Raw genomic sequence first — 59,099 nt, 5'->3', positions numbered from 1 at the left:
CTTAAACTCTTGTAAGGTATAGAATGACTAACTTATAGCCTATTGCTGGTAATTTCTTGCACTAAAGCATTAACTAACATACCTGGGAGTTTAGTATGAGGAAAAAAGTACACGTAGCCTATTACTGTTGACTGATTTAAGCTCCATATACCAGCACAACAGAAGCAAGCCTAGTTGTGCTACCTCAGTCTCCAGGTCCCCAGCTGCACTATGATAAGGTCCCCAGCTGCACTATGATAAGGTCCCCAGCTGCACTATGATAAGGTCCCCAGCTGCACTATGATAAGGTCCCCAGCTGCACTATGATAACTGTTTCCCAGTTGACATCTTCAATAATCTTTCTGTTTAGTCCATACTTTTTTGAAAGTTAATGCTTGTAGGTAGTTTTTCTAATAACCAAAACATGGTTCTATAAGCTTTAAATAGTCATACCTTCCTTTATTATAACTGAGCCCCCCGCATTGGTACTGAGCTAGCTATACACTGACTGGTGGGTTGGTAACACCCATGCAAACACTGTACTTATTGTCAATTGTACCTTTTGTCAATTGGCACTTGAACTCTCCAGCACTGTAGGTTAAACTTCAGCACTCCAAGTGCACATCAATTGCTAACAGGCCAGATCGTCCAGGTGGGGGTTTCCAAAAGCTGGTCAAGTGTATATATATTCAAATACTCTAATAGAGCAGTCAACTACATTTTTTTTAGTTTGTTTGTGCCAACATTGTATAAAATATTTCCTGGTGGCATGCATGCCATCTATGTCTGTCGTATGCTTCAAACTTCACTTAGCTCCACATTTCACCGGCAGAAGCAACTTGAACTATATATATATATATATATATATATATCAATCATATGTTTAAAATGTCAGCTTTATGGATGAAAATTGTTACCAGATTTAATTTCAGAACATGCCCCCAGACTCCTAAGTGTGCATGCATGCAGGAAACTTGTCACCATGCAAATTTCCTGGGCTAACCTGGCAACATTCAGTTGCTGACGATCAACTTCCCTCATGATCACTGAGCTAGTTTACTGAGAATGGAAATACATAGAGGGCACATTAGTTTTATTACCAAAAATGCATCAAATAGATATATACACATACGTACACGTAAGACTGATGCTCTGCATGACTATGTACTACACCATGCAGGTAAGCCATGGGAAATTTCAGGACAATTAGGTTCAAATAATCAGATTTCATCCTGAAAGGAATTCAGAAAATATTGTAGCGGTGAAATGTGTACAATGCATATTCTTATATTACCTATTGGGAAATGTATCCATTACAGCTCTTAGTGCTGTTTTACTGAGCAGTATAGCTAATCGATAGAAGTGTATATGCATATGTATATTGAGTTTGATTATATATCACTGAATAATTTTCGCATGCGAAAATTTTTATACAAGATCGAACTACTCTAATAGAGCAGTCATTTACGTAAATATTTACACGAAAATTTTTATCACGAATTATGGTAGTATAATAGAGGATCTATTAGCTACATAATTACAGAAACTAAGGTGGGATGAACCTAGTTCTGTTTTTCTCCACACTCGCAGCAACTGCACACATTAAGGGGATTAAGTTTCAGTTTGGAAAATTAGAACTGTCAGTTCTGATTTGGTGTCTATAGTTGAAGTAGCCTTTTACCAAGAATTCAACGATTAGTTAGAGATACTGACCAGATTATTAGTGATCTTGTAACTGTTCCTCCTGGTAGGTAAAATTATAAACTTTCACTCAACCTCTCAAAAGTTTATTGACCACATCCCACACCATCCAAATGTTCAACTAGAAACTCATGATTACTATTTAGAACCTATTGGCTCTTCTGTCACCTCCCAGGTACAGATTTGTGCAAGTCACATGACCAACAAAACATTCTAGTCCATAAACCACACCATAACAATATTAAAGGTGCAACTGCGTGCGTGTGCATGCATGTGTCTTTGTGCTTTTTGTGACAACCAAATGTTTACTTCCAAGATGTATACTACATCTTGTAAAGTGTTACAGTTGTGCTGAAAATGTACAAAAATTTCAAATAATAATATAGTGTCTAACAATATAATATACTATTGGACAACAGTTTAAAAATAGAGGCTCCTATGGAGAATCATCTCCAACACTATCATCTGTCGTGGTCGGTCTGCTGTGTCTTCTGCTACTGCTACCTGAAATACTGCCACCATAACGTGATGATCTCCTGAGAAACACAAAATACAAACATGCTTAAGCAGATGTTGACAAGATTTTAAATCAATTTAAAAACTACTTACAAGATATAATTATGGGAAGAGACAAATGGATTTATAATGGAATTACAAAAGGAAGTTTTTCTACTACCAGGAGCCCATAAGCGCACATCATGCAACATGAAGGGATTACCAATACAAAAAAGCATTAGAAAACATACCAAAAAAATGTACCTCAGATAGCATATAAAACTTGTCCCGTAAGGTAATGTTATACACCTGAGTTCCTGATTTTTTGTTAGCAAGGAAGTGTTTTAGCTCATTAACTGTGCTTGGCATTGTACAGTTCTAATGTAGCGCAATTTGTGTTGGTCTCAAGTGTTCACACTACACAGGCTTCACATTGTACATAGTTACCCTGTGTTTCGACTCTTTAGTGTTGCTACTTCACGATTAAGAGTATCAATTTGTTCTACTAGTTCTTCATTGTCTCGTTGAAGACGACGCCTGGTAGAGGTTATCCGTGAATTCTCCTCATCCTAATAAGCATGCTTGTAGATCAACAGTCCAACATAATCCCATTTAGAACTCACCATCTCTTCAACCTGTCTTTTAAGACTTCTTAGTTTACTGTTTGCCTTGTCAGACTAAGTGTTCCATATAATGCACAGCAATCAAAGCAGCAGTCATGCTTACCTGTTCCTTGTATTGCTCTGCAGTTCTCCTCTCATCCTCAATAGTGGTTAGGTATTCTTTGATCTTCTTGTCTTGCCGGCGTAATGTTCGTTGTGTTTGTTGCTTATCCCTGTATAATTATGATGAGCAAACACTAGCATGCAATGCATAAGAGATTGTGATACACAGGAAGAGCCATCCACACTACCAACGTATACATGTACACAAGCACACAAATTACCTGCTGATAGTTTCCAGCTGATCCTCTAGACTAGAGATCTTTGCCTCCAGATTGCTCACTTGAGCTTTAAGCCTTCTTCCTCCACTAGCTTCCAACTCTTCTACCTTACTACGAAGGTCCTTCACCTAGAACACCACACAAAACATTAAGCATAGTGTCTACAGCTTGAAGTAGTCAGTTTGCATGATGTTACTTTGAAAAAGTTGCTTAACTTACAAAGTGCTCTGCTGTAACAGTGATTATACTACAAACACATGTACAATTCAAATGGGTAGTTATAGTTACCTGTCTCTCCAATGTGCTGCAAGTGTTTGTGGCCTTTTGCTCTCTAGACTGGGCAGCTTGTAACTCGAGATTCATTGAGTCCACCTACAGAGAAAGAAACAATCGTACACTAATAGCTCATTTGTCACAAGTAGGTCCCAACATACTGCATAGTCAGGTTATTAAGTGCATATTCCTAATTAATAATTATGGTGCGTCAATACGGAATCACTATGTTGTAATAGAGTAGTTCATGGTCACCATGCCAGTGTATAAGGATATTTGACCCCATATCTAGGTGAAATCCTTCCTGATGAACAAGAATATCACAATCCAGAAGGCTGATTTGTTGTAAAGGGAGACCTCAAGGGAGATGTAAGCACTTGAGAAGAGATTTATTTTCCAGTACTTCCAGCTTTTCTTCCCGTGTTGCATTGGGCCATGTGCGCATATTAACCATGGTTAATCACAAGAAATATGTATGTGCTTAACAAATAATATGCGTTTAATAGACATATGTGCTTAACAATCCGACTCTACGGTAGCCAACCTCATTAGTAGGACCACCAATATTAATGACATTACACAATTTTACTGCTATTGAAAACATCACCTGTTGGAGAGCTTTGCGGTACTTGTCTGCACTGGTCTCGGCATTGTTTTGCTCTTCATCAAGATCTTCTTCAAGTTGAACAATTCTGTTCTCTAACCGTCGCTTCTCCTCAGTCAGTTGGGTACTGTGACAATAACAATAAAAATTAACAAGTATGGAAAATGATTGTTTAATGCTGTAAAAATGGTTGCATAAAATTGAATGGCTTCCTTTCTACATCTTATGTCCTGAGTTCACACAGGCACAGAGTAGTCATCAAGAACATAAAGATGGTTGATAACTCTGTGTCTGAGGAACTAATAACTCAAGATTGCATTACAAGAAAGTCACCATAACAAATAGAATCTAACCCATGAAGGAGTAATGTTCATTATACTGTACATTCTCAATTGATATGCAATGAAAGGATTTGAACGATCTTGGACATTAGTCACCATTTAGTTTAGTAAATTGTTGCAAAAAACAAAATACGAAAACAGGAGCTGTATAATTTTTATCATTTTTACAACTAGATGCTCTCCTCTCCCACATTAACCTCTTGCTCAAAGAATAACTTAATATCACACATCACATGCACACCAAATACCTACTCGCACATACTACACTACATATACATACACACACACCCACTACTCACACTTTAGGTCCAGAGGAAGATGCTTCATCTTGTAAATCATCTCTCTCTTGTTCTGCAGTACGTCGAGCTCGTTCAGCAGATGCCAAAGCCTTGGGAAACATGACACATTAACATAAATATTATCATAGAGAAAGTGCAACTTCAGTATTACCTCTTGTGCTTGCTGGAGCTCCACATCAAGATTTCGCCATTTCTTTTCTGCTTCTTTCAGTCTGGAGCTGAGCTCATCCTGACTGGCTCTCGTATCATTGGCCTCTTGTTGAGCATCCTTGAGTTGCGTCTGTGGTGTTGTGTACATACGTGCATAAACAATATACAAGACACAGCAGTGACAGAACAACGTCGTCATTACCTGTGCACCACTCAAGCATAAGAAGGCAAATTCTCCTAGAGGCAGGACTATGAACCCACAAGATGTTGCATGGATAAAAGACTAGACCATACCACTATGTGAGGCAAGGTACAGGTGTAAAATTGTGCAATCACTTCCCTAATTAATGCCAGGCTCCATAAATAGTTGGGAGAAACTAAAACAATTTGAGTAATGTACAACAGCAAACAGGCACAACCAGGTAATGCGCACACACACACACACACACACACACACTCACGCACGCATGCACACACACACGCACGCACGCACGCACGCACGCACACCCACACACACACACACACAAACACATGCTACATTACAAGCACAGTAGTGGCAGTACCTGCAATTTTTTGTATTGTTTGTATGCATCATCACGTCCTCTAGCATCAAGGTCTCTCTGGGACTCCAACTCAGCCAGGTCAGCCTCAAGCTTCTTCATGGCACTAGTTGCTGACGATCGCTGCTTTCGTTCATCCTCCGCCTGTGTCTCCAAATCCCTCACCTACAGTAATACACTTGCTAACATGCTATGGAGCTAAAACAGTGCTAGAAGAACAGCTGCCATCTCCCACTCTCTGAATAAACTGAATTTATTTTACTGTATATTAATCCAGATATGTTCACATGAGCATCACTGAGCAACCTCTCACAAATCATACGTTTAGAAACATTTCACAGCACAAGTTACAGTACCATGAATTTTTTTATCTACATGTGATCTATACACCACTTTCAATGAGAATATCACAAACGAAACCTTCATGATTTTGGTTAAATTACTGCATTGCTACATAAGAAAAGCCATTAACCTGCTATTTCTAAAAACAAACCATCCATTTTCTGATTCTCATTCCTAGTACTGAATATCCTTAGCAGCTGAAAGAGGGTGTGGATAAGCAAACATGCCCCACCCACCCACCTGCTTTGTTAGGGATCGTTTCACTTCCTCCACTTGCTCGTCTTTGCTCTGCAAATCTCTCTCGTAGTTCGACTTTGCAGCTTGAATATTTACCTACACAAAATGTATCCCACATAATCAATGAGGGGATGCTTTGGGAGCATCTACCTCCAGACGTAGCTTTGCATCTGATACAATCTGCAGTTCATCTTCCAATTCTTCCATTGCTTGTTTCTGTTCTTCAAGTTCTGCCTCCAACATCCGTTTAGCTTTCTCCAGATCAGCAACCTTCACGAGTTAAACAAGATCCAGTAAAACAAAGAAAAATACAACTATAATTGCTAACTAAATTCTCTAAGCATTAAACTTTGGAACCTCGTGTTAGGGTTCTACATGTATGCATATAGTTAGTACTATGACAGCAACTTACACTCTTTCCAACGTCATCTTTTGATTCCATTAGATTGTCTAACTCGGACTGCAACTGTTTGCGGCTTCTCTCACTCTCTGCCAGTTTGTCCAAGACCTCTTCAAGCTCACGAGTGACAGACAGTGACTTGGTCTCTGCTTGCCTGGCCCGACTTTCTGCGGCATCTCGCTCCTGTGCATTATGCTCTGAGATGGCCTTCTCTTCAGCAAGCGCCTAACAAAAAATGTAATGATAGTGTAGGAGTTGATAAATCATCGTATCATAAATATACTATAGGCTACTCAAAGCCTGTGAATACATAGGGAGCTAAATCAAAACTCTACTAAATGCAGAAAAATTCCACACCCAACAGTGATTATGTAGATAAACACTTACATTATCAAATTTCTTCTGCTTCTTCTCAAGGCTGATCAAGCTGTTTCGTTGAGTGTCATAATTGATGTTAAGGTCATCAAGCTGTCAGGGAGGATGTGACAAGTGATAAAAAGTACACACGCACGCACGCACGCACGCACGCACGCACACACACACACACACAATATCACAATCTGAGGAGCCATGAGACAAAACTACATGATGACTTCAGTATTTTGTACTTCTAAATGTACAAAGATGCAAAATTACAGCAACAACACATCTCTGACTTTTAGCTCCCTTGGAGTTTCCTAATAACCAGAACTCTAAAAACTTTTCCTGGGTAAGCTCAAAACTCTTTGAGAAAACTATCCCTACATAGCATATTTCCTTGGTAAATGCTGCACACCTTCAATAGTAGCCATACTTGAATGGTGCCACAATCGATTTTGAAAATAAGGGCTTAAACATTGTTTTCGTGGTAGTTGAGTTTGAGTAGTTGCCAAATCAATCGCTGCAGTGTTTAACCAAGTAGATACAGTATTGCTATCTACACATCTACACACAGCACAGATAAATGTACCTCTTCCTGAAGTTTCTTCTTGCCCTTACTCAGTTTATTGTTCTCAGACTGAAGTTCATCAATTCTCTCTTGTAAGGCCTCCAACTCTTTGTCTTGCTTCTTCTTTGTTGCCATGGCTTCCTCCAACTGCGCCTGGTCGTCATCTGCTATTTTCTTAGCATCTGAAACCTAATTAAATACCAGACAATTACATCAAATACAGCAATAAAGACTAGCTATACTGCCGGTGCTTATAAAGTAGAATGTAGTTAGATAGTAATTTAAACAACGTAGTTAGAGTGTGTAAGATGGTAGTTACCTGTTGAGTCAATTGGATTAGACGGTTTTGTAGTTGTTGTTTACTGTCTTCTTCTTCCTCTAGCTGGAACTTGAGGTGCTCCACCTCATCTGCTAGCTGTTTCTGTTTGTTAGTGACAGCCATTTTAAGCCTCGTCTCCTCTGCTAACATTTCCTGTTAATAGATGCACACCACAACAAGTAAGGCCAATACCATTTAAGTTAAGTAACTAAGCCAAAAAACCACTTAATTAAACCCTTCTGTTAGCTTTTGTATCAAAGTTAATCAATGGATTAATCTAGCTAACACATTTCTTTCAAAATCATATTTCATTGTGCACTATTTAGAACACCCTCCTCAACAAAACAACCTCTTGTACACACACTAATCCCTCACCTGTGTTTCAGTCAGTTGCTGCTGGAGACCCTTGCGTTGTTTTTCAGTAGTAGAGTACTTGGACTCAATATCTTCAAACTGGTTATTGGCTGTAGCAAGGTCAGTCTATAGAGACAAATTTAGCACCTTATACTATAAGATCACATGAGCCTTATTAACAGGTATAGTTGTTAATGCTTAGCAACATGCAGTGGAACTGAGTATTGAATAGTGGCAACAGGCAGTGGAAATGAGTGTTGAATAGCGTTAAAAACACTACAAATATTAGCACTGCATTACCGAACTAATTAAAGCCATGTAGCAGTGGGCTTTGAAGTTCAAAGTAGCCATGAATACTTACATCATAGTACAAATAAAATTTATATAAACCACAGGAAATTTCAGAGATAACAAAAGACATTTGTCTCAGTAAGGGAAGCAACAAGCACTTCTTGTCACAATTACATGTAAATTATGTGTACCTCACACAGTGCTCATTGGTAATAAAAGTAATACTAGGAGACATTTTCAACAAACATGTTAAAGCAAGATGCAGATTTAAGAAAGACCCGAAATTTATCAATCACTACACACACATGCGCGCACACACAAAGCAAGTGGATAAAGACCTCTGATAGTACATAAACATCAGCAAGTAACAGTTATAAGATGAAACATCAAAAATGTAAAAGTCTTAGGAACACTTAAATTGTGTCTGCCTTCCTCGGATATTTGTCAAGCAGAAATACTTCCAATAAAATGTACACAAACACACTTAGTATTATAGCAACGTGGCACTGCTCATCAACCAGCATCACTCCACATATTACCTGTAGTTTAGTATTTACTGCTTGCAGTTCAGTGATACGATTGTTGTCTTCTGTCACTCGTGCCTGTAGCTCCATTACTTGACCTTCTAAGGCCTTCTTCTTCTTCTCAAGATCACCACGAGAAGTGGTCAATTCTTTTATTTCATCCTCCATTACAGATCGGTCCAGCTCCAATCCCTGTTTGGTCTTCTCAAGACTTGACTTTGTCTGTGTGAGTATCATAATGTAAGTCACTGCCTTGATAAAAGCCACACAAGAACAATACACACTCTGTTCTGAATACGTGAGTGCATGCCATAATATCATGATTAGATCATTTATATCAGCCTTCCAATTTTAAGCTAGTTATTATATTAGAGTATTTCATTTTCAATGTGCTAACTGCTTCATACAATATAGTAATACTGTTCTAGACTGCAATCACAAGTTTTATACAAAATGCTAGCATGATGCTTGATTCCCACAGATAAGTTGACATAACTATCACAAACACACACACACACACACACACACACACACACACGCACGCACACATTCTAATAGCAGCCCACCTTTCTGGAGCTCTCCAGCTGCTCATTAAGGTCTTCAATTTGATGGGAATATTTTTGTCTCATAGCAGATATGGCTGACTCATGACTGGCTGCGTCTTCTTCCAGTGTCCGCTTCATTGCCATCAGCTCTGTCTCTCTCTGGCCACGTATCTCTTGCTGAGCAGCCGCTGATCCTTCAGACTCCTCTAACATCACACGAAGACCCTCCAATTCCTACAATTAGTATCACACAGTTAAAACATGAGGGAAATCACACTGTCATTGCCATTTCAGAGCTTTCCCCAGCAAAATAAAGTCCATTCAACCCCGAACACTCGACTCCCAATTAACATACATAATTAATTGAAGACTTCATCACATGATCACAAGATCCCAATATGATACAGTAGCAACTATTTAGAGAACATGACCGAAAGTCTCCAGAAAGCCTTACAGTCGTACTACAACATGGATTTAGACATTGATTTTAGCGAAATTCTTAGTGTAGTATGCAAAATATGTAAATACTATAATAAATGTGCTTCCTTTTAATAGTATGTTCACGTTGAGCTGAATCCTCAAAAACATTTAATAACTCATGGATGCAATTACACACGATCTTGAAATTTGGCTCATTTGTAGTACTGCTTGCCCCGCTAAAATTATTTCAAAATCTTTTTGTTCAAATGTTTGACATAATATTCACGGCCAATCAAATTTTTTACCCAATACATTTTCTATGGGGAAGCCATATATGTACAGTATCCATTACAGCCCTTTCCCGGACTTGTAATGGAGCCAAACCGTACGTGTCTGTTGTTGACACCTTTGCTGTTACCAATAATCATCTGGTTGGCTGAAATGTTAACTCTGTTGAGAAAAAATCCACTTTTAATTTTTAGCCATTTTTCAGGATTCAGCTCAACGTGAACATACTATAGGCATTGATCAACAGTTGTAGGGATCAGTGACAGTCATAAGTAGTTCAATTATAAACCAATTGTCACATAGAATGGCTACAAATGACCAATCTGCAAAATTCCTAACTGGCGGCTAAATTTACCAATGAAAGTGCTGCAGATGCCAGTTTTCAGCAACTGTGGAGTGTTGCATGCGGTGACTGTTCTATTAAGGTGGCGGTTACCTGGAAGCACGTGGTTTTGAAACCATTGCAAATGAAGCCATACGTCCTGCCACAAAAATTCATTTATTGTGTCATGTGATTAGTGTTTACGTAATAATTAAAATGGTAGCTGCACGTACTAAGACCCATTGCCTTGTAACAAGAAGAAATTTGTTACTATTGTGCAAGTATTATTAAAGAAGACATTCACTAAAGTAAGTAGAGTAGTTTAGAAGCTTTGTTTATGGGTATTCGGGTAGTTCACGCGAAACTTAGGCAGCATACGTCATTTGTGGTTTTGTATGGTATGCTAAAGTGTTAGTACAACTTTCTGCGTCAGTTTTTTCTTGTATACTAGTGAGGGAGACCTCTGTATTAGCGTAAAATAAGCGATTGCTCATTGTAGCAGGGCCGCATGTCGAGAAAAAAAGATTTTTGTACTGTCTGTCGATGGTACAGCAGGTTTTAGGTCCCTTCACAATGGCCAAAAGGGTTTCAAAATCCCATAGCTGTGTTTCAACCTTGCATAGGCTGAAGTTGTGTTGATTGAACCTGCTTATGTTGCTAAAGAATAGATTACACGTTTTACTTCGCCATAATGTGCAACAAACTTTGCGTAAACTGACGCCGAAAATATTTTTGCATGCTCTTACAATTGGCTCTATAGCGTTATAGTTCAGCATCTAATGGCCGTACAAATCATCATGTAGGTAGACGAAGAGCTGGTCTACGATGTAATAGTGTTTGCTTTCGCGTAGCTCTACAAATGTGTTAACTCGATTTTACAAATATCCTTCAAACCGGAAATTGTGAGGTAACCACCACCTTAAAATATATGAGTCACTGCTATCTTTTTTGCTTGTACGGTACTTTTTTGGGAGGGGAGCACATGCCCCCTGTGCCCTTGGAACCGCCACTGCTAAGTATAGTCATAGAATTAAAGTTCAATTAAGGCAGAATCGTGATAGAATGTTGATTGCAGCAGGTATCGTATTTTATAATCCACAGTACTAGTGGTAGTCACAAATGTAAACTGTATCGAAAACAAATTTTATCCACTGAGCACACCCAGGGAGAAACGACTTGCAGGATTCTTGCAAGACTTGCAAAGAAAATGGACATTTTCTGTGCAAGAATCTTGCTTGGAAAACCATTTCTTCCTGGGTGCATACATATTCATCTACTTTTTAAATAAATATAAATATGTAAAATTAGGTACACATGCTTTTAGTTATGTGTTTGTTTACATTCCAGTAAAATGTAACCTTCTTGCAAGTTGCAACAGCCCATAAAGACTGGCATACATTGTAATTATAACTAGTGGATTGTCTCCAAATATGGAACAAAAATAATAATAGTATACTATTTTTATTTAGTCTCATCCCCATCCGCCCATGAGCTTGATCACGCGAAGGTTGTTTGGTGACATTAGCCCAACTTCTTGGCCCAGAAAGTGCGGAAAAACTAGCTTAGTAGTTGTCTAAAGGTCTTCTTCACTGTTGATTATTGGGTTTCATACATCAAGTTTTAATCATTTATTAGACACTCCAGCAATTAATTTTAATAAAGTAACACTCCTTTAAGCGGATGAAAAGTTTATTCATTTGAATGTAAGCATGAATGAGCACAAGAAACATGTTTATAGCAATATTCCACTAAGACCAAGAAAGTGGACCAAAGTCAACAGACGACCTTCGCGTGGTCGGCTGGGGACGAGACTAATTCTTATTATAGATGCAACTCCTAATTCAAACCCACAATCACAACTTACATCATTCAATTGTTTCCTCATCTTCTCTACTTTTGATTTAGCATCCTTCTCAGAGTCAAGGTCATCTTGTAGTTCGGACACCTGAGTAGAAAGATCTCTACACTGCTTCTCTGCCTTGGCCCTAGCTGCTGCTTCTTCTTCAGCTCTAGAGTTATCACACACCATATAAAGGCTTGAGAGCAAAAGTATTTAAAACATTCTTACAAAATATCAATGACAATTTATACACAAAAGCAAAATGCTGCTTGTGCTTCAATTGTTGGACCCTCATCAAAAGCCTTATTTGTCTCTATCATGACAGCACAGCTGTATATAGGTGTAAAGTTCTATTAAAGCAATTAAAGACTACTGGAGTATATCTCCTTGGCCAGTGAGTATTCACACCATGTACGCAATACAATACTAATAGCTAATTCGCCTTGTAAACAATTAATTACTTTGCTGTCATCTCTGTAAGTTCTTTCTGTGTTCTGTTAAGAGCTGAGGTCAAGTCATCAATCTGTTAGAGAAACAATACACAAGAGAGCAAGCTGTATACAAACTCTGCATTATGTATGTCTAGTAGTAGTTATATTGTGTGTACACAGGTGCAAGCAAAGCTCACCTTAGCCCTTGCTTGATGAAGCTGATCTTGTAATTCTGCAATTTCTGCCTGTAGTTTCCGTTTCTCTTTCTCAAGTTCCGCCCTCAGCTACACAGCAAAAATTAACCCACAATGAGATCACATCAAGGCCAAATAATAAAAGGAACTTGTATTAAACTGGAACCTGTATTTGTGGACATCTACGTACATAATCCTGACACTTATAATGCAGGTCCAAATGTTTCCCTCAGTACATAAATGAGTAGGACACTTGGATTAGTGACAAAGTGTCCAAATTAAACAGGTTTCACTGAAGAACATCACTATGCATTCTCATGTAGCCACACCCTCTTGCCCCACCCACCAGCTAACTCACATTCATTTCCCTCTCCAGTTTAGCCTCAAGGTCTGCCAGCGTCTGCTCCAGTTTCATTCTTTGTCGATGTTCCTGTTTGCTCTTGTTCTCTTCACTGGTCAGTGCATCTTGTAACTCTGCTAGTTTTCCTTCCATATTCTTCTTCTCGTGTGATAACTACAGCCAATCAAAACAGTATTAATACGGCCATTATTACTAACAAAACCGATGACATTACAACAGAGGACAGACAATATGAAGCTACAGTACTAATGTAGTGTACTACATACATAATATGGCGGATTTTATCCCTTTCACCCTATGATGCCAATACTTCATTAAATGAAAAATGTACTTAAACTATGACATAACCAGATTGAAATAAAAGCACAATGATTAAACTAGAACAGAAGTTTTCAGATAAAGCATTGGGTTTAAAAAATAGGACACTATTCTGTTCTGTACAAGCACATTCTCTCACCTTGATGATAGAGTCTTCACTAACTGTGAGTTGTTCCTCAAGTGTCTTGATTTTACCCTCTGCAGCGATCTTCTCATGCTGGAGCTTCTGGTTAGTAGTGCCCTCCTCAGCCAGCCTGTAGGACAATGAGTAACACACTGTAAATTAGCACATGTACAAATACACACAAATCAAAGCCAAAAGTAGTCATGATTACTCACAAAAAGTCGGGCCACCTGTACACACTACTCCAAGTGCTACGGCAAATCCTCAAGACACGGGAGGCTGTGACAGGTCTCACAACTGAAGGTATGGAGGGCACCCACCGGAATCTTATCCACTATGTGTGACATGGACAGTTGGCATTTACTTCCCCAGCTAACACCAGGTCCCCAGAAGGATTATGAGTGAAGTTCTTGTTCAAGGAAACAACGGCAGCAGCAACCAAACACAGATGGGTACACAGATGGGCACACACACACGCACGCACACAAATGCATGCACACACGCATGCACACACACATAACTGGTACCGTATAACGGGAATGATTCGCGAATGGTCTACTATTTCCTCATTCGCGAGAAAATGTTTGCGATTTAATAATTGGGTGCGTGTCTACAATGGATTAATCAAGGATAGGGAACACTCGATTGTATGGCTAGACTCTGACATGGTGCGTACTACGCGTACTAGTAGCCATGCATGATCGCTGCTTCATTGGAGAAGTAGGCATTCATGATCATGAGTGTGGACGATAGGCACGCCTAGTCTCGTCCCCAGACCAGACTGGGGGTGAGACTAAGGCACACCTAGCCTTGGGGGCGGCACTAAAACTGAGGCTAAGACACACCATTCTGGTACAGTGAATTGCTGGGCTGCAATTATATCATTTCTCTTGCATGAGTAGCACTGATTTTTTTCACTGTCACTGAAAATTGCATCTCTGTTCGAATGGTCTTGCACCTCACTGGCTATACCATCACACATATATAGAGCAAGTAGCAAGGCAAGTAGCTACCTGCTTATGCACTCGTTATATGAATGCTACATCAACTGATCCATGAAAAAGTTTTTTAATTGTAAGAAAGAAAACATTCGCAAATGCATCTAAAATTGCAAAATTTGCAAATGTTTTCTTCCACGAATCATTCCTGTTATACGGTACTCACTGTTCTTCCAAGTTGGTGATGGTCAGCTGCAGTTTAGCCTTATCAGTGTTCAAGTTATGGACTCTCTCCTCTTCCTGCTCCAGGGCAGCCTCAGACTCCACCAACATGTTCTCTAGCTCTGCCTTCTTGGCTGACAGCAGATTCCTCATCTACAGTAGAGTAACACCATTAAACTTGTAACAACAAACACAACAATTCACCTCTTCTGCTTCTTGGGACATAAACTTCTCTTCAGCTAACTCCTCTTGAAGTGCGACTTGTTCTTGGTTCAACTACACGCCAAATAGTAAGCACAGTAACTAATACTCAACCTCAGTCATCTCACCTGCTCATTCTTATTCTTCATCTCATCATGGTCAGTCTGTAACTTCTCATAGCGATCATTGAGTCGTTTGATCTCAGTCTCCATTTGACGTCGTTCTTCTTCTTGGTTAGTCACTTGTAGCAATGGCTTCACTTTAGTGAACAATCTCCACCAGGGCCAGTTGCGTAGTTTCAAGTAGCTACGGATGTTACTCTGGATCACTTTCATTGCTCTACTCTGCTCAACACGCTTCAAGTAAGCCCTGAATATAACAATACAGACACATGTGACTTTAATTCCAACACTACCACATGCACAAGACACACGTGACTTCTATCCTAACAGTAAAGGCACATAATATGTCCTTTACTTGGCAATGCCAGCACAAAAATTTTGGCGAATGAGAATTTAATTCAAAATATTGGACACATGACACTACAGGTATACCACACATACTGAAATTACAATTTATAATACATGTACCTTCTTCCCAAGAGCCCTCGTATGCAGGCTTGGAGACTTATGATAATTCCAGTCAGTTTAATGTCTCTATCTTCTTCAAGCTTGGCTAACACTCCAGCTCTGAAGAACACTTTTGAGTGGCCGATCCGATAGTGAGATGGGTCTAAGTCAAGCGCTTGTAACTGTTGTGATAGAAAATACAGTGATAACATGATCCACATAAGCATGGTAAACAACCTACCATTTTTTCAGTTGCCTTCTTTCCATCCATGAACCCCTTGGGAATGATTCCAGGGGTGAGGATCTCGTACCTGCAGGAAAAATACTCAAACATAAACCACACACTCTTATGGATCCTATTATATATACAAGAAAAGTTGACACAATTTCTTGACTGAACAAAATATGCACTGTTTAATGAAAAGACACATGACAGTTTATATGTACGGTGTGGTGGCTGCTACACCAAAATTTCTACACTTAACTATTTGGAGGGATGTAATGAAGTACGTACATACATATGAACATACAAGTGTTCATGTCAAAGCTTTAACCAAGCAATTATCCGAGTGGTCGCTTGTACAGCATGCAAGACCCTTTTGGACCATGCATCTTTATGCCTTCACTAAGCTTCGTTACAGTGATATCCCATTACAAGAGTAATGCCACTGTTGTGTGTCCGAGGCGGAGCCAAAGGCAAGTGTAGTAACAATAATATGGTCTGAGTATACCGGATATAACTATTTTAAATCCCAGGGCAAGGAGTTTGGTTCCTGTGTCAGTGTACTAAAGATTTCATTTTATTTGTAACTTTGTAGCTGCTAGAGAGACACTGTACACAGGCTAACTTATCACTCAGTAACAGAGCCACTCTGTCTAGCTATGTGGTCGCTATCACCCAGAGCGGCACTTTGACACTCCCACGCACTGGGATTTAAATAAGATTTATACCATGTTCCTTCATTCCAGTCTGATTTCAGTTTGGAAAAGGGAATTGTGTTTGAGTTCCATGTTAAATGTGCAGGAGCAGTGAATAATTTCTGTGCAGATTCCCAGTTGAGATGTGATACTGTCAAAAAGCAGCAGCACTATATGGCAGAGTAATTCTCCCACAAACATGAAGTTATATATCGTTGCACTCTGTTGGTCTTAGTGACCCACACAATAACTCTCTTCCACTGTGACAAATGCAAGGTCGATCAAAGCCACAGGGTACACTGCAAGTTTAGGAGTCACAAGAACTCACACACCCTAGAGTGCAGTTGTAATCTCAAAGGATTAGAGGGCAGTCAGGCTTGAGTTCTAGCTGGCCACTTAGAAAGTGTCATACATGAAGGCTATCCTAAGTAGACACTATTCATAATAGCCAGGAACTCATCTCCTGTTCACAAAACTATGTCTCTGGAATCCTAGCTGGCACACTCAGCTTGAGTACAAGTAAATGCACCTAAGAGTATTTACAAAATGTATATAATCTCTAAAAACACAATGGTTGTTTAGTGGAAGGCAACAAATCAATCTCTAGTCCTATGAAAAACAAGTCAATTTTTGTCTGATTAATTAATTATCATACAACAGTACAATAGTACTGCATAGTAGGGACCACAAAAAAGTAGGCATGGCCCACAAAATAATATCACCCAAAAAACAGCCTCAATTTCCCCTAACTACGATGAGGCAGTATTGGTCAGGTAAAACTAAGCCCAAACAAGCTTTCAGATTGACCCGAAACACTTTCAACAATTTGCTACGGAATTTTTTTTTAAATTAATTATTTAACGGAATTTTCTCCTGACTGACTGATGCTTTTCAAACAGCTCATGATTTGAAATGCTACGTAACAGGTTGAACATAGCTGACAACAAAGCGTAATGGTTACTTCATTTTTCAGATGATAACTGGGGTGCGCGGCACCACTTCAGATGCGGTATGCGTGGGTTCACCAGTCATAAAAATTATTTACAAAAAAAGTTAACAAACAAGCACACAGAAAAATTTGGAATTTTCAACTAGAGTAGGGACCATAGCACATTGATAAAAAGTACTGAAACAAGCTGGAGTAGTGCATAATATTAAATCACAGTAAAACAATAAGAAGTGTTATATCCCTACTGTGCTCAAGATACCATAATGGAAATGCACAGTAGGGATATAACACTACTTATTGTTTTACTTTGATTTAATATTGTGCACTACTCCAGCTTGTTTCAGTACTTTTTATCGATGTGCTATGGTCCCTACTCTAGTTGAAAATTCCAAATTTTTCTGTGTACTTGTTAAATTAAAGAACTGACTCAAGGTTTTCATGCAAAAAATCAGTCAACTTTGCCTTTTGGATCCACAACTGGTTTGAAACAAATTGTGTACGCTACATGACCACGACAGACACACAGACAGACACACACACACACACACACACACAAACACTCAATACCGTTGTCTAAATTCTGGAAACAATATTCGGTTGGGAAAGCCTTGACGGCAGATTCTAATCCCTTCCAACACTCCATTACACTTCAGCTGCTCAAGCACCAGAGGAGCCACAATCTTGTTTGGCTGTACACCAAATATGGTATAACTCAAACCCACAATATAAACTAACAGACCTTCTTCTCGTGATTGGGGATGATGCAACGAACAAAGTTAGGATTAGTAGCTCGTAATGTCTCCATCAGTTTGTTGAGTTGTTCCTACATGCAATAATAGCACAACTCAGTAGCTATCACAATCGGTTAGAGGATATGTACGCATGATAGTATGTATGCACAGACACACACATACAACAAATATGATGCTAAAGCCAAGTTTTAACAAAACATAATATCTAAATGATAGAAGTGACTGCTCTATTAGAGAGTACTATGTCAAAGGATGCATGTTCTACCTTAAGGTGACTACACTAAATTTAGCAATTTTAGCGATTTTGGTTGTTTCACTAAATTTAGTACATGCTAAACCTGCAAAATGTATGGTTAAGTAATAACATCAATTTACAAATTCATAAAATCACTAAATTTTGTATGTGCTAATTTCACCAATATACAAAATCGCTAAATTTAGTGTATCGCTAAATTTATTCACCTTAAGGTAATGAACACAGGTGTTCAGGTCCCATTGTCAATGGCACACAGCAGTGCTTGTCTATATAAAACTCCTTATAAATATTTTTTTTAAATAATAAAGCATTATTATTCTGGAGTATTCCTTATACCATATAGTGGGAAATTTTCAAGGGATAAACTTTCGCGAAACTGCAATTCACGAAAATCTAGAAAGTGGGTAATAGTTATGTGTATAAACTGAAACATTTCACGATTATATTTTCACGAAGCTATCATCACTCGTGAAATTCACGAAAGTTTCGTCCCTCAAAAATTTCCGGCTATACGATATATATATGTAATACATATGGATAATTAGAACTGTAAATAATAGATATGAACAATTAGAATTGTTATGAGAACTCTTAATTTGTTGTTGTTATGTGTAACCTTGACCTTAGAGATTGTATAAAAAGGCTGGAGCTGGTCACCAGCTCTCTCTTCTTCAGTTGATTGTAAGCTGTTATATTGTTGAAGCTAAATGATATCTATTACATATATATATATATAACTATTCAATGGGTTACTGAATCACTGTACTGCAAACAACATTGTGTGTCCCTGGTCTACTATTTCAACATTACAACATTAGATCATGTGTGAATATATTCACCAGAGACTTAGTTGTACAGTCTACATAGGAAATGTTTGAGCATAAAACACAATTGCTATAACAACCATGTGTTCACAACATCTGTGTTCCAGGTACAAGTCTTTGTCTACTTAATCAACAAGGATTTATCTTTATTGCTGATTTACTAGTGAGTGACACAGTGATAATTTAATAGAGACATTTACTTAGTATTTACATTGTAGTCAAGTATCGTGATAATGAGGTACATTATCGCAATAATAAAATTTTCATTATCGCACACCCCTAATTATTGCATTGCATTGCAGTAGTGGTATATGATACAACAGCTCACCTTGTACAATTGTGAGACAGTACGGAACATTCCTTTACGTGGCTTGTGTGCTCCAAACGTTCCTTCTTCACCACCACGTGCAGTTATACCGACGATGTTAGCTACAAGAATTTTAAACCTTTAAACTATATTTCTAAACATTATAGCTATCATGTAGTTAAGCCAACATACAGCTAGAAATTATCAATATGAAATATTTCAAAAAGGAAGTTCACATTTAGTGGACACATTATGGTTTAGGCAAATGTTTCTTTTTTTGAGCATTTTGAGGTGTGTATGTTCTATTAGAGTAATTGACAATTGAAACAGAGTCCGTCTGTACATGAATCATAACTTATTTTGCTGTCTTACAATACTGGGCAAATCAAACACTTATTTAGTTATACAAATACATGTATATACTAAGAGTTTACACTATTTGCATAGGGGAGAGTATCCAGCTGCTAGTACGTATAAACATTCTGAGTGCGAAGTTCTCCCTTTTGATCAAACAATAATCCCTTTGGTGATAGGGGACTGTTGATTACTGATCACGTCAAGCCTTTATTCTTTGAACAAACCAAGGTGTTACTTTACTCAGTGTGTTTGCTGAGTGTTGTGCAGCTAGGCATTCTCTCGATTGCTTAATATATTATGAACTCTAGCTTCTACAGTATCAGGACATTGAAATGACAACTGAAATGCAGCCACTACAGATTACATCTGAACGTTCTGTGTACCTTATTTAAAATATACTCTATGTATATACTACCCAAAATAGTAGAAGATACTCACTTTGATCTTTCCATATTGTAGAAAGGAACCAATCAGATGAGTTTGCAAAGAGTTGGACAATATTATCATTCAAAGGGTCCATGTTCTTCATGATCCATTGCTCTGTGTTGTAGTCCACCTGTAGGAATACAATTTACCCTCATCATAGTAACAGAACAACATTTCTATACTAAGCAGAGATGATGTTATGGTTCTCTATCAGACTGTTCAATTAGAGTATTCTCCAACCTGCCAAGCTACTATTATTAAATTAGAGCATCTAAAGCCGGGCTCAAACACATACCAAGTGCTTCATCACAAACCATGTAATACACACCCGGGTCTGTTTACATGCCAGGGTGCTAAAAACTAGGCAATAAATGTCAGAGTTGTATGCTATACAAGAGTCTAACATGCTTCACCTCGTATTTCATTGTTGCAAGGGAAGATTCCAAACTGTAAGTCGATTATATAAGTACTCTCATCACCACAATCACTCTCTCACTTTGTGCATTACAAAAATAATAAACACCTGGGCTTTTATACAGATAAATACAGTACAGCTGTATGTGGATGATAAAATGATGATAGTGTGTATGTGTATTCTATTAGAGCATAGATAATGTATACGTTCCTACTGGATTGGAAACGCCAGTTAAATTATTTTCCTATCCTAGTTACGGTGCGCCAATACATTGGGAAACTTGTTGAGTGGCTGTTTGGCTTTCTCTGGCTTGTTTGAAGGCCAGTTGTAGGCGTGGACATTCCTTTTACATTGTTTATTGTGTTGCGTTGTGTACTGAACAAGAACACAGCGTGTCTGTGAGTACTGGGAGTCTGGGAGAAATATTGTTTGCGACAGGTGACAATGGCAGGTACGCACTAGCTAATAATTCAACAGCAGTACTATTTGCCAACTTCTCGTCACCGCATTTACACAACCAAAGAAATGTATGATACATTGAAATAAATTTTAAGCTACAGTACTACTCAGCTTGAGCTAAACAATAGCACAAAGTAGTGCCTGTTTTCTGAAGTTTTATCGAAGTAGTGGAAATATACAGCGAAGCAGTGAATATCTAGCTAGCCTATTACACTCTGCCTGCTACAAGTGGTGTAAACAGCAGCAAAGAAACAATGCTACACTTTCTGTTTCTTCAGGAAATTTGCACAACCGCTTTGAAACCCCATATTTCACCTTTGAACCTGAATTTTCTTACGCTATTGTTTACTGCTCTCCAGCGTCCCTACCCAGTCCAGCCTCCAATTAGTGTAGGTGGTAACTAACCCAGCTGTAAACAACAAACACTAATTTGCTGGTTACAGGTACAGCAAAATCTTCCTCCTGTCGAGGCCATAAAGTTTACGCGCAGCGAAACAAGGATAGCCCATGACCAGACGTTTCCAATCCATGTAACATACATTATCTATGATTAGAGTAACTTTAGTTTTTAGAAACAATACAGAAAAACTGGGAACCCACTTAACTTGAGAACAGCTAAGCAAACAAAAGCCATGTGTAAACTCACAGTGCCGGCATAATGGACAACGCTGAAACTGGCAGCTGATCTGAAATCTGGCTTCTTATACTTGGCATTCTTCAGATGTTCTTTATGAAGCTTATCAACATAGGTTTTGTCTGTAGCTTTAGGAAACCAGCACTCTTCATCCAGTAGTGACAGAATTCCCATTGGCTATAACAACACATTAATACGTGTGTAGAAACTAAAACCCACAATCAAACCTTTTCAATCAGGTCAATACATGGCTGAAGATCTAGACCAAAGTCAATGAAGTTCCAATCAATTCCTTCTAACCTGTATTCTTCCTAAATGAAATACCACACAAATAAGACCAAATATTTACCAGCCATACTGAAATACATATTGTAAATATGCTTTGTACAATAGTGCAATACACACTACAGCAAATTGACTCAAAACAGTTTGAAATACACTTGTGAAATACATCTATAAATACAGAAATACAATAGATATACCTGTTCCAGGATAAACATAGTGTGGTTGAACAGTTGTTGTAGTTTCTCATTGGTATAGTTGATACAAATTTGTTCAAAAGAGTTCAGCTACATTAGTGAGAACAAGATACATGTACACTAATACAACTAGTTCTGATTGGTGCAATTAATGTATGTACAATGTTACAATGAAACCATGTTGGCAATTTCTTATATGTTCTTATACTAGGCAAGCAATTTCTACATGTAGTTTTTGAATGAGGAAATCAAGTTGGTGAATATACAAGCCCTTTGCCATATTTGATACCATGGAACTTGTCTATAATACACACTTTAGGTCAAAGACATTTTTTGTTGAAATAAACAGTTTAGTTATTCTAGATTACTTAGAGATAAACAAGTTGATGTTATGTTACTTCTAATAGCCAGGCACCCATGCAGTTAATTCTACCCATTCTGACTAAATAGGCAATTAATAAAGCATGTATATATAATTAGCTTACATATTCATGCTATTAATTCAGCTAGATAATTACATTTGTAAATACTATAATTTAACGTATTCGTAATTCATGAATTATTTTGTAATTCAATAATTACATTGCTAAGGAAGTATTAATCTAACAAACCACTTTAATAAATTGCAAATTACACACAGAAGTATCTTCTCAACTGTTGTATAGTGTATCTATCGTGTTTTCTCATGCGAAATGTTCTGAGATAGCTTTGAGGCTGCTCTTCCATTTTCCTTTACATAAGTACAGGCCACGACCCTTTCTCTTCGTAGAGATTATTTCTAGTAGCCTGCGAAGCCAGACATGTTGTTTTTCCGGTTGTTTTATGCCCATATAGCCCGTTATGAAAGGCATTCATAACGTTATCAGGAACTTACTTTACCCGTTTTTGAAGCTGACATGGATAAACCACCTCACGGCGAAAGCTTACCTACCGGGAAAGTTCATACTGGTTCTGTGCAGCCTTGATTTCACATAATGAAGGCTGCTTTTGACAAACTATTTGCTCACGTGGGCGAAATGACACGGACTCACACACACATACACTTTTCCCAAAACAATTACAGTAATCAGGCCCCACACCTGGTTAAAAAACATGTGGAGCTGGGACATAAAATCTTGCCTTTTGTTTTTTTCTACAGTATTGAGTCCTTAATTCAGAGAGCTTGTTATGAGGTAATGCAAGTACTAGCATGTCTTTAGATATTCATAGCTCTACTTAATGACAAATTTAATGGTTCTATGTTTAGAGTTTCACAGTTCCATGACTAGCAATAGCAAATTCATTTCAGGACAAGCCAAATTAAAACACTTACAGTTATGTATACACATAACAGGATTTGTGAATTTGTAAACTTAGAAAAAGGGCAGGTGTATTCTGCATGGCTTGCTTACTTTGAAGATCTCAAAACCAGCAATGTCGAGGATACCAATGAACGTGCTGCCCTGACGTGAAATCCTGCCCAGTGACTTGTTAATACGCTGCACAATCCATTTGAACATTCGCTCGTAGAGAGCCTTGGACAATGCCTGACTAGAGAACTCTACCTGTTGACAAGGGAATGAAGTGATGGGTATAACACAAATGACTTGTTTACTTGTTCTTTGTTCTGTGATCGGACAGTGTAGTCCCTGCCTGTTTTGATTCTCGGCTTCAACAAGGCCTTGGTGAACTCTGTCACAGAAATTCCCAGAAGCTTACAAATCTTTTGTGCAGCTAAAGACACAAAGATGAACTAGCAGAGTAATTGTGCAAACAAAGTCATACAGGTGTTATCTGGAAGAACAGCCTGGTCTGAGTTGCGTTCCTGTTTGAATTTGAGGTTGCCAAAGTGCAGGACAGCAGACGTGACACGATGAACAGCTACAAGAGACAACAAAGCAAGACAACTCAATGAGTTCATGTACACATTACAATGTGTAACTACATAAAGACTGTACATGATTCAATTTCATTTGACAACCATTATTAAGACACCTGCTGTTGATTCTGTAGTAGAAGTACATCCGTTATAAAAAGATTATCTCCAGTTGTTCTAGCTCGTGTAAGTACACTACACTATTTAATATTCAGAACTATGTGCAGTACATTCTCTTCATTATGATGTCTGAAGATAAGAAACGTAATTGTGAGGCACTTAACAACCACTTAATAGACTCCATGCTCCGGTGTCCTTACTAGGGAGGTGCTCAGAACTCAAGGGTGTAAGTGTGTGTACACTAATACAAATGAGACTATGGGCAAGTGTCCTAATTAAAGTGTTTACATTATGGCTGTTGCTATTCGTATGGCGGTTATGAGGTCAAAACTAAAACTCAAGAGTCCCAAACAAAAAAAGTAAAATATTGTGGAGGATTGAACCCAGGACCTCCTACCCATCAGGCTACAGCTCTACCACTATGCTATGCTGCTGCTAGCTACTGTACCTAGCTTCCTTTAATTTGTACCTTATTTATGAATGATTGCCATACGAATAACAAAACAATATTCGTACTGCAGTGCCATACTAATAGCCACTCCATTACATTTTAGGGTGTTCTGTTTAGCAGAATCATCCCAACTCCCAAGCACAAGGTATCAGGTAATTACTTTGCTTCTACATAATTCTAGTGAAATGTTTTCAATATCCAAACACAAGTAACTACTGCTGTATTGTGGTGTACTAGCTCCTGTTATGGTCACTGAGGGGTCACACGATATGCACACTAGTGGAATATAATCTGTACAAGCCACACAAATGTCACGGACAAATTAGGTGAAATAGTCTTGTTGAGTATGTTACATGTACATGTACATGCATACCACAAAAAGACAAAATGCATGTACACAAACACTAAACACACGTGCACCCACTAGGGCAGTGGGATTATATTGATTATAATGATTATGTAATTAATTGATTACAACACTAATCATGATACGCAAAACATCAAATAAATTTCTTTTTGCTGTAAGTACCAAACATTGCAGTAGTACACAAAAATATTGCCACTATACCCACTGCACAATAATCAATTAATTGAAAATGGTACGTTCTCTTTATAACCTACTGTTAAGAGCCATGTTAATAATACTAGTTGGATGCCAGGGGGAGGCTTACCATTTTACTATCACCATATATACCTGTATCATATGTATGCAATGCTAGTAAAGGAAGCATCATGTTGCAATTTAGAGACAAGTGACTATTACCATATATGTACAGATTTTTGAGGTACACAATTTTTGTCAGCATTTATATTTTCAAGGATCACTCATTTTTTCACTGACGTTACCTAATAGAAGCATAGAACAATCATTGATTTTCTAGGATGAAAATTTCATAGAAAGCCTAGCAACCATAAAATCCGTGAAAATCACATCCCTTGAAAATTTGTACGTATACGGTAAGACTTTCTAAACAACGGCATTCAGCATAGAATACACAGAATGCAATTAATCATATAATCGTGATTACTGGGTATAGTAACCACTTGCAATTGCAATTGTAGTAACAATCGCACAGTTCTAGCATACACTCACTAAAAAGGTAGACACACGCATACATATACACACACCTGCTTTTTCATCATCAGTCATTCCCATGACTGACATTGCTTCCTATAGAACAAGGACCCAACATGGCAACCATAGATCTAACCAATCACAGCTCACCATTGTATCGGAATACTCATCTGAGTCATTCACTCCTTGAACCTGGAGATTACCATTACTCAAGTAGCTGAACTGACTAGCAGCCTCCAATAAGTATTCCTCTACAAAACGTAAGGTGTCACTTAATTAAAAAAGAAGACATCTAACAACTAAACATACTCTTTTTCTCTGCATCAGCACCATTTAGCATCTGATAAAAGAAGTGGAAGATCCTCTCATCATTTGCCTGGTGTACTGTTCGTGATTTTTCCAATAAATCTTAATGGCTAAGTCAGGAATTCTAACCAATCACAACAAAGAACAGTGTTCCCGCCGTATACTAGATTAGACAAACTTGCAGTGGAACCTGTGTGGTCCCCAAGAGCATGATCTTTTCAAAAATCTCTTGAAGTGATTAACAAAAATATGCCCAAAGAGATTAACACTTTACGAGAATATTTAACTAATGATTGCAACTTCATTGCAACACTATTAAGTGCTAGAAACAATATTCCCTATAAGGTAAAACTACAAAACTGCAAGAATTAAGATAGAGACAGTCATTTTTAAAAAGTGCCACAGAATGTTCCAGCGTATGGAGATACTTACTACAGTCAAATATCTCTAAAATGGACACTTTGGAACCAAGAAGCCATAGTGGACCATGTAATACAAGTTTTCCTCTTTTCTGTGATAAAAGTATATGAAGTCATACCTATAGTAGCCGAAGAAATTATCCTTATTATGGCTTTTATTAAACCTAGCCAGTGAGAGGTTTTTCTGTTCATCCATAGTAGCTACTTACCAATTCAGGTACAGTTTTTCTCTTTGAGCCTTGGCATTTGAGTACAACTTTACTGTCAATAAAAACATTTCATTTCCTAACGCCAACACCCAGAATACCACTCATAACATAATACACTTCTAAGAACTGGTTGCCATTAGTAACCCATTTCACAAAATCAATTATCCCATATTACATCATTCATTACTACAAGTGCTCACCTAACCTGTTAACAAGCTAATGGATTTCTAAAAATAGTTGACAGTATACTTTATTTTCCATCATAACTCATTGGTGCTGTTAACAAACTGTAGCAAATTGAATCATACACTTTACAGGGTGCCTTTATAGGCTTCCTCTCCAGGGGAGATGATGTATCGATGTGTTACACTGAACCCTTTCTATAACAGGACACTTTGAGATGAAGAATATTTGGTCCATTTCAGCTGCAATAAAGAGTTTTCTCTTTCGTAGGTACAAAATGTAATTAATGTACAGAGACAGACCTGTTGGGACACACTAGTTTTTTTTTACTATTGCATCCTTACATCATTAGAATATAAATGCTTCCCTATACAAAAGCCATTTTTGGTACTGTCTGACTCTGCAAATTCTTTTACATTCCTTTTAGCTGCTGTTGATGTCATTTTAACAAGCCAGCAAGTTTCATTTGCTGAGTATGGGTTGGTAATAAAATATTTTAGAATGGTAAATTGGTTGTTTTCATGGGTTTGGCAAATCCTGTTTATGTGAACACCACTTGTTGTTTACAGTACAAGACACTGCTAAGGGTCCCAAAGTATCACTTAACACATACATGTACTTCAGAACACTTTGACAACCACAGGTTACACTACACATCATTCTCAAAGTCTTTTCCAACCTGTATCTATATTTACTGGAAGACTATGGACGACAATATAAGTCATCACGTACAGTACGTCCCATGTAATAAAGTGGTACCCCCTGGTGTTCTATAATCTCACAAACAATTAATGAAACATTATTAACTCAAGATGGATGATGTGTGTGTGTGTTTGTAGTAAATGTAGTGCAAGTCAGAAACATGGATGATGGGCCATTGTTTGAAGCCTAGTAATGATGGAAACACACAGTAATGGAACTGGGGGTACTGGGTGGGCAAAATTAGTATTAAAATTCACTAGTCATTGTTACTCTAACACTCCACTTGTATACAGTTAAGCACCATAAAAAGTTGAACTTGTCTGCCATAACAGTATAATGTTAACATTGCAATGCAGACTTGGTCAAGCATTCGGGACTTCAAACGACATGTTGTGTGAACTGGTATGTCACAGCAAGCCCCCCGAACCCCTCCACAATATTATGATGCACAAACAACAGTACATTTACCTCAATACTTACTATTCACAGAACACACACACGTAATAGTCAAGGATACAAGTTTCAATATTTGCACCAATTATGTGCCCAGAATTATCAAAGTTTATACGGATGAATTTTCCCTAACAAAACACATATATACAATTTGTGTGTATTTGCATGTGGCATAAACTCTACTCACAAATCTTGAGGAGTTATCATTTTTAACAGTCTTTGCATTCCCAAATGCCTCAAGGATAGGATTGGCTTGTAACAGTTGGGCTTCCAAGTCTCCCTATGTTATGTATATACCACTTAAACAATTAAATAATTACATGTACAAGTGGGCTGTACAAGACATTAGCTGGCTTCTTAATTTTGTACCTGTTTATCCAACAACCCAGCCTTGGTTTGTAGTGTAATACTTGTTCTCCGCTTCAACGATGCACGGCTATATGTTTTTGTGCCGCCAGCAACTTTCGCTAAATATTGTATCACTTTCTTTGTGTTCTCTGTCTTGCCTGCTCCTGACTCCCCACTTTTGATGGGAAGAAAACACAACACAATTAACACACACCTTCAAAATAGTAACAACACTCACGTGCACAAAATGGACTGATTTTCACGATCTAAAAACAAAAAAGAAGATACAATGAACATGTTGAAAAACATGACAGATATTGACATCAGACTTAAGTATACACAGCTGACACCAGTCTGGCTCAAATGGGTGGAAAGGCATCTCAAAAATGCACTGAAGCGGGACCATAATAAGTTGTGGGTGCTATTAAATAAACCACAGCATATTCTATACCAGTAGCAGCTAGATGCTAAATAACTTAAGAGTTCTTTTTTGCAAATTATAGCTATTGGCTACAAAATATAGACATCTTGATCCATAATGAATGAATGTTCATATATGTCCACTTAAAATTAAAATATTTACACATTGTGACTTGGAAGGAAACAACAATAGACACAATACATGTATACACCCAATACTATCTTCTAAATACATGCACATACATCCTCAACACTATACTATCATGCACACATAAAAAGCAAAAGAAAGCCTTCAGCTGCCATAAAAATGGTCACACCTACCCAGTTGACTGGGCAACCCATGTACTACTCAGGTATCTAAGAGCTAATAGTGCTGGCAAATCTCCCAGGGGACAAGACTGGTACCCTGCATGAAATTGTACTACGTCTCACAGGTAAGGTGTGGGTACTAACTAGGAGTCCTCACCCATTTCGTGAGGCATGGACACACACACACACGAACCTTGTAACATATTCCTGTAAGCGGCATCTGCAATGGCATACACATGAGGTGGCATTTCATGTCTCTTCTTTCCCTTGTACATGTCCACCACATTGTCTGAATATATCGGCAGCCACTTGTATGGGTTCACAACAACACAAAACAGTCCAGAATACGTCTACACACAAGTGAACATCAATATTTAATCTCTGCTTGACACACAAAACTCACATAGATCAGTCCTGAGTAGTATCGGTTACGCAAGTTGTGCAATACACTGGCTTCATTAAGGCAGGCTAACTCTGCCATGTCTTCAACCTTCTCAAACTTTGGAGGATTCATTTTTTGCAAGTCGTCCCTGTTAACGACCTTCTTCCCGCCAGCCTCTAACTGCACTTCAATTTCATCTCCTTTCTCGTTCTTTATCTGGCCCTGAACGAACCCGTGATCTTTATCCGGCACCCATACCAGCTTCTTCGAGGCCCATTCTGCTTGGGCCAAGGCATCAGTATACGAGGCTCTATCAACGGCCAGGTATTTCATTGATTCCGCCGCCATCGTTGCTATAAAATGTGCATTCACAACAATAAGAGTGAATTGTACACTAATGGCCTCGCGAACAGCGAACGCCCTTTTTTATTTAATAAAAGAACAATCGATTGTGCACGTGGTGACATACAAGTCAGATCTTCTCGCCTTACTGTTTACAAACGCAGACAGACAAACAGGGTGAAGTATTTCAACATTTTCTCACCTAGCGAGGTGAAACTCTAACACCAGCTAATCTCACCGTCCCCGATACAAGTTTGATGTCGCGCTAGAAAAGCAAAGATTTCAGTATCACGTGCTAGATCGCGTGAGCAAAAATTTTTAAATACTACTATGTAAGCACTACAAAAGAAATGTTTCGTGTACACAACAGAATGTGACTATATACAACATTGCATTTTTAATTTCAACAGTTGAGTTTTTACTGGCCTGTTACCATTTTCAACATCTTCAATGCCATCTTTCCATTATCCTTAGGGACCTGAAATGGAATTAGTGTACTAGATGCTTACATTATAAAGAGGTACAGTTGAACCATGGATGTCAACTGTTATGGTTACCTGTTATTTATTTATTTTAGTAGAACAGTTGGATCATTTACCATAAACTTGACCTCAGGTCATAAAACCACTATCCTTGTACACATATTTACCATGTGGCCAGCATTGAGTATCCAGTAGAACTCCATGTTATGAAATGCCTGGTGGAAGCCATCTGTGTACCCTGATGCCTTATGGGTAGTGTCTGCATAGAGTGGGGTCCTTGGAGCAGCCAGGAAATCTGGGAGTCCGTTCCATTTTAACTTCTCAACCCATGCCAATGTACCTGGAATAGTGAAATGTGTAGTGCACACACACACACACACACACACACACACACACACACACACACACACACACATGCACACACGTGCACACACACACACACACACACACACACACACACACCCTGAGTAGCACATATGATGTCTAACTGTCCACTATAGATCACCACCCTCACACCATAAAGTAGCAGGTAGTTGACTGTCAATAAGGAACCTTATAGCATCATTATCGTACATAGCACTCACGTTCACTGAGAACATCCTTCATAAAATCAACACTCTGAGCTTCAAACACTGCTCCACTCTGACCTAAGAGTGATGTACACCTAAACACAAAAATGTTCCTTTTAAATACCTCACCTCCCCAAGTCACATTCTCAGGGATGGTGCTACCAAATTTCTTTCGTATTGGACCGTTCATCAAAGCAGAGAGAGCATCATCTTGCAAAACATGACGGGCTATTGCCTTGAGTAACACTACAGTAAAACAAAACATGTGATATCTGATGGAACAGAGCAGACACACACATGAACATGTATGAGTACACATACACGCACATACACGCACACACACACACACACACACACACACACACACACACACACACACACACACACACACACACACACACACACACACACACACACACACACACACACCAGGTTCAGTAGGAGCATATCCCTGGTTGAAGGAGAGGTGTACAGTGCTGTTTCCATGCACAAGAAAGTTGTAAATGTCCACATGGTCAGTATGCTAGAGAGAGAATGAATACAATAAATATGTGTGTCAACAAGTGGGAACATGGTAAAGTGCAGTGAATGCTGCTCAAATCTGGTCACCCTTTGGGTCAAAATATTCTATGTGTGTAGCTACTAGCAGCAGGTTGGCTACTACAAATAACATAATTATTTATATTTTGGTGGCCTTGTGACATGGTGACCTATACCAAGTACAATAAAAATTAATTAAGATATGAAATCCTGGATGCATTGGGATAATCAATAGCAGGAGCCCCCAATCCCTTATGGGCTCCCAGTGGTAGAAAGGTGTTCAGATTTTCAGAGGTCCAATTTAATGTGATGCATGAATGTGCACTATAGCAATTGGACAATGGACACAAGTGCCCAAATTTCAGTGTGTCCTTTGTGGTCCCACTGAATGTATAATATAGAGTATAATAATCACAGTGTACAGCTGTTTTGCAGGTCATGGACACTTTACATAAACATGTCACTAACACAAACTGTACTAATAATCACTTTAAAGGTGACCACATTTGTGATACATGCTGTAATGCTAATGGAACAGAAAAAAAATGGCTGACACCATATAATCCAATGACTTACATCATCAATATAATCTTCCATCTTAGACCAAAGCTCAGTAGCGTATTTGAATTGTTTAGATTGGAGGGCATGATCAATGTCAGTTGCCATGGAGTTCAGTTCTTTTAATTCCTTGATGTTAATGAGTGACTGTTGAATAGTAGTCGACAGTAAAATAGCACACAAGACTAGACTTCACTTCTTCCACTTACATTAGCATACAGCACAGGACCCCATGATGTGACAGAATCTAAAGAAGTAAAGACAATGAACAACACACACACAGGCAGAAACAAACAAACACACACACACAAACCAATTGGAGATATCCAAGAATCACCCAAAGCTACACCCTTGAAATCACATTTTATTCGTCCTTCTTTAATAGCCTATACACAACACACGATCACAAACAGTATCCATCAATACACCTGATCAGGCACACAATCATACCGTAATGAGAAGTGAGCCAAATGCAGCAGTCATTTTTCCACCATAAGATTCACTGAAGATGTAAAATGGCATATCCTAATAGTACACACAGCAAACATTGGTGCCACACAACACAACTACTAGTATTAGTTGTGTCATTTGTTTTATTTATGCAAGTAGCTACACATGGAATTTTAAACTAGAGTAGGGACCATAGCACATTGATAAAAAGTACTGAAACAAGCTGGAGTGGTGCACAATATTATTTTAATCACAGTAAAACAATAAGAGGTGTTATATCCCTACTGTGCACAAGATACCATAATGAAAATGCACAGTAGGGATATAACACTTTTTATTGTTTTACTATTGTGCACTACTCCAGCTTGTTTCAGTACTTTTTATCGATGTGCTGTGTATGGTCCCTACTCTAGTTGAAAATTTTGCATATTTGTTTGTTAAGTAAAATAAAATTATTATAAATTATTATGACTGGTGAACCCGCATCAAAAGAAACGGCACCACGTTCCCAGCTATCAATTATCGTCTCAAAAGTGAAGTATCCATTACTCTTCGTTGTCAGCTATGTTCAACCTGTTACACAACATAATGAACCAAGAACTGTTCGAAAAATACCTCTGCAATCAAAGTAGCCACATGAAAATACGGATGATTTCCATTACGAAGGGAAGCTATCACGCACTACCGCCAAATCGACACCTTTCACTGTCAGCAAAGATGAATGGGAAGGAGGACACTGGTAAGTCCATGAAGAATGCATTGTATCTACTGTGGTATGCCAAAAGGTACGTGTCCGACTGAAGCAACGTCGAACAGTGAAAAAATCAAGCCAATAGCCTTAACCATTATCGAGCACTTGTCTGAAGGCACCAGTCAGTCAAGTCAGTCAGTCAGTCAGTCAGTCAGTCAGTCAGTCAGTCAGTCAGTCAACCACTAGAAAATTCTGTTCATTTTAAAAAAAAAATTCTATAGCAAACATTTTGGGTAAATTTGAAGGCTTGTTTGGGCTTAGTTTTATCTAACCACTCATCATCGTCAGACTGGTTTTTGGGTGATGTTTTTTCATGGGCCACACCCAAACCTTTGTGGTCCCTACTATACAGTACTATCGTACTGTATGATATTTCTAGCTTTCAAATATTTTGACATGGAAATTTACAGTACCATGTATTCTAGGGCATAGCAATTTCACTATAACAGATAATGACATAATTTCATCTAGATACATCAGTGGTATTGTACACTAAACAATATAAAATTTGGTAGTTTCTAGTTCAGCCTTTCACATACACTGTAACAAGTGACACCTGAGAGTAATCTATCTAAGAAATATTTACCATAATATAAAAATTAATTTTTTGCTTCAGGCAACTTTGGCAGCAGACTCAACAATACAAAATCACAAAATCATAGACCTAAATATCCAACAATTATTAAGGTTTGATGAATTTATGTGACAATGATTTGTCAAATCTGTCAACCTTTCATCTATCAGAAGTTTAATATTGTATAGTACAGTACCTAACTTACATGATACTGCTGATGATCTTGGTACCACTGCTTCAGAAATGCTAGCAAATCAAGACTTATTTCCACTACACTAGTGGTCAAGAGGTTTTTGCTTGTGACATAGCTGAAACCTGTTCCAACAGGATTGTCCACAAACAAGATATTTGCAGATTGTGCCTATGTATACATGTTTAATGTGCACAATGATGAAAGACGTCTTATTTTTATTAAGACAATATACAACATAAGTACAGGGGTCTAAACTCAGGGGTACCATACACCAATGAGTTCTGGAAAGACTTACACTATTACACAAATAATAATTATCTCATGCCGAAAAGGTAATCCGATGGATCCCAGTCCAGGAGACTCTAGAATTAAAAATCCTGTATGAGCAGAAGACAGCAATGCGAGCAGCCCCTGCAGCCCCTCTCAAACAGGATTTTTCTTCATTACCTGACAAGCATTAGCTACTTGGGCAAATGTGTCCAGCATAAAATGGCTAAACAACCAATCTCAATGGAACTAACATCAACAGGTAAGCCAGAAAGCTGAAGGTCATGTTGTAAACAACTATATCAATATCCCTTCCAAGCTCTAGCAGCCAATGTTGCTGGGTATTGGTGGGGATAGTTTGAACAAATAGATGGAATTATTAGACACAGCTAAACAGAAAGTTTAATAAAGTAACCAATAATTTACCCATGTGGTATTCCTTTGTACAAGGTTGATGTCTAAAGGTCCAATCTCCACAAAATTCCCAAATCCAGTAGAAGAAGCTCCAGGGCCTCCCTGGTGTAGTAAACATTCATTATAACTTTAAGCGTGCATTAAAACATTAACATAACCTGAAGCCACATCACCAATGGTTTGTCCTTCCAATTACCCAAGGCGCGGTAGAACCACCAGAACATGTTCGCTCCTGGCCTTACACCCACGTAGCCCCATTCTTCATCGTGATCCTGAGCTATCGCCAGCAATACAATACAGCTAAAAAGCAATGCACCAAGCTGCCTCATTTTTGATACCGATTATCGATAGTTTGGTAAAATGTATAGCGCCTGTGGTGTAAAAGTTTAGGATTTGTTTATGTGCAGAAATGCCGCTCTTTTCGCGATCTTCGTTTAGATCAACCAAAAAGCCTCCCAAGAGAAAGTCAAGCTCGTTAACTAACGTATCGGCTTTAAGTGAGTCCACTTATTCCTTGCAAGATCTACAACTCGAGTCAGGACCGGTCAACTTGAAACTGGGTGGTCAAGAACTAGTGTTTGAGAAAGGCGAATGGTTAATAGGTAAGTTGTGTAGTCGTAGTCGTGTTTGGTGTATTGTGTCTGTTTGTTACTGTTGCTATTGACAACATGACGATAGCATTACGTACACCGCACATTACCGTATATATTATATATGCAGATGGTCCCAAAGGTACCACTAACTCACGTGAGTATGTTAAGCTACAACGGCAAAACAAACAACTTTTGGAAGAGAACAACTTGCTGAAGTACAAAATAGAGTTGCTATTAGACATGGTGAGTCTTGGTAGAATTGTTACATATCGGGTCATATTATATTTCAGCTAGCAGCAAGCAATGCAGACTGTGTAGTGCTACACAGGGAACTAGATGCACTAAAAGACTCACGTAGAAAAAAGTGATCCATATTCCTGTATAATCATAATTTTTTAACATTGTACATAATGATGAAAACTGGAAATATATAATAAGCTTGGACTGAAATGGACACCAACCATTATCAAAAATCAAAAAAAATGTAATTTTTATCTGCCAAGTTGCTTGGCATTGAGATTCTGATCACAAAATTTCTTTATATACTGGGCAAGCAGCCCACCAACTGTTACAGGTAATAGTGAGGAAATAATGTCTCCCATAGCTGTCACATGTGCTTGCACTTATGCAACTGATTTCTCTCTCTATCACACACACACATACACACACAAATTGGAGACCTGCAAACGGGTGTATCCATTCACTGGACTGGACTACTGGACTCGCATAAAATTTGCTCAACTGAACACATTTTTTCAACCACAAACCTTTTTTGTCCACTAAAAGTGATTACATAGAGTGCACATGGGGCTACTGAGGCTCTCATTGTCATATTTTAAAAAAACAAAGAAGCATGCACATACAGTCTATTCAAGTATGTTTGAAAAGTGCTATAGCTTTGGTGGTCTATTTAATGGTATGACTTTGGTTTTACTCTTGTTACACTCACTGCAAATATGTGTAACCTTACCTTTCTGCTTGAAAGTGTGTGCATTGCATGGGAAGCTTGATATGTACTCGTTGCTATTTACAAACATTATAAACCAAAGAGCCAGCAAAGCTGAAGTGAATTCACAGGCCAAGGGCGATTTTTATGTTACAGTAACATAATGTAATTGCATGTTGTAAAATGTATATTATGGTGTGCTATTTTACAAAAGAATGCTAGAGAATACTGACAGATGCGTTAGTAGTGTTAACATTGCACAGTGCTTGAAACATTGCTAGCACTGAGTAGGTAAATTATTTTTGATAACAAACTGCACTAAAGTTTTAGTGCAAATTTGTGATTAATGTACAAGTTTTATGTCTCGTGGCACGAGACATAAAACTTGTACATTCACTAAAACCGGTGGTGAATGGTGTCAGTTTCTAAAACACTTTTTAGTTAAGTTTAGTGATAAAAACATAAGAAAACAAAAATCTGTGTCCAATAGTCCAGTCCAGTGAATGGATACACCCCCTGCAAACACACATACTGTACACTCCTCAGCCTCCCAAAGGACAATGCTTAGGTATTATACCAAGGATAGATAGAAAAGTTGCACGGATTGTTGATGGCCATGTCAGTTGGAGTCAAATTCTAAGCAAAGAAATGAAGTAAGCTGGGATCCTGGGACATGTACAGTTGTCAAATGTACCAACTGCTCAGAAGTTGTGGAATTCATTTAACATGTGTTAAAGGTCAAGTGATTGATTACATGTATCCATTTATGAAATTTTGTAATAAAGTGTCAACATGACCATTTTTTGTACAAATTTAATCATCACCTAATCGGGCTCAACCTAATAATAATATGTTTGCTCAGGGTTCCTCTGATGTCATATTTTTTGCTTAATGCCTAACTAATAATACTGCATGGCAAGCCATTATGAAAGGCTTTGGGTAGTATTTTTGGGACCCAAACCTTCACAATTCCTATATTGTGTGAATAATGCAACATTATAGTAGATGAAGTAGAACAGATATGGTTACGTATTACCAACTGGATATTTTGGTCATACTGAAACTTCTTTAGTTATCTTCAAGTCTGTTATAGTTCAATTATACAGAATGAAATATGAAATCTCTGATGCTAAAGTATGCAATTGCAATTTTTTTCACCACATGAACTAAAATTTGGATAAAAGCAAATTTCAGTATACCAACCTAATAGGGTTAGAAAATAATTATTTATAGATTGATATTTTGGCACTCCTGCAGGGTACTGCTAACCTGTTTATGAAAATAAGTTTTTAAATTAATAATAATATCAACCATGTGCATTTTAAGTCAAAATAGTATGGAAATTTCAAGCAGTAGAGAAGTAGGGAATCTCAAAAGTAGGGATCCTAGCTGGGATGCAGATGCTACACATTTTGACTTTGAAAATCATAATCATTCACTTATAGAAGTATCAACCAAAGAGTTGTTTGCCATAAATGATATTCACAAAATGTGTTAACTGTCAACTCAGAGTTGTGCACCTTCATTCAGCCTTGGCCATTCTGGTTTAAAGGATTTCTGAATTACTATAATATCAGATTATGAATCTTGTTTGTGGTATTGGTGGTCATTTGATTGTGAGCAAAGGAATATTAATTGCCAGATACATGGATTGAAAGTGATCATGTTAGTAATGGAGCATCTGCTATTGCAAATTAGCTATATAGACACCAAATAAAAATATGTAACTAGCTAGTTACTGCCACAATACATTACATGCAGTCACTAAAGTGTACCGACTCTTAGAGTATCTTGATCTTTTTCTAACAAACTAAATGTGCCAAGCTTATGTCCGGCCATTGTACAATTACACGTAGTATTTTGCCAATTGTTTTACACATATCATGCCACAAAATTTTCTGGTAAAAATCAACACTCCCTACTAGCTATACCCTTACAATAAGGTGATAGCTATAAGTTATGGTAACACCAGATTATAATACACCTGATCTGTTGTCAAGTTGTAACATATTAGGCTATTACATGTATGCGTGTATGTACACCGTCACGTGATGCATGTATGTGAGGCATTGATTAAGATTATTAGAATTAATTGCCACATGGTGATCATGACATGGAACTAGCAGTTGAAGCAGTTCATCAGTTTTTTTTATACATCTCCCAATTGCTAAGTCTCAGAAAGAAGAACTATGAACAGCTACCTCCACAGACCGTAAAGTCTTACAACAACTTTTGCACATCCTTGCCACTGGATGGCCTAACAAAGTACATTACCAATGTTCCCCAAGACATCCGGTGTGAGTACTGGAATGTATGCAATGATTTCCACACTGCTGAGAATTTGTTGTTTATGGGAGATTGTACCAGCTGCTAAGTGAAGTTCCATTTTGCAACTCATCCATGAAGGCCATTTAGGAATTCAGAAATGCAAGGCTCGAGCCAGACTGTGTCTATTGGCCTAACATCAACGATAAAATTGAGAAGGCAGTTAAATCCTGTTCAATATCAAAAAGAACCCATGATACCTCACCAACTACCAGACTGTCCTTGGGAAGCAGGGGTGGATCTAGGATTTCTAAAAGGGGGGCTAACTCAAGGTACTATAATCTCTTGGATGGAGGTGTGCAAAGCACACCTCCCAGTAAAGCATGCTGAAATTAGGGGGTCTGGGAGTATGCCTCCCCAGGAAATTTTTGAAAAATAGATGCTAAAATACTGCAATTTGGAGACATTCCCACATAAAATGCATATTTCTGCCTGTAGATATTATATATACTGCCTTTAAGATTATAGGTATGGCTCTCTGCAGCATTTGTTAATGGAGAGGTTTGGGTAGGTTCAGATAACCAAGCACATGATACACCCTCTCACAATTGCACAACAATAGGTGCATGTTAGATTAATAATGTTGAAAGTGGAAAATTTTGAAATTTGACTGATATGAGATTGAATCTGAGAGCAGTATCAATAGAAATGTGTAACATTTTCAATTGAAATTGTGTAAATATTGCCACACATAATAACTACACAAGTAGATGAATCAAGCCTTTTAAACAGACCAATGCACTTCATTGTATATATCACTGCTTGAAGGTTCTTAGTTTACTAATTTGTTAAGATGCCTTACTGTAGATATACTGATAGTAAAGTGTCAGTAGACTTAAGTATATGGAACATAATTATTTTACTAAGTTTTAAACTCTTAGTAAAACATCAGTGAATGCGGGTTTACTGAAAAACTACTAAAATAACAAACAATTAACTGTTCCATGTACTGGGGATATACCACTGTAGTAAACTAAGATACTTCAAGCAGTGTATAGGTGCAGATATGCATGGATAAAATTAATTCCAAAGCAGAACCAACTGCTATGTATCTGCTGAATGTTCTATTAGAGTAGTTAAGTGACTACTCTATTAGAGTATCTCATCTTGTACACCTCCAATGCTGATCCGGGTCCTTGTTGCATAACCTTTAGCATAAATCCAGTGATAATGTCTTGGAAAGGTGTATTTGTATTATTAGTGATCATTATACTTATGCTAAGACAAAGTTTCATTATAATCCTCAGCATATTGACCAAGTAAAGTCTAAAAGTAAAGGGGGGGGGGGCTTCAGCCCCCAAAACCCCTCCCACTAGATCCACCCTTGGGAAGAAGTGAGTGCAGACTACTTTACTCTACACACTCAAGATTACTTATTAGTTGTTGACTAGCACTAGAAGTATCCTGAAGTAATCCCTATGACAGCCAAGACAGCAGAAGCCACAATCACAGCATTGAAAGCTATGTTTGCCAGACATGGCATTCCAAACAAGTTAATTGCTGAAAACATGCCATTCAATAGTAAGAAATTTCATCAGTTCAGCAAACAGTGGGACTTTGAAGTGATTACATACAGTCCTACTTACCCTCAGTCTAATGGACTTGCTAAATGCAATGTAGAGACAGTTAAGAAGTTACTGAAGAAGGCAAGATAAGGAGGCAGTGATCTCTACTAGAGCTCCACAATACACCAATGGTCTACCATACTCACCAGCACAGTTGGTAATGAACAGAAGGCTACATGGATGTTTATCATTGACAGATAATGCTTTCCAGCCAAGTGTTCCAACAGAAGCAAAGACTCGATTGCAAACTTGCCAGAAGAAACAGAAACACTATTGTGACAGACATGCTAAAAGTTAACCACCTTTGACCCGAGATGATGTTGTATGCTATAAGACCTCTACATCATGGGAACCTGCAGTGACCACTCAGGAACACACTGCACCATGTTCCTATGATTAAGTCACCAATAGTAGAAACATTACCAGAAGAAACAGACATCACCTAAAGCCAACACAAGAAACAAGACCAAATGTAACTCTGCCAGTTAATGATGATAACATTGACATTCCAGTGACCATCTCTTCCCCTCCATCATCATCAAGACCAACACAACCAGCTTCAACAGCTAATACAAACACAGGTCAGGTGACAGAAAAGCGTACACGAAGTGGAAACTATCTCCACAATATGGTGACAGCTAACTGAACTTTATCGGATTGTATGATTTTTTGATTTGCATATATAGCTAGTTGATTTTGTTATTCTTTTTGTATGTTACCCATCTTGTAGAGGGGTGTAACATATTAGAATATTACGTGTATGCGTGTATGTACACTGTCACATGATGTATGTAGCTATGCGAAGCATTAATTAAGATTGTTAGAATCATGTGCACCACACAAGGTAAAGCTGTTAAGCATTTCGTTGTACCACAGTGACATCATGTGGTGTGCACAATGGTGTTCCCTATAACTTTAAACCAAAGCAATTATTTATATTAAGACACGTTACTAATAACAAGTCACAACATCAGTGTCACCATGTATACATATTTTCCAAGTTATAGCATGGTCATTATGCTGCTGATATGTGTACAGTTAAAGAAAATACAAGTGAGTTTTAAAGACAATTCACATAGGCAGCTCCAGGATTTTTGGTGACTGGTTTCTGATTAAGAGCATAGCTAGTGAACAAAAAAAAAAGTAACCGCCTGCTGAGAATAACTGCCCTTCACTATCTATGTATAATATCACTGATAAAGTACATAAATGTCTCTATTTATAGCTACGTAGCTTGCTACACTGCTCTAAATACTGTGACTGGCTGACTGCTTCATTAGGGTGATTGACTGCTCTATTAGAGTATCTCGGTCTGAACATGACCGGTTTCCAGAAACCTCAGAAACCCCCCCTGTTTCACAGGTGGCAGAGATGTGATTATGAGGAGCAATCACATACATGTATGGCTTCCTCGTAGGAAATGTACGGTGAATCATAAAATGCTATGCCTAATACATCTGACACCTTGATTAGAGGCAACATATGTATACAGTTCACTTGTGAAATTGTTAACAATACATTGAATGAACAGTGGATCAACTAGCTAGTATATAACTACAAATGAGCCAATTATTTACATCTCTGCTATTAATACTTTTAAGGTGTCAGCCATCAACACGAACATACTATAAAGCGTATACCTATAGCATAACACTATATACCAATGCAGGTTTTCATACTGAAGCAGTGTCTGTCATTATATGATGCTAGCTTTTATCACAGTATGATGGAAATCTCCACTGATAATCCCTACAAGGTTACAATCCATAGAAGACATGATCTATATTGTATATTCATTTATGCATAACAATCACTGCACAAAAACTGAGCATAGTATGTCTATTGTTTTTTCCTTTTTTTCCTTTTCTTTTTTTTCTTTTTTGGGATTTTACTTTGATGTGTACTCCCTCTTGCAAAATCCTGGTCAACCTCGGCAGCCTAACAATAACAAGGACACGTGTGATAGAGAGTGAGGTGTTCATTCTTGCTTACATTGTGTGATGAGTCATTATCATCACTATCACTTTCCCGTTCTGAGATTTCTTGTTGCCTGTTACCATGGCAGCGCAACAGTAATCACCTTGACAACAGAATACACCTGACCATACCTGGATACTCCACTATTCACCTGGACACCATGATCTATTGTTACGGTAATTCATTGTTACGGTATAACACAACTTCCTACCTGTAGTCTCCTCTTGTACAACAAGTTGGTCATCATCTTCATTGGCAGAACTTTTGCTGGCGTGGAGTTTTGCAGTCGCAAGCAATTGTATTATTCGTAGCATCTATTACCATGACAATAATCATTCAACATACAACAAGTCAACAAACTCCCACCTCCTGTTCTTGTTTTTTCCTTTCCTCTTTTTTTTTCTCCTCTTGTTCTTTCCTCTGCTCCAATATGGTCACCATCTTCTTCACTTCACTATCATTCCTGTGGTCTTCACACCTATCTATTACATCATCATATATTTCAACTTGTTGACAGACTCCATTGGCCACAGCTGACTGCAGTATCAGACGAGCTCCGTCCAGAGTGATGGGATTACTGAACACTCTCAACATTTTTATGTGATTATTTTTTGTTAACTCTCTAGCAAGTGATTGTGCTCCAGTAAATGTAATACTACACTTGTAAACACCCAGGATACTGATCTGACTGTTACTAAGTGCTCCTGCAATGGCAGTGATGCCATTATCACCAATATCATTGCTTGACAGGTTAAGAACTTCTAGTGAACACTTCCTCAACACTTTACTGATACAAACGGCACCTGTGTGATATTATAGCACCATGAAACCAAACAAGTACGCATTAGAGCACCTTTCACTGATAATCCACAATTCATTACCTCCAGACCAATCAGGACATTATTGCACCTAAGCTCACTTGATATTAAAGAAATCCCTTCATCACCAATAGGATTTCCACTGACACATAACATTCTTAATGAGACACTACCTGTAACAATACCAGTAGACATCACAAACACACACATTTCACTGAGGTGTGGTAAATTCAATGATCACTCAGTACTATTAGGGCTTACTTGTCTTCACCATCTTCATTACGTACACCAACCCATCATTAACGGTGAGATTGTTTTCAGAGAGGTTTAATACCACAAGTGGTTGACCAGTGGTGTTCTTGCTGGGGTAATGTTTTACTAACATTTCAGCTCCTTTATCCCCAATATCACAAAATGAAACATCTAAATTTGAAACTGGATAACATGACAACAAATGAGAGATATACAAACAATCATAAGGTTCCAAAAGGTGATCACTCATGTCCAGTTTGATGGGTGCAACTGATTGAGGTGTACCAGTCTGCTTACTATCATACAAACATCTCAAAGCTGTTACAGCATGAAATTCTGACAACTGGGAGAATATAAACTTAAACATTTCACTGGACACTAATCCTGTTAGTCCACAGAGAAATATGAAAACATTAGGATAGTAACCAAAGTATTCACTCAGTAGACGTTGCTGTTCTTCTTGTGATAATGTTGAAATATAAACAGCACTCAAAAACTCCTGGATGGTTAAGTGTGAAAAGTTGTACGTGATAGTGTCTGTGGGTAACTGGTGTATGGGTGTAGCTGTTAAAAGACCATACCCTTCCCACCCAGCTGTCACCTCTATACCACACTTGCTCAGATCTTCCACAGTAAAAATGATCCTTGGATCCTTCCATTTTATTGATTCCTCTAGCCAGTTTCTTTCTTTTTTATCTGTAGGATGCCAGTCAAAGATACCATGATAAGCTAACTTGCACAATATTGATAATGTCTCCACTGCTTCTTTGGGGACACCTTCCAACACTTTACACAATTTTTCATTAACGCTATTAGCTGCTGCCGCAGGTGTACATTCCTTCCTTCTCTCTTTTTTCTGTCGTTGTAGAGTCATCACAATGAACAGTTGGTACAGTTGTGTAATGGTGGATGGAAGCTTCTTTTCACTACAACTGAATATGTCAACTATCATCACTAAATTCATAGGCACGTATGACAAACTCTCTAAATGAGGGTACTCCTTTAACTGCTGTGAAAACTCTGTAACACATTTCACATCATCGGGAAATGACTGTTCCATAAATTCTTGGATTTCTTTTTTACCAAATCCTACCACTTCTATTCGCCTGCCTGCATCTACCTTTTCACAAGCATGCGGCCTTGATGTAATCACTATTGTGGCTTCCTCCAATAGTGTACAGTCATTCATGACAACACGCACTAAGAATGGATCACTCTCTCGATGTTCAGCTGTTATCTCATCCCATCCCTCCAGGATTACTAGACATCTGCTACCCGCTGACTTCTTCATTTGCTCGTATGTCTCCTCTCCGGTATGCTCCATCATCATTTTTTCGACTGACCTTTGCTGGACTGATCTCAATGGTATAAGAACCACAATATCAAAGTCCTCAGCTAAAAACCCATCTCTTGCCCACCTCAAACAAATCTCATTGGCAAGGGTTGTCTTGCCAATACCTGCACAACTCATATTACATCACTACTAGCTAATACATATAATATTCACCTGGGCCACCCATTATTAGTATCAATCGAGGACAAGGTTCATTCTGGTAATGGAAGATGTTCCTCAGCTCACCAATTGGCTCCTTCTTCTTCAAGATCTTGTCCACTTCACCTTGTAATGTCAATTTAGTTACCTCATTTAAATTCTTATCCCTAAGAGTAATATCTTCCTTCTTCACAAGAGCCAACCTCACATACTGGATCGCATGATGTTTTGGCCAACCAGTTTTTGCAGTGGGTAATCCCCTAAGGTACCTGGCCTGTATCCTGCCAACATCGTACTTGAAATGGAACTTCATAGTAGAAAGTTTGCTAGTGGTTGCATGAGCACCTATAGAGTATGAATCACATTGTTGACCACAGGGTATCAACTAACCAGTCTCACTATTCACTGTTTGTTTCCTCAGTGTGCATCTGATGAACTTGGCCAACTCCTTCATACCACTATGTTCACTATCCTCCATCACTTTAATTAAAGTATTTAAATGTCCACCAACATCAGCTGTCTGCACTGATGGCTTAATCATATTATCCAAAAACCAGGATGCCTTGCTAGCTTGTGTGGGACGTGAATCCATGAGATTTTTAGCATCACCTGGGAGAAGGTGGACTGAGAACAACTGTGCAATGAAAGTGACATCATTCATTGGTAGTATATTTACTAGTTGTGGGTAGAAGAGTTGGAACACCGTACTAGTTGTTAAGTCTCCTTCCACTATTTCGCCTATAATGATAAACATGGCGTACATAGATAGTAGTGATAAATTGAGCTAACCCGGTGTCGATGATGCGGTCTGTGGATACATTATAGGATGTTTACCAGAGGTAGCTATTCCACAAGACTATAGTTGTAGCTAACTGTTTAATTGTCGAGTCCAGGAAGATGGTGTGTCACGTGATAGAGACACGAAGCAATGAACCACGCCCACCAAATGAAAGGAGAAACCCCGTACAGCTCCTGACTATATAGTTGACTTTTATTGTAACGGGGTAGCTCCAATCCGTCGGTCTACTAGTCTTGTAGCCAGTCTCCGCATGGCGTAGCACCTGCCTTTTTAGGGCGTGGCACTTTTTATTTTACGAAATAATCACGTGAACGCAATTTTTTGTAGGGCAAAAGAAGTGAGTGATTACGTACGAGAGATAGATCATGAAGCCAGGAAACATTATTGTCTGAAGCTACATATTGTTGATGAAGGTTTCGTGCTGGTACAACGTTGTAATGAGTCGGAACAGTGCACAGGCGGAAAATCTCAGTGAATCTGAAGCAAGGGTTGATCTGAAGTGTGGCGACGTAAACAAGTACTTGATAGACACGCCAGGGACCTTCAAAACGAAAGTTTAAAGGCCTAAAGATATTTTGAAGTGTCTTCTACTCATGTACGACTAACAATTGCGATGCTACCATCAGTGTGTTGGCAATGGAGCCTGTCACAAAGGTTCAATGTTTGGTTTGTGTAAGAAGTCTTCACACTACTTTCATGAACCTTTGGTACAACTGGGAGACCTACACTTAAACCTGGCACTCTTGCTAGCATGGCTGGGTAAGTTTGCAACACTGGCACCATGCTGGCACTGACTGATCAACATGTTACCACTTTAAGTATGTCACAGTAGCTTTATAAACTGCACGTGCATTGGGCCTCAGTGCTAAGATGACCACTCTGCATGCATTTTGTTACAGGGAAGAATTGTGAAATCAAGATGCTGCCGTGTTATTCTAGAGCAGCTAGCTTGTAGGGCTTTATAACCATCTAGTGCCGTCAGTTTTTTCACTCAAGGTATGTGTAATGCTGGTGTTATTACTCTGCATACAAGACCATACTGCAAGTAGATGCACGTGCATAATACTCACTATAAGGTAGTGAATAGAATATGTACTATGATATCACAATGTATAGGTAACCAGTCAGGGACACATATGGTAGTAAGTTTGAAGTTAGTCTCATCTATATTTCGAATTGGTTCCATTCAGCAATTACTGCTGTCTTCTCATCCATCAATTATACCTTGCTGTTTCTCGTGGTGTTTGTGTGTATAGGCAGCATAGCCCCAGTGGTCAGAGCCCTTGATGTGTCTCCTAGTAGAATAGATTTGTATGTGTTGAATTATGTTTAACTGCGCTTATATAGGATGTTCTCTCTCAGGTGTGTCACAACTTAAGGCAGTTATATGGAGATACTAAGTGAACATATGAACTTTTACAAGAACTAACTGTTACTCCAGATCCCTTAGTTATGATTGGAGTAATAGTATTACAATCACTACAGATGTACAACTGACTATATGACTTGGACTTTTGTGGGGCAGTCCCCTAAATATTGAATTGTTGAAATAGCTTTGAGTAAAGTGCGTTATAATGACTGGTACCACGTGAACAATATTGATGGTCCCAATTGAGATATACTATAGTGATTATAGTCATGAAATGCAACAAGAAACATGCTGCACACAAAAAAAACTGATACTGCCAATGAAGTTTCTAGATCAAGATATCATGAAGTACACTGCACATAAGAAACCTTATGAAACAGTATGTAATGTGATAAACTGAATGAGAAGTGCAGTTTTAAGGTATAATCTTCATCCATCATTAGAGCTTCTTTCTTGATTGTATACACTTCTCCCCTGTAACAAAATGCACACACAGTGGTCATGTTAGCACTGAAGCCCAATACGTACATTAAGCAACTAGAGTGGTAACATTTTAAAATTGTGGCAGGGAGCAACATCAGCTGAAGCTGTTCTTCAGCTATGCCCTGTACACAGCATACCTACAATCTTGTATTTTAATTCTAGTTGTTGTATTGTGTATTTGGTGTATGTTGTTTTCAGGACTCCACTGAAAATCAACATAAGCTGAGTGGACTCCCTGCTTAAATATTATGCACTTGTCAATTTCATCCCCCACCCCAGGTGGGGATTTGACATTGCTTCTTGTCCCCACCCCTGGGGCAATTGACAGTTTTCCAATTCACTGACCGATTTTTGGTAGTTGCATTTCTAAACAATAGAATCGCACTTGCTATAATTTTACTAGCTACAGGGCAGGTTTATTACTAGTCGCATGCATGACATATACACTTAGTCATCCTTGAGGTGTCGTCAAATCCCCTACTATTGGGGTGGGGACATAGTGGGGATTTGACAGCCAATTTTGCCCCAGTAGTGGGGAATTTTACACCACGATTTGTCAAATTCCCTGTATCCCCCCCCGGGGGTGGGGCATGAAATTGACAAGTGCATTTCAATTACAATGTTGATCAGTTGATGTCAGTGTTGCAAACTTACAGGCATGCTAGCAAAAGTGACTAGTTCTGAGTGATAGGTCTCCCATTTGTACTAAAGCTTCATGAAAGCCGTTTGAAGACTTCTTACATAAATCAAACATTGAACCTTTTGTGACAGGCTCCATTGCCAACACACTGATGGTGGCATCGCAACTGTTAGTCGTACATCAGTAGAAGACACTTAAACTATCTTTACGTCTTTAAACTTTCGTTTTGAAGGTCCCTGGCGTGTCTATCAAGCACTCGTTTACGTCGCCACACTTCAAATTCACTGAGATTTTCCGCCTGAGCACTGTTCCAACTCATTACAACGTTGTACCAGCACGAAACCTTCATCAACAATATGTAGCTTCAGACAATAATGTTTCCTGGCTTCATTTTATTTTATTAATTAGCAAACTGGCAAAGCCCCTAAAGGGGTAAAACGCTAATACAAAATTTTATTTAGTTATTTAAAATCTGCAAGGGATAGGTTATTAATGTTATTACTGTTCCATTCAGGTATCGTTTTGGGGAAGAAGGAGAATTTGTAAGTATTACAAGAGGTTTGAATGTGGTAAAATTTACAAGGATGATTCAGTTGATCTCAGTCTTGCGGGTGAGGGTAAATATTGTTCAGGTATTAATTGAAGATGATTTACAACTTTGAATAGTAGGATCAATCTAAGATATTTGCGATGACTTTGAAGTGTTGGCCATTTCAAATCATTTAGCATCACAGTTACACTGTCCAAATTATTATTCCATGGTTTGTTGAGAACAAATCTTGCTGCTCTGCGTTGAACTGACTCTAGTTTGTTGATGCCTGTTTGATGGTGAGAGCTTCATGATCTATGCATAAAATCCTTTGGCATGTCATGGTTTTTGCGCAAAATCACAAAGCCTACGATTAGTCTGATCTAAAATGCATAGAGACCTCCAACAGATAGGTATCTCAGTGGATATCTTCAGTGGAGGGAGTCACCACACAGCACACCTCAACTGTGACTGTTTTATTACAATAACTGACTCCTCTATTAGAGTATCTCAATCTTTTTTCACAATCAGGAGCTGATCGAATCGCAAGTTGCTATGATTAGTCTGTAAAAAATAGTGTGACACTTTACACACAAGTGTGCCCTGTGACACCAAAACCACACTGTGGTGTCACAGCTAGTGCACAGTTTAAAAATAAGATTGATCTGGAAAGCCAAATATTGCACTGAATCAAAGATGGAAGTAATTTTAGGGACTGAAAGGGAGGAAATTAAAAAAAAACTATATAGTAGGTACAATTAAGGATGAGTTTGGAAGCAGTTTTAAGTTACATAGAAACCCAACTAGTAATCCGATGTTACTGCCATGTTTAATCTTAATCTAGCAGACTTAAAATTAAGAGTAGCTACACTGTAGCTATTGGATTAGAAGGTGAAAAATACTGAGCTATTAAGTGATATATACTTTTAGGGCCATGGAAGACTGCATCAAATATATATGTATAATTTCAGTCACTATTCTGTGGTACAAGACTATATACAGGCTGCTATTTCAGTCTATAATTTTACAATTAGCACCATCATCATTTATAGAATTTTACAATCAGGCTGAAAGGTATACTTAAGCATAGATGTATAGCTAACTGCATGCATGCATATGCCTATACATTAGGGCTGAGCGATACTGCCATTTTAGTATCACGATCGATACTAAAGTCACTATTCACGATACTGAATAGTTCACGATACTTACAAACAAGTCAATCATAGCTGGTGCCACATAGCTTATTGCTCAGCATTCCTGTAGGAAGTCCTTATAGGTGATAGCAAACTAGCCACTATCATCCTTGTTTACAGTAACAGTTATTGTAACACATGCTTTGAGGTTGTTATGGTGTTCACACCTCTCTGCAGGGGAAACCAGACGGGTGGACTTTATCATTTACAAGGATTCTTAGCCAAGTACTGCATAACAAATGGATTTTTAATGACAGTAATGTACAGGCATGGTATGGTATCACGATAGTTAATAACAAAATATCGCGATATCGATACTTTCAAAATATCGCGATATATCGCTAAAACGGTAGTAGCGCTCAGCCCTACTATACATGTGATTGGAATTCATCTTTTGTTTCTGCATCACATACCTGCATGTGTGCCACACCAAAACATGTTCTGATTTATTGGCGGCAGGAAAGCACACTCACAAATTTTAAACACTAGCACAAAAAAAGATACACATGAAAATAAATGTATACAAAACAAAATCAATTTCAACAGTTGATGGTCATGTTTTACTGGCCTGTTACCATTTCCAACATTGTCAATGCCACCTTTCCATTATCCTTGGGAACCTGAATGGCGGAAAAAACAAATGCACACATCACCATATTCACATTTAGAAAATGGTATGCACAAAATCCTTTGATCTTTGAGGTTTTTAAAATCCATTAAGAGACTTCTGGACAGATTCTCTAAAATAATTTGAGACCTCCTATATAGCAGATAGGTATCTTCATTTCTCCAGTTGAGGAGGTCAATACACAGCACACCTCACTAATGATCACTGATGTGCTGAGTGGCATTGCAAATATCACCCTCAGCCTGAGTCATGCAGTTCTACACAGGCAGTAATCAATTCAACCATACATGGTGCAGGAGTTGCATTTCCAACAGTTTCCACATGAACACTATTTTGCAACAATTTTATAAGACCCAAAAGAATAGCTTAGTTTTATACTCTGTAGTAGGAAGGATGTAATGGCAATTATCAGTAATACTAAACAAAGGAGAATAAACTTTACTTGATACATTCTGTAATATAGCACCCAAGCAGAGTAACACTGCAGTTGAGTTATTAATGCTGCTGAAATATTTGCCGATACTCAACTGCCAGTATTCACCATTGGCAATGGCATACCCTCCAATGTCCACAAACAACTTCTTGTTTAGTACATAATACAATACAGTAAAGTTAGTAAACAATGTAAAAGAAATGTCTACAAAATAAAATGAGAGAGAAAAGCCAATAAGCCTGTCAATACGTAGACACAAAATAGCACACTGAAACGACAGTGGATGAAAATGTTCAAATCCATGGTTATTTCCTCCAGTATGGTAGTACTGTATAGTAGAGATCACGAAGGTTTGAGCTTTCCCACACAAAAAAATGACCAGAAATCAGGCACAAAGTAATACCACAAGGTGTTTTGGCAGTATTAGTTAGGTACAATCAAGCCCAAACATACTTCAATGCAACCTGAAATGCTTGTCACAAAATTGCAATTTTCTACTGACTACTTCAGACTCAATAACAGCGAACACCACCTGTTATTAATGTTAGACAATTTCAACTTGATACATGGTTTTTGGCATACTGTTACAGCTACAATGCATGTATCATAAACTTACAATTTGGCCTCTTTTGTGTAGTGTGCATGTGCGTGCATTTGTGCGTGTGTTCATACATGCATGTATAAACATAATTCATCATTAATTGCATCAAAGCAAAGAACAGTAGCAAACTTATAGAGCCCATTTTGGGCAACATGATTTCCCCATACACATGGCGAACAATATGTAAGTGCTTACTTTAACTGCTGGAGGAGTGGTACAATGATTCTTATTTCATTCTTACATGATAGGTAACACACAAAGCCATAGATGTGCTATCTGCAAATCGACACCTTGCACTGCAAGCAAAATAAATGGGACAAAATAACTTAACCAACAAGTCTAAGAAAAAATTAGGAACTTTACACACTAGTAGGGATCATTACAATACAAGATCACTACCTGGAGAGCAAATTTAATCATTATTTTAGTCCATACAATTAGTGATAAACCAACATGGCAAAAATAGGGATTAAATTTTCACTTCAGGTGATAATCTTGATAGTTTAAATGCTTTCACTGTAATGATCCTTACTATAATGATAATCCCTAATTTTCTATAATGTCTACGATTCACACATTAACAAAGGAATATGTGTTATATGAAGGACGATCAAAGAATGCTATGTAAAAATTTTAATCCCATCTCCATCACCATTTTCAGTAGTTGCATAAAAAATTATTAGGTCATAAATGATTCATCAGGCTCCTAACTTATTTACTATGTGGCCAGCATTGAGTATCCAGTAGAACTCCATGTTATGAAATGCCTGGTGGAAGCCATACCCTGATGGGTATAGTGTCTGCGTGGAGGCATACCCTGATGGCCGGGTAGTGTCTGCATATAGTGGGGTCCTTGGAGCAGCCAGGAAAGCTGGGAGTCCATTCCATTTTAATTTCTTGACCCATGCCAGTGTGCCTAGAACATTGATGTCCTCACACATGTACACATACTACATAAATACGTGCACACACACAACACACACACACACACTACACACACACACCCTGTGTAGCACATATAATGTCCAACTGTCTACTAAAGATCACCACCCTCACACCATAAAGTAGCAGATACTTAACTGTCAAGAGAAAATATTATACAGAATAACTGACTACCATATGAAGTTTCACTCACTATCACTGAGAACATCTTTCATAAAATCGACACTGTGAGTTTCAAAAACTGCCCCACTCTGACCTACATTATCAATTTTTAAAATACAAAATATAGTTCTTGTTGTTCACCTCCCCAAGTAACATTTTCAGGGATGGTGCTACCCAGTTTCTTCTGTATTGGACCATTCATCAGAGCTGAGAGAGAATCATCTTGTAACACATGGCGAGCTATTGCCTTGAGTAACACTACAATGAAAAACATTGTAAACAACACACACACACGCACACAAAAGCAAAGCCTTTGGCTGCTGCTGGCACAGTCACGCCTATCCACCTTTGTGTTACTCAGGTGCTAGGAGTCAGTGCAGGTAAATCCTCCTGGGGAAAAACTGGTAACCCACAGGGGGCTGTACTATGTCTCACAGGTGAAGGTGTGGACACTCAAAGTCCCACCTGGACCTTGACCTGCACACACAAACATGTGCATGCACATGCACACCTCATACACTGGGGACATGGCAATTATGCCATCATATAAATTTGGAAACACTTGGTATATGTGGGAATCTGGCATTGTGTTAGCTTTAGGGACTAATTAACAGAAAACGATTGGCATTTTCTAATAGAACAGTCAGTAAACCTGAGGCGAGTGTGTGAACAGTGGGCCAGGTAACACACCACTTGTTGGTAGTGTGGCTAACAGCAACATTCTCATTCTCTCTCTCTCTCTCTCTCTCACACACACACACACACACGCACGCACGCACGCACACACGCACGCACACGCATGCACACTCACCAGGTCCAGTAGGAACATATCCCTGGTTGAAGGAGAGGTGTACAGTGCTGTTTCTATGCGCAAGAAAGTTGTAAATGTCCATATGGTCAGTGTGCTAGAGAGAATCAAAAAACATAATGTGCACATGTACTTCTACAGTAACAGCTGCCTTCTTATCTTGTTGTCACCAACTTCTATGACATTTATTGTTTAACTGAAATGCACAGTAGGGATATAACACTTCTTATTGTTTTACTGTGATTTAATATCATGCACTACTCCAGCTTGTATACTTTTTATCGATGTGCTATGGTCCATACTCTAGTTGAAAATTCCAAATTTTTGTGTGTACTTGTTTGTTAACTCCTTTTGTACAATCATGACTGATGAACCCACATATACCACAAAAGAAATGGCGCCACGCACCCTTGGGTGATGTTTTTCATGGGTCACACCTACTCCTTTGTGGTCCCTACTATACAGTACTATCGTACTGTACTATTACAACATAGTTTCAAATAAAGGTGGACCGATACCAATACCAGTATCGGTGCCAATACCAGTACGTGGTATTGGTATCGGATCAGTATCAGCAATACAAAGGTACAGATACCACCAGTAGACATTTACCCCTTTTACTAAACCTAAGTTTCCAGTAGCAAATAACTTAATTGGGCTAACAAAGTAGTGAAAACAAAGCCTTTGTTACTCTTTTCCAAGTATTGCTATACCGTACAGCATAATAATTTGACGGGGGAGGGGGGGGTTTGACGAATTTGGCAAATTATTGCAATTCGTCAAATTTTTCCTCATCAAAGCTCATGTGACTGGTTAATTACAATACTGAAGTCAACACATTCGTCAAAATTTTCCTTGTAAATATTTGACAATAATGAATTCGTCAAAATTTCCCCCCGTCGAATTATTACGCTGTACGGTAATAGCTCCATGTGTATTCTAATATATTAGAGCATGTGGATCCTTTGTAATTAAATGACAGTGCTCAAAGAAATAAGTTTAGACTACTTGGCTTGCTTTTTCATGAAAAGGTTTGGTTGCAAGGCTGTAACAAACATTGTAAAATTATTGGCCACCCACGCAATTAATTACCTAATCAACAAGCTTACAAGAAAACTACAAGCAATTAGTAATCCACAATGATGTTTATCATTTATACAATGAATATTTTGAAACTTGATCGAACTGAGATCATCACTTCTCAATCAAACTGCACAATTAGCTACTATGATATTTTAATAGCTAGCTATGTATCACAACAGTGAATTTTTTATAATAAACTTGTCTAGGCTTCAATGCTTAGTATTGGTATTGGAATCGGTATCGGCAGATAATTTCAGTACAAATACTCATATCGGAAGTATCGGTAAAAAGTGGTATTGGTTCACCTCTAGTTTCAAATTAAAGGTCTTGCTAAAAGAAACAGCTTGGTTTTCATTTGAAATCAATAGATGAATTCATTCCAAATCTATGATCATGTATGCTGTATATCAATTAAATTTGGTGGTGAACCAAATTTGGCAGATTGGCAATTCACCCAATTTAAATTCTGTCAATATTATTTTTGTGCCTAAGGTTCAAGCTTTGATAGCAGTTGTTGAAGTTTCGACAACCCAAGTGTGACTTTGTGGATAATACTTAAACACACCTTTGAATTAGCATGGTTCCACACATGCAAATGGGTGTGGCTTACAGACTAGACTAGAGCTTGTACTCGATTAGTGAGCATGGCTCTATGTAAGCTTGCAGACAGTAACAGACATGAATTTGTGTGCATCCATTGATAAATGGATGAGGCTCAGTGGCGTAGCTACCATTGAGGCAGCTGAGGCAGCTAATTCTCAACAACCAACAGCTGGCTGAGCAGACCCGAGTTTAGACACTCTTGATTTTCTATTCAAACATTTATACTAGACAGCATTACTGTAATTCAAGTAGCTGAAAAGTGGTCCAGCACCGTGTCACCGTAGCCATAGGCTCTTGCCCTGCTTGTTAGTACTACAGCCATAGATTCTATACACTGTAAAAGATCAAGATACTCTAATAGAGCAGTCATCGTAATATATACTCTAATAGAGCATTCAGTACAGATTAGCCACCGTTCTCATTAGGTCTGAATCATTTACATTTATTATTGATTATCGTATCAGGGTAAAAAAATTTTAAAAAAATTATTGTATTAAATTACTTCCCAGAGTCCCTAGCTTGACATGCTTAGCATATGCAGTTGAGCATCACATGAAAGAGATAATCTCTGACTTAAACATCAATAACAAGTATAGTGTGCATGACTATGACCTTCCTTGCAGTCCATGGATGGCCTGACCACTCAAACTATCTCTGGATTAATTCAGTTTTGTGCCAGTTGAATGCAATTAAACTAGTTTAATAATTGAAGCATGGTATACTGTAGCATTAACAACGCTGGAGCATTTCTTATGGCATGTGAAAAATACTCAGAGTCTTCTGAAACAGTTTCTTCCATCCAACCAGAGAGTCAACTTGCAAATGTTGTACCACCCATACTTGAAAGTATTTGTGAATCATTTGAGTCAGAAGTAGACCCTTTCAATTAGGTCAATGTATAAACTTTGCCTCGGTAAAAATTTATTCCTGACTACGCCACTGGTGAGGTGCCTACAGGCAGCAAATAATCCTGATAATTTGCGTGGCCCATGACTACAGAAGGACCCGGATATTCTTTAAAGCAGGTCAAATTCGGACCATGAATAGCAACTCCGCCAGACTGATGCATGCAGTGACTGAAACCATAACATTTCAGCAGAAAAAGGATTATATGCTACAGCAAGCATACTTAGTCCTTACACCACTCACGTGCACCACCAAATTTTCAATGAGAACATTTTGCCAAATTAAATTTTTGCCAACTGCAATTTTATAGCAAATCGCCAAATATTAGTTTCGCCAATATTTGTTGTTATACAGTGTTAGCCACGAAATTCTATACAATTACATGCACCATACAACACACACTCTTACAGCAATTGTATAAAACAGTTACGATTTGAACAGTTTGGAACACAACAAATGTGCACCGTACCAAACTAACTATTTAGCTATACTGTACACTTCAGAGAGGTATTCCCTCCAAAATGCCACTACTTCTGCTGCTGCTGCTGCTGCTGCTGCTGCTGCTGCTGCTGCTGCTGCTGCTGCTGCTGCTGCTGCTGCTGCTGCTGCTGCTGCTGCTGCTGCTGCTGCTGCTGCTGCTGCTGCTGCTGCTGCTGCTGCTGCTGCTGCTGCTGCTGCTGCTGCTGCTGCTGCTGCTGCTGCTGCTGCTGCTGCTGCTGCTGCTGCTGCTGCTGCTGCTGCTGCTGCTGCTGCTGCTGCTGCTGCTGCTGCTGCTGCTGCTGCTGCTGCTGCTGCTGCTGCTGCTGCTGCTGCTGCTGCTGCTGCTGCTGCTGCTGCTGCTGCTGCTGCTGCTGCTGCTGCTGCTGCTGCTGCTGCTGCTTACCATCTTTTCAAATAATTAATCAGGAACAACAGCACCAGAATTTGTACCGAATGCAGCAGAATAACTATTAATACCAGACAGTATTCATTCAAAGAATCCATCTTAACAAAATACAAACAAATTTCACCCAAATAATGTGCATGACCCATCGACTGTATCTTCTAATTATACGAATTTGAGTAATGAATACGTGCCATTAGTGAGACAACACCAGAGATGCCAACCTCTGAACAATTTTAGGAGTGAGACCTCAAACACTACCAGCAATGTGGACTAGACTCAAGTGCAGCTCCAGGATTTTTGATAGTGAAAACCAAAAAAAAAAAAAAAAAGGTCGCTGCATGCTCAAAGTATAAAAATAAGCACAGGGCTGTCCAATTTTAAGCACAGGGCTAATTATGAAGCAGATCAGGTATGAGAAATGCATGAGGACTAAGCTGAAAGAGTGAGAAACAGAGGGTTAGGAGTGAGATTACTAGTGAAAGAGTGAGACTCACGCAATGGCATGTCTGCAACACTAATACACGTACACACAAATGCGCACATGCACATTCACTTACCAATTGGAGATACTCAAGAATCACCCAAAGCTACACCCTTAAAATCGCATTTCATTTTTTGAAGCTTCATGAATAGCCTACACAAAACATATCCCATTTTACTGATTGACCTACATACGTATACACAATCATACCATAATGAGAAGAGAACCAAATGCAGCAGTCATTTTTCCACCATAAGATTCACTGAAGATGTAAAATGGCATATCCTAATAGTACACACAGCAAATTATATCTACTGTACAGGACATTTGTCCATTTCTTCATTAATGTACATTAGGAGTTTGTCAAACTTTCCCCCATCAAAATCTTACACAGTACACAGAATATTTGTAGATCAAAACACTAGCTGTGTAGCTATTACTGCAATAGCTAAAGCCTATAAATGCAAGTTCTACAAACTTGGTACCATTTCTGCAGAAATGTCAACAGATCAACAGCTATATAATTATTTCAGTTGAACTAGTTGTCAAGAGGTCTTTGCTTGTGACATAACTGAAACCCATTCCAACAGGATTGTCCACAAATAAGATATTTGCAGATTGTACCTACATCATACATGCAAAGTGCTGCTAAATAGCAAGCTTTGAGCAGTAGATAAAACTACACCCATGTGGTGTTCCTTGGTTCACTACTAGTGAAGATTGATATCTAACGGCCCAATCTTCACAAAGTTCCCATATCCAACCTCCAGGGCTTCCCTAAACGCGTATTAAAATATTCATCACACTTGAAGTCACGTCACCAATGGCTTATATCCTCCCATAGATAATGTTATCTATGATCCTCCCATTTGTCCGAGGCTCGTTAGAACCACATGCCAGAACATGTTCGCTCCAGGCCTTACGGCCACATAGCTCCATTCTTCATTTTGATCCTGAGAGCAAAGCTGAAAACCAATGCATGCTGCCTCGTTGTCGTAACTGACTATCGATATTTTTTCTAAAATGGAGTGAAAAATGTAAATCACGTGATCTCTTACGAGTGCTAGTATAGCTGTAAATTCTTAATATTGTATGAGTAACCATAAGTGTAGAGCAAAGGAGGAATGGAGCTTGCCCACTCTATTTATAGCTATTAATTACTATCTATGCTTAATTTCAGAAAGATTTTACTACCTGCACCTGCAAAGATCAAGATACTCTAATAGAGCAGTCATAAGCATTCTAATAAAAAAGAGTCAGTTGGAACTGGAAAAGATTTACTTTTTTCAACCTACCAGGTCACTGTTAGAGGGCTAACAGTCCATGAAACATATTATGATCAATTTGGTATGGCCTAAAGGTATGCTGATACTCCATTTGTCAAAGTGTAGCTATCAATTTACCCGATCTACTAATAACTTCATACCGTACAGACATTGTAATATACAATTCCCAGAACCCATCTATCTCCCTGCTGGAATTAACTTGCCCTCTTGATTCTGCTCTGCATATTCCAAGTTCAAGCCGCCTGAGACAACTGAACAGAATAAAGTTGAATGTCTTCAGTTGCTGGCTGAATTTGACTGCCTGGTTAACATCTCTAATTACTATGAGACAGTTGAGATAACAGTGCTGGGCCACTGCCAGCTTTCTACAATCAAGAATCTGTTCAATTTATTAAATTTTGTTCATCCCTAGTTGACCCTGAGTCCTCCATCAAGAAATGTCTGGATGATGCTGCCTCTGCCAGTATAGCTATTGGCTTCTATTTAAATTTTTCTGGCAAGAGATTGTAAGGAGTGGAACACTAATTAGTATAAGTACTTATATATTGTATCTTACAATTTTATTTTTGTATTTTTCCTTTCCTTGACACATTGATTCCATTCGTGGTCCTATTTGTGGTTGTATGTTGCCTAGG

At 38.4% G+C, this 59,099-nt stretch overlaps 5 protein-coding genes and 1 long non-coding RNA gene across 11 annotated transcripts; 2 read left to right on the top strand and 4 right to left on the bottom strand.

Moving 5' to 3' along the window:
• Positions 1 to 1,872: 1,872 nt before the first annotated feature.
• LOC136250258 (myosin-9-like) lies at positions 1,873 to 30,192 on the bottom strand. Its single transcript, XM_066042437.1, has 49 exons — positions 30,066 to 30,192; positions 29,543 to 29,874; positions 29,333 to 29,489; positions 28,649 to 28,676; positions 28,432 to 28,585; positions 28,250 to 28,342; positions 28,127 to 28,190; positions 26,100 to 26,198; positions 25,941 to 26,041; positions 25,844 to 25,886; positions 24,054 to 24,149; positions 23,884 to 24,002; positions 23,681 to 23,833; positions 22,293 to 22,379; positions 22,038 to 22,121; positions 21,823 to 21,987; positions 20,315 to 20,432; positions 19,541 to 19,641; positions 18,120 to 18,203; positions 17,948 to 18,069; positions 15,755 to 15,824; positions 15,535 to 15,695; positions 15,073 to 15,313; positions 14,948 to 15,019; positions 14,748 to 14,896; positions 13,599 to 13,713; positions 13,139 to 13,294; positions 12,784 to 12,870; positions 12,617 to 12,678; positions 12,180 to 12,324; positions 9,307 to 9,519; positions 8,756 to 8,962; positions 7,947 to 8,051; positions 7,572 to 7,724; positions 7,274 to 7,441; positions 6,712 to 6,792; positions 6,337 to 6,549; positions 6,075 to 6,194; positions 5,928 to 6,020; positions 5,349 to 5,510; positions 4,787 to 4,915; positions 4,636 to 4,724; positions 3,999 to 4,122; positions 3,407 to 3,490; positions 3,122 to 3,246; positions 2,902 to 3,010; positions 2,799 to 2,852; positions 2,623 to 2,744; positions 1,873 to 2,216 (listed from the first exon to the last, which is right to left on the bottom strand). The coding sequence occupies exons 2-49, from the start codon at positions 29,867 to 29,869 to the stop codon at positions 2,117 to 2,119; spliced, it is 5,904 nt and encodes a 1,967-aa protein (XP_065898509.1). The 5' UTR covers positions 29,870 to 29,874; positions 30,066 to 30,192; the 3' UTR covers positions 1,873 to 2,116.
• LOC136250260 (retinoid-inducible serine carboxypeptidase-like) lies at positions 30,164 to 35,033 on the bottom strand. 3 transcript variants are annotated; one of them, XM_066042439.1, is made up of 13 exons: positions 34,820 to 35,033; positions 34,674 to 34,763; positions 33,993 to 34,148; positions 32,463 to 32,537; positions 32,326 to 32,398; positions 32,222 to 32,259; positions 32,031 to 32,159; positions 31,344 to 31,437; positions 31,044 to 31,160; positions 30,930 to 30,992; positions 30,808 to 30,882; positions 30,513 to 30,685; positions 30,164 to 30,341 (listed from the first exon to the last, which is right to left on the bottom strand). In XM_066042439.1, the coding sequence occupies exons 1-13, from the start codon at positions 34,988 to 34,990 to the stop codon at positions 30,282 to 30,284; spliced, it is 1,314 nt and encodes a 437-aa protein (XP_065898511.1). In that variant the 5' UTR covers positions 34,991 to 35,033; the 3' UTR covers positions 30,164 to 30,281. The 3 variants fall into 3 exon arrangements, 2 of the variants coding, with proteins under 2 accessions (XP_065898511.1, XP_065898510.1); XR_010698471.1 differs by having other exon boundaries at positions 30,421 to 30,685; positions 32,222 to 32,398; XM_066042438.1 differs by having other exon boundaries at positions 32,222 to 32,398.
• Positions 35,012 to 35,691, top strand: LOC136250261 (protein chibby homolog 1-like). Its single transcript, XM_066042440.1, has 3 exons — positions 35,012 to 35,263; positions 35,382 to 35,497; positions 35,545 to 35,691. The coding sequence occupies exons 1-3, from the start codon at positions 35,071 to 35,073 to the stop codon at positions 35,620 to 35,622; spliced, it is 387 nt and encodes a 128-aa protein (XP_065898512.1). The 5' UTR covers positions 35,012 to 35,070; the 3' UTR covers positions 35,623 to 35,691.
• Positions 35,692 to 41,796: 6,105 nt separating this feature from the next.
• Positions 41,797 to 45,735, bottom strand: LOC136250256 (protein NLRC3-like). Of its 4 annotated transcripts, none has more exons than XM_066042435.1 (10): positions 45,419 to 45,735; positions 45,020 to 45,367; positions 44,645 to 44,974; positions 43,147 to 44,595; positions 42,921 to 43,058; positions 42,434 to 42,870; positions 42,279 to 42,381; positions 42,199 to 42,232; positions 42,083 to 42,140; positions 41,797 to 42,028 (listed from the first exon to the last, which is right to left on the bottom strand). In XM_066042435.1, exons 1-10 carry the CDS (start codon positions 45,447 to 45,449, stop codon positions 41,930 to 41,932), a joined length of 3,027 nt encoding a protein of 1,008 aa, XP_065898507.1. In that variant the 5' UTR covers positions 45,450 to 45,735; the 3' UTR covers positions 41,797 to 41,929. The 4 variants fall into 4 exon arrangements, 2 of the variants coding, with proteins under 2 accessions (XP_065898507.1, XP_065898508.1); XM_066042436.1 differs by lacking the exon at positions 45,419 to 45,735 and having other exon boundaries at positions 45,020 to 45,253; positions 45,306 to 45,367; XR_010698469.1 differs by having other exon boundaries at positions 41,979 to 42,028; positions 42,199 to 42,218.
• On the top strand, positions 45,709 to 46,981 carry LOC136250257 (uncharacterized). Its single transcript, XR_010698470.1, has 3 exons — positions 45,709 to 46,187; positions 46,328 to 46,424; positions 46,791 to 46,981. It is a non-coding gene; the product is annotated as an uncharacterized lncRNA (long non-coding RNA).
• Positions 46,982 to 51,525: 4,544 nt separating this feature from the next.
• On the bottom strand, positions 51,526 to 53,304 carry LOC136248409 (retinoid-inducible serine carboxypeptidase-like). Its single transcript, XM_066040192.1, has 5 exons — positions 53,223 to 53,304; positions 52,553 to 52,669; positions 52,443 to 52,505; positions 52,312 to 52,386; positions 51,526 to 51,603 (listed from the first exon to the last, which is right to left on the bottom strand). Exons 1-5 carry the CDS (start codon positions 53,302 to 53,304, stop codon positions 51,545 to 51,547), a joined length of 396 nt encoding a protein of 131 aa, XP_065896264.1. The 3' UTR covers positions 51,526 to 51,544.
• Positions 53,305 to 59,099: the final 5,795 nt, after the last annotated feature.

Source organism: Dysidea avara, chromosome 3, assembly GCF_963678975.1.
Source record: "Dysidea avara chromosome 3, odDysAvar1.4, whole genome shotgun sequence".
NCBI lineage: Eukaryota > Metazoa > Porifera > Demospongiae > Dictyoceratida > Dysideidae > Dysidea > Dysidea avara.
Note: the sequence above shows the minus strand (reverse complement) of the source record. Positions and strands in the feature narration are given on the sequence as shown.

Excerpts from the sequence above, each read along its gene's own strand:
- LOC136250258 (XM_066042437.1), bottom strand. The coding sequence starts at position 29,869 with ATGGCGGCGGAATCAATGAAATACCTGGCCGTTGATAGAGCCTCGTAT. Across the intron at positions 24,150-25,843 it reads GACTGATGATGAAAAAGCAG|CTGTTCATCGTGTCACGTCT; the intron begins GTGTGTGTATAT and ends TGTCTCTTGTAG. Across the intron at positions 14,897-14,947 it reads TGTCCCAAGAAGCAGAAGAG|ATGAGGAATCTGCTGTCAGC; the intron begins GTGAATTGTTGT and ends ACTCTACTGTAG.
- LOC136250260 (XM_066042438.1), bottom strand. The coding sequence starts at position 34,990 with ATGAGGCAGCTTGGTGCATTGCTTTTTAGCTGTATTGTATTGCTGGCG. Across the intron at positions 34,764-34,819 it reads CATTGGTGATGTGGCTTCAG|GGAGGCCCTGGAGCTTCTTC; the intron begins GTTATGTTAATG and ends TTACTACACCAG. Across the intron at positions 32,160-32,221 it reads GTCCTGTGCTGTATGCTAAT|TCACTCATTAACATCAAGGA; the intron begins GTAAGTGGAAGA and ends ACTATTCAACAG.
- LOC136250261 (XM_066042440.1), top strand. The coding sequence starts at position 35,071 with ATGCCGCTCTTTTCGCGATCTTCGTTTAGATCAACCAAAAAGCCTCCC. Across the intron at positions 35,264-35,381 it reads GAAAGGCGAATGGTTAATAG|ATGGTCCCAAAGGTACCACT; the intron begins GTAAGTTGTGTA and ends TTATATATGCAG. Across the intron at positions 35,498-35,544 it reads TAGAGTTGCTATTAGACATG|CTAGCAGCAAGCAATGCAGA; the intron begins GTGAGTCTTGGT and ends ATTATATTTCAG.
- LOC136250256 (XM_066042435.1), bottom strand. The coding sequence starts at position 45,449 with ATGTATCCACAGACCGCATCATCGACACCGG. Across the intron at positions 45,368-45,418 it reads GACCGCATCATCGACACCGG|GCGAAATAGTGGAAGGAGAC; the intron begins GTTAGCTCAATT and ends TTATCATTATAG. Across the intron at positions 42,029-42,082 it reads ATAATGACTCATCACACAAT|GCTGCCGAGGTTGACCAGGA; the intron begins GTAAGCAAGAAT and ends TGTTATTGTTAG.
- LOC136248409 (XM_066040192.1), bottom strand. The coding sequence starts at position 53,304 with ATGGACATTTACAACTTTCTTGCGCATAGAAACAGCACTGTACACCTC. Across the intron at positions 52,506-52,552 it reads TGAAAATGTTACTTGGGGAG|GTCAGAGTGGGGCAGTTTTT; the intron begins GTGAACAACAAG and ends TTGATAATGTAG. Across the intron at positions 51,604-52,311 it reads CATTATATGTGCTACACAGG|TGCAAGGTGTCGATTTGCAG; the intron begins GTGTGTGTGTGT and ends TTTTGCTTGCAG.